We start from the raw sequence: 70,784 nt of genomic DNA on the forward strand, positions 1-70,784 counted from the left end.
GCCCAGGGCCTGCTTGGGCAGGGTCTACAGGTGCTGGGGCTGGTCCCACAGAGCCTGTGCTGGGCATTTGGGGGACTTCTCTGCAGATATGCTTGAGCCAGGGGTGCTTTCCAGGTGAAGCAGGTGACAGTTATCTCCTTAAGGGCTGTGGCTTTACTTTCGGAAATGAGATTAATTGCAGTTTTCCCAAGTGCGTTTGGTTGAGGATGGGAATCAAGGCAAGGCTTGGATTTGTGTCCCTTTAACCCATTCGCTCCTGAGCTAAAAGATAATGGGAGGCTCATGCCTTGCTGAAGCAAGGCAGACTACTGTGGGTCTGCCTCCTTCCTCTGACCTTTGTAGGATCCTCAAAGATGTGTTGAACTTGCGGTCTTGGTACTTCTCGCAGGGTCAAGAGGCTGAGGGTGCTGGTGTCCAAAATAAGCTGTTATTTCCTGGGCTGCCCTTGGCTGGAGCAGGGATGCCCTACTTACAAGGGAATCTCTGAAGGATCGAGTAAAATCATAATAGTAAAAAAATCCAAACTCTTTTAATATTTTCCAAAAATCAAGAACAAAAATTTACATCAAACAGCCAACCAAAGAAAACCTTTCACAAAGAAACAATACATTTCCAAGGGCACAAGGACATACAGGCAAACCCACTCTCAACAGCCTCGATGCCCCATCTCATGTAGAAGATGCCATGTGGTGCTGGCCAGTCCTTCTGGGATACACTGGGGAGCCCCAGCTGGGTGGCAGGACCATGTACTGCTGCGTTCAGCACAGGACCACGATGGCCATGGGGACATGTCTGTGCTCGCATCCTCAGGGTCTCCCTTACTGCCCTGAACGCAGCCCGACTGGGCAGGAGTCTTGTTTTGCTGCACTGTTTTGAGTCTGTGGGTAGTTCCTGGTGCGATAAAGCTTGTTTCTCAGTTTTTCTCCAGAAAAGGACTTTTATTTTTTTAATTTTTTTTTCTCCTTTGACTTCTGTTGGCCAAGTGAGGGATGTGCTGATGGGACCAGCTGCTTTCACTCATCTCTCTCCCTGCATCGGGGGGCAGACATGGAAGAGGGTTTGCATCAGCTGACCCATTCCACCAGGCAAAATGTTGGCTTGATGCAAGCCCTCGGAGCCAGAGCTGGGGACAGGAAGCCTCTGGTATCCCACCTGGGGCACTCCCAGGCTGTGCATCACTAGTCCTTTTGCATCTTCTCCACCACAACTGCTGCCATGCCTGCAGTGCTTGCCCTCCTCATCCTCCTTCTCCTCATGCCTGTGGCCAGGGAGCCCGGGATGGAAGGAGGTGGCACGCTGTGGTCCTGCGTGGTGTCGGAGGAAGGAGGCAGGTTAGTCATTGGCATCCGAGGAGCATCCTCCATGTTCTGCTACTGGCTGGAGCATTTCCCCTCCGTTTGCAGCAGGAGCACCGTGGAGGGCAGTGGGGGGAAAGATCCAGCCAAATTACAACGCAGCCGTGCAGGGGGAGATGACGCAAGCTGGGGGGAGGGGACACATAAGCCTCCCTTTGGTGGCACGTGCCAGCCCCCTGCACACTGTTCTGCATGAAGATGTGCTTCTCTTCTCACCTCAAGGATGAGCCCCCTGTTAAAACATCACCTCCTCACAGCTCCCGTAGTCGCTCTCCACCATGTCGGAGCCCTCGTAGTTGGGGGGTGGCAGGGGCTGGGCTCGGATGCTGGGCTGGTGGCCCCCCTCGCAGTCCGCGTAGGAGGGCTGGGCCACGCTCAGGCGCATGCTCACCCGCTTGTAGCCGGGGTCGGGCTGGTACGGGATGCCCTCGCCCTGCACCAGCTGGGCTGGGTAGTAGCTGATGGCTGTATATTCGTTCTGGCACTGGGACGCTCCCATGTCCCCAGGGCTGAGTGGCAAGAAGTCCTCCAGGTTCTGGTTGCTGTAGCGGGGTGGGATGGGGGCCCGCTTGTTGCTCTGGTCCAGCGGGAAGGGAAAGCCCCCGTAAAGGGCGACTGGCTCGGCGTCTGCTGGTGGAGGGGGCGGCGGGGGGAGAGGAGGGTGGGAGGAGGACGCAGGGGGGCCTTGAATGATCTCGTAGTGGGAATATTCTTGGACGTCTGATGACAGGTACCGGGGCGGCCAGTAGGTTGTTTCTGCTGGGTAGACTGGAATAAAACAGAACCATGTTAGCTGCAGTTCAAGCTGTTCTTTTCTCCCTCTTGCCCTCCTGATGGTTTAATTCCTGCTGTAGACTCTGAGCCCGCAGGAGATGTGGCAGACCAGGGAAGAGAAGAGACGTGGGGACAGGGGAGCTGTAATTGCTGCTTTGGCAATTGAGAGGACCCAAGGGCACCCCTGGCTGCACCAAGGCTGTGTTCTCACCAGCCTTCAGGCATCCCCTGCTCTAGCACCCAAAAGACACAATCCATCATGCCACTGGGATGCAAGAAGCTTGCATGATGAAGTGATGAGGGCAGAGCAAGTGATCCACTGGATTTCTCCCTTTCCCTGTAGTTACTCTTGTGAACGCTCGTCTAACAGTGTGCTTCGGTGATGAACTCCTGCATGGAGAGGAAGCAGTAATCTTGCTGTCCAGAGCCATGCAAGGTGTTTCGCCAAAGACACGGTCGTTCTGCCTGGGAGCATTGATGCTAAAACTCGCACTGACTTCTAGGTTCTTAATTTCTTCCCCCTAGCTTTATTATTCTCTTTTATAGTCTTTTGACCCAGTATGTGTGGGAATCCAGGCTATGCGTTAATGGTTTCCCTGCTGATTGCGTACAAGACTGAGCAGGTTAAAGCTGAAAACTGGGGATGTACTGGTAAGCAGGAAGGAAAAAGTCAGTAAAAGACCTATGGCAGGGTTGGGCAGTATTTGCTCTTTCTTTGCTTGGCGTTAACCAATGCTGTAGGTTCCTCAAGTCTGCAGACCTTTAGTCCACTTCACAGGGGTAAAAGGGATGTGTAAGAGCAGGAAAAAGCTATGGCTACTGACCCATCTCCTCCCTGGCCCAGGTGCACTTGATGAAGGACTCGTTGTCGGAGTTGGAGGGGGGTGCAGCGGGGGGCAGGTTGGGTGCCACACTGCACACAATGGTGCCCCGGTGCTTTGGGGCATTGACTGAGTTGAAGGTGACGAATTCAGGGGTGCTGGTGGGTTTGCGCTGTTCCGGCGTTGCCCGATCTAGGTTGTTGTGTGCTGCGTCGCTGAGGATGTTGAGCTCGATGGGTGGTACGGCCTGGGTGCCCACACCCACGCTCTTGGAGAACTCGCTCTTGGAGAGCAGGTCAGGGTCCTCCCGGGCCACAGGCTTGTGTGCCTTGGCCCGGTGGCAGTAGCGCTTGCGGATGAGCACAAAGGCCATGGCCAGGATGGCCACCCCCACCACACCGGCTATGATCTCCCCGATCTCCTCGGGGCCCACTGCCCACTGTGTGGGCACGATAGCAGGGGTGATGATGGGCTGCGTGCAGTAGTCCCCCTGGTAATCTGATGGGCAGATGCAATGGACGGAGCCCTGGTTGCTCACGCAGCGCCCGGCGTTTCGGCATGGATTGTCTTGGCACTGCTCAGCCAGCTTCTCACACCTGTGGTGGGGACAGGATGCAGACAACCATAATTAGCCTGGGGATACAGCTAAAATGGTGTAATCCTATACAGGGCTCTGATTTACACCTGCCAAGGATGCTCCATCCTGGTCTGCTCTCCCTCTCTTGCTACACTTGTGCTACTTGCCTCTCCTGGCAGAGGACCAAGATCCTTCCATATAAAATGACACTTTTCACGAGACCGTGTTTTACAGGATGATTCTTTTTTTCAGCCATATGCAACAAATTAAAATGGGGGGCTTCCTGCCTCAGAGGAGTACTTGGAGTTTCTAGGGCTAAAGCTGCATAGAGAGATGCTCCCATCCTGTTAAATTACAGAGCCCAGGGTCACTGAGATGTGCTCAACTCTTGCATGTCCTCCAGGCTCCATGGGGTCTTGGGGTGGTCTGTGGATGTCTGCAGGTTGCAGCAAACATTTGGGGAGCCTAAGAAGTGGTGAATGGGCATCCTTGTTGGAGAGGCTTTTCTGGCATTTTATGGAGCATCTGCAGAATTGAGACTGAATTTCTGATTCTCTGTCCTGCTCCACCCCACACAGCCTAAGCATTCCGCAACAATACAGAGGACCTTTCCTTCCAACGGTAATGATCTCCCTGTGCTAGGGGGACTATGCAATTCTTTGTTGGCTTTCCTTCCTTTTTCTTTCTTGTTACTGAACAATCTCTGTGAGGTTTGGACTTCTCTTGTTTCTTAGTGTTTTAGGATGTGTGAGCCGGTGTGTGCAACGTGCAACCGCAGCCTCCGGCTGCACGACCGGTGGTTTTGGATATTACACTGCCACCTAATGCTCAGCTACATGCTTTTATTCCAATGGTTGCATGAATAATTTCTGCCTTTGCATTGATTCAAATGATCAGTGTTGATCCTGGCTAAATGACGAAGGCAGAAGGATGAACTGGATGTGATGCTGTTTGAGCCTGTGCTGGGCATCTCTCATCAGGCTGGGCTGGAGGCAGGGCAGGGGACTTGGAGTGGCTGCGACGAGTAGTGCTGAGCAGCACAGCAGCCTCTGGGCCTGGGTTAATTCTCTAGCTGCAGATATTTGGCAAGCATGCATTGACATTTCATATATGGGAAAAGTATCCAAGCTGTAACACTGGTGGAGAACTTCAAAGTTATACGAACTGTAAGGTTCAGGGCCAAAGCCAAACACTGCAACACCCCCGTTGTGATAATGGGGATCCTTAGGCTATCCCACAGGAGAGGGGGAAGGTCATCCTGCACCTGCTTTTCAGTGTAGCCCACTATCCCGAGCTGAGCTTTGAACTGGATGAATCGTGGCTGTGACGTGGGACAAATTCCCCTTGGAGGAACCCTGCAGAGCTGGTCCTGGGCAGAAACAGTCCCTGTAGCACCCAGGGTGCGTGTCCCAGCTACCGAGGTAGGGGGCAGCTTGCAACTGTGCTAGTCAGCCTCCCCCCAGCCTCAGGGCATCCTCCTGCCACCCAGCCCAGTGCCTTCCCTGGCCTCGGGGAGGATGCCACCACCGCAGCTGAGCTCAGCTTGCACCTCGGGGAGGAGCAGTGTGTGGGGAAAGACTTTGCCTTGGCAAGGAGAGGATCTGAACCTGCACCAGGTGTAACCTCTGCCGGCATTCAAAGCATCTGTGAGGAGAGGAGATTTAAAAAATCTTCTTCTTGCTCGGAGGAGGTGGGCACAGAGGGGCAGTGACCACCTGATGGCAGAGCTATTTATGTCCTGGTCTGCTCAGGTCTGCCTTTGGACTTTTCGGGGCTGCAGTCCTCGGGTACATGCAATTTGTGCTTAAGTCCAGAATGTCTGATGAGCTCCGGAAATGTGCAGTGCTCGTTGGCAGAGATCGTATTTCCAGCCCACCAGGGGAGAGCACCATCCTGAAGCTTGCCCAGACCTTACCTGTCGCCCAGGTACCAGTCAGGGCAGTGGCAGGAGTAGCCGGTGGTGGAGAGGATGCAGGTTCCCCCATGCAGGCAGGGTCTGGACTCGCAGGGACTGTCCCCGAGCTCACAGCGCTCGCCAGAAAACAGGCCGGGGCAGATGCAGGTGTAACCTGGAGAGGGTGAGACAGTGCCATGAAGAGACTGCATCCACAAGGAGGAACTAGCAAGAACCGGGAGGAGCAGTGCCTGGTGCTGATGGCATCCACAGAGGGCTCAATCCAGCTACCTAAGCATAGGTACTTGCTGCTGTGGGGCACCCAAGCCATCCACGGAGAGCTGGTGGGCACATTACAGGACCTGGAGCAGTTGCTGGAGTCTGGCTGGCCACTCTGGGGCAATTCAGTGGCACTAGAGAGCTATTTCAGCAACAAGTCAAGCCCGTCCCTTCCTACCACAGACCCTCTCCTGCCAGGGATTATTCAGGGCACAGCGTTATTGCGTGGAGAAGCTGGGGGACAAATTCAGGTTGAAGGAAGGGGAGCTTGGCTGGCTGATTCACCATTTCTGACTCTGCTAAGTGCAATCCTCTGTAGCTTATTGTTCTCTGAAGTCTTTGGTCCTGCGAGTTCTTGTGGTATGAAGCGCTTGTCTCAACACGTCAGGTTTCTCACGGGAGGTGTCTGGTTGTAGCCAGAGAGAAACCCAGGGACTCGGAGGGGGCTGCTGCTGTTTGTGTTTTTGGCTGCTGTTTAGTGTAGCCCTAAGCATGGGAATGTCCCTGGCTGTGCTGAACTCCTGCTAGTCACTCGGCTGGTGCTGCTATGCAGGAATTTCAGAGTTTCCACCTTGCAGCACGCTTGAAAAGTCTTCGCTATGCGTCCACAAGCTAAACATCCTTGCTTTAGAGCACAGACTGAACAAATGCAGGCCTGTTCCCGCATGCGTGTTAGTGGCTGTACAGCAAGAACGTACTGACACTCGTGCAGGAGGTGCTGGACATTTCTTGCCAGGCTACGTGTGCCCAGACACACGTGTTCCTGGGTGCAGGGGTTCGCATCTGTTTGCATCTGTGGTCCCGAGTGCTGTGGTTGATGTGGTGACTGGTCTGGCTTTGACCCTTTTCATACAGATTTTCGTACACATTCTCACGTGGCTTACCCGGGCTCGCTTGCACAGACGTGTCTTTGCTTGTACATGTAATCCCGTGCCCGGGATCCCTGGGCAGAGCTTTGCATAAACTTACGCTGCATGCCCGTGGTCCCCAGGACTGCGGCCGCAATGCTCAAGGAAGCCAAACACCCAGGATAACCTCACAAACTACACATCTCTTGAGCAACCCCTTCACCGCAACCGTGTCCCGTGTGTTTCTGTATGGGGCCATGACCCACAGGCTCTTTCCCGGGCAGTCGGGTCATTTGCAGGGGATCCTGATTGCCTTGGAAGGAAACTATGCGAAGGGTGATGGATGATTATTAATGAGGGAGTGATTTTTTTTAATTTTTATTTTTTCCCCTTCTTGTATCCTCCTGGCAAAGCAAGCAGGTGATGCTTTCACTTAGACTAGAAATGAGTTTTCAGCTCTCAGGTTTTGAGCCCCTTTCAGCCCAGCCAGAAGGATTTTCTGTGCAGAGAGTCTCGAGGGCAAGGCTGAGGCGTGAGTGCCAGCCAGGTTATCTGTTTGGTACAGATGCACCTCGTGTCAAACAAGTTCACCAGAGCCAGGCAGCTGCTGAGTCGACAGGGCTGGGAATCTCATTCCCAGAGGCTGTGGGCAGGGCAGGAGGAGGTGTGCTCCCTCCTCCGTCCTTGCTTGCTCACCAGGCAGGGTGTGGACTTTGGCAATGGCCTCAAGAAGCACAGAGCTGTGGGAGGAGGTCTTGCCCCACACAGCAGCCAGGAAAGCACCCTTCTGCCCCAAGGAAGGGCCAAAGCATAGACGGTATCTGTCTCTATAGACGGGGTGTTACGGGGAGCAGCCCCACTGTGCTGGAAGCTGTGATGTGGGTGTAGGGCAGTGACACAAGGGTGGACATCGCTGGGAGAGCTTCCTCCCCCTGAGGCCACTGCAAACCAGCCATGTCCCTGTGATACAGCTTGCTGTGGGGAGACCCTGTGATGGGAGGAACAGGGCAGTGGTGAGATGGTCTTGGGCAAAGCCTGGTACCAACCCTCTGTTGAGCGCATGCATCCCATATTAGCCTGAGTCTCTTGGATTTCAGTTTACGGTTTTCCCATATCCCTTCCCATAGCCCCAGGGAGTCACTGACTGCAGTGGGAATAGACCAAGATCTGGGCTTGTTTCTGCTCAGATACCATCGCTGCATGATCCCATCTTGCCCAATTCCAGCCTCACTAATGGCTCCTTAAGCAAAGAGGATGCAGAGGGGTGGGTGGAATTTCTATTTGCATTTGAGTTTTTGGCAACGCTGCGCTCTCCTAGGTCATGCACACTCCTTAGAAACACCCTCCTGCCGTGTGGGCCATGGCCCACTGATGAGAGCCAGGATGATGATCTCATATCCCCTAGCTGCTGCTGCACCGAGTCAGCTATCACTTGAGGTCCCCCACAACAGGTGACCCCTGATTCCTCTCTGGTGTAGCCTCACACTTAGGGATGTATGAAGAGGCTGCATATTTCCCTCCCCCTGCTGCTTATTGCTCTGCATGGGATATTCACGTACCTCCTCCATGAGTTTCAGAGCACATCCCGTTGTTGAGGCATGGGTTGCTGCTGCAGGCACCGGTGGGGGAGCAACACTGCTTTATTCCCACCTCCTCCATGACTTCCTTTGATTGCCCTTTCCCGGGCAGGAGAACCACTTCTCTGCCGTTAATTGCAACCACGTCCAGGCAGCCCTTGAACCCCCGTGTGATTCTTTGGGACTGGAGCAGCTGCCGGAGGCCCCCAAAAAGAAAATCTCGTCTGCCCTGGGAGATGCTACAGGTTGCTGGCAGCTGGAGAGAGGCGTTTCCCAGTCCATCGATGAGCAGGCGAACAGACGTGTTCTTCACCTCCAGGAAGACGGCGTGCCACTCGCCGTCGCTCACAAAACGTGAGGAGGAGAGGTTTCGAGTGTAGTTCCCCCGACAGCTGTACCCTAGTTGAGGCACTCCGTTAACCATCTGCAAAACACATCCCAGAAGTCACAGTTAGCTATGATACAGGTGGCTGCTGTTCATGGAGGCTTTCAACACTTCTCCTGCTGCTTGCTTCTCTCTCTCCCTGCTTAAGCATGGAGAGTCAAGATTGAATCCCAACTTTCAGACTCCAAGCATTACCAGCTAGGCAGATGCAGCCCCTTTCACCCATATTAAGCTTTGTGTGGATCAGTTAAAGCCTGCTTAAGTGACTGCAACCTCCTTTATTTTGCAAAACACCATCATATCTCACACAACTTCACCTGTGGTCCTTCCCTGCAATCTTTGACCAGTGTGCAGGGAGGGAAGCTCATCTTTCCACGCAACAGGGTGCAGAGCCATATGATTGTACTCCTGCAGCTGCTCACCTTTTCTTCCCCCTTCCTGAGCTGAATCAGAGCCCTGTTAGTCAGACTATCCATAACTCTGTCACAGGGGGACTCTTGTTCTGGACCACATGGCCTTTATTCTGTTCTCACTGTCTCGTTAGTGGTGGGGAAGGTGTTGGAGCAGTTCCCCCTGTGGCATGGGTAAGAGTGCTGAAAGGACCTCGGCAAGGAGGAGTGCTTTCTCTGGAGGAGGCAAGCAGGAGCTGGGAGACAGAGAAAGGAATTACTGTTGTACCCAGCTCCTAGCCAGCATGCTGGAAAGTCAGGCCAAAGCTGCTGATAGGTGTTGCAATCAAATCCTTAATCTCCAGCAGATGGGAGGGAGACAAGACACTGAGCTTCTAAAAGTGAACCACAGCAGTGTCTTCTGCATGAAACTGGGACGTCAGAAATTCCCATTTGCGGCCCAAGATCCATCTTTAAAACTCATATGGCAGAAGGAGAAAGGTTAGCTATGTTGTTTCAGAGTGAAGTCAGGGGTAAACCTCTCTTTCACCTTTTTCTTCCCATTGCTTAGTGGATAAAACCTCTCTCTCACAGAAGCTAAGAGCTTATGGAGAAGGAGAAAAGAGATGGAACAAAGCATTCATTGAAAACCTGCAGATCTTGCTATGTAACATCAAGCAATTCATCCCAGGCAAAAGAGATCTCCATGGGGGGCATTAAGTGATTGAGGAGTGGTGATACTTAGAAGAGGCTGGAAGAGGAGTGGCTACGGGCTATACTGAACTCCAGAGGAACCTATATACAGTATGATGGGGCTACTCTGGAGGGATCAAAAGCAGAGCAGGATAGCAGTTAACTCTTAGAGAGGTCCACGGTATAAATAAATCCTAGTGGAAGGAGCAACTGCTGAAGGAAGGAAGAACTAGATGCAGCTGGCACATGCTATGGGAGGGCCTTGGGGCAACATGTGTGTAGATCTCTTTGCACAATTGGCAAGCGCAGCAGAGAACTTTGTCACTTCACTTTATCTGGAGGAACACGATTTCACTTCAGATGGGTCTGTAGATTGGGCTTATCAATTTCTGGGGCTGGGAGTCAGCTGAGAACTCGATTCCCTGGAGCAAGAACTGACAGACTGCCAAGTCTTTCCCAGCTTGCCTGGTTTGCCATCCTCTTGCTGCAACCCATTTCTGAACATCAGGAGAGCTTAGTGATTAGAAGAGTGATGATATGCAAGCGCTTTGGAGAACTCATCCTCTTCACTAAATGACCAGTTATGATTCTTTCAAAGCTTTGGGTCTTTCCAGCCGAAACCAGGACAGGCTCATACCTAGAGTACTGCAGTCCACAAAGCTTAAAATCTTGAGGGATTCCTTCATTTATTTTTCAAGACAGATGGTCTAAAAAAGGTTTGATCTATCTAGAAAAGGTTTTATCCCTGAGATGTTGTTGATAAAATGAGTCAGGGAAGAAATGATTCACAGGCAACTTTATGGTGGAGGCTTTGTGAACGTTTCCTATTGAAAAGCTTGTGAAGACCCCTAGGTACAGGACATCATGGGAACACTGAAATCCACCAATAATGAGTCTTTTCTCCCTTAACTGTGTGTGTTCGGCCTGGCTCAGTACAGCTTCCTGCCATCTCATCCTTCCTGAGCACCTTCTGGAGTGCTGTACTCCTCCCACTGAACTACTTGGTGACTCTCCTTCCAAGAGTCAGGGCAGAAAGCTAGAGACTCTTGAGAAGCTAAGTTTTTCTTTTCAGCCCTTTATGATGCAGCTTAAAGCTACTCTCAGAGGTGGGTGCAGGACATATGGATGTTATTTCTCTGCTCTTGCTCTTAAGGAGCGATGGCTGTGGCAGCGGGAGCTTGCAATATGTACTTCGGGCAGGTCCCTGGGCGTTGACTGCTGTGCAACTCTCTGTCTGTGTGGGTCTTCTATAGCAGTGGAAAGAAAAGAATTTCAAAATGGGTAGGTGGGGTTGTGAAACCATGAGAAGGGCTGAGGGAATTCAGGGACAGGATGAACAATTCCAGGTAGGTTACAGGGTGTAGATCTCAATGTGATTAGTCTCAGGGACAAATCTCTGTATGCTGGTATGTCTGTCCTATGAGCTTGGTTTCCAATTCATCCGAATTTAATTGATGAGGAATACAGCAAACCCCTGTTCTTTAGTCCTCTGCTGCTTTCCTTCTGTTGCCAAAGTGGAAGGGGGAGATGATCTTTGAATGCTGGGTAGATCCAGTGTACAGCCAGGGGGAGGAGAGTGATCTATTGAAATGTTCCTGGCTCTGCAGGTGTCTTCAGCAGTGAAACCACCTGAAGAAAGTGGTTGAAAAGAGTGGGGAGTTGAGAAACAGCATTTAAGACTCCTGTTTTGTCTGTTCTGTCCATTACTGTAAAGGACCTTTAATTTGAGGTCCATTTGATTAGATGCATGATATGACTGGCATACATTCTGGTGCAGGTAAAGGCTGGTGATATTCCTAATCTCAGAGCTCTCCTGTGGCCTCCCCATCTTGGTACCCTGGTACTGCTACTGTACTGTGGTCTGGTCAATGATTTGCGTGCTTAGCAGGGGTCTGACTCTAGTCCTGAAGTCTGGGGACAAGCTTGCCCTTTGCTGCAGTGGAAGCAGACTGATCTGGGGAAAATTCCACCCGGTAAATTCTTTGCCCTGAGAGGTGCAATGTAAGAGAGGGATGGAGAAGCAAGCTGTAAGGAAAAAAGATGATGTAGGTGTATGATACGGATGTATGCTGCCTTCACACCAGAGACTAGCACGTGCATTCAAAGATGTAAAAAAAATGATTCACTAGTTGTGGTTGCAGCAATTGCCGAGCTGTGCTTGGCTCTCACTTGGTCTTCCCAAGTCTTATATTTTAGCTAGACGAATTACTATAAGGGTACGTATTATTGCATTTTCTTACTGTGATTCCTTTCCCCAAAACTGTAAGTGTTTTTTAACGCTGGAAAGAAATCCCCATGAGTTGCAACACACACCTCCAAAATGGCATGATCAGTCCCATTAGCATAGAGCACAGCCGCGTTCAGCTGGTGAGTCTTCAGGCGGAAATGCACGTGCCATGAGCCGATCTGTGAGTGCTGGTACCATATGTAGCTGTGGCCCCCAAACCTCACAGCCGTTCCTGGAAGGAGAATGAGCAAAAAGTGTCATCTTTGTCATGCTTTGAGACTATAGACTGTGTGAAGCGTTGCCTCTTTTCCCAGCCTGATACCTTAACTGTCCAGAAACAGTACCATCCATGGCAACCCATGTACAGCTTCACTGCATCTCCCATAGCTCTCATTTGGAGCTCCTGGTATTTCTCCTGTGTACTCAACTGTAAAACAATCCTGCAATAGCAGCCTGTCTATTTCTATCCTATAGCGCCTTTGAGGTGCCTTCAGCGTGGTCTACAACACCCTTGAATTTCCTCATCCTTTTCCTCACCTAAGTCTTTATGTTATTGTATAGTATCCCCCTGCCATTCCTGCCCAAGTGATGTTAGCCTCTCTCCCTGCTCCCTCCATTTATTTCTTGAAGTAGTCTAGAGTGAGTATTGCAAATATGCCTTATTTGTCTTTCCTTGGATTTATCAGTTAGTCTGTGCTTTGCTGAGTATAAAATCAACACTGGAGCTCAGAGATCAAAATTCTGATCACTGAGCTTCATTACCTGCGAGGTATGAGAGACTTTTTCCAAAGAGATAGATAGATGTTGCTGCTATTAAATGCTACAGGAGATTAATTAAAAACAAGACTATGCGAAACTTTCAAGCTCTAAGATTCTAGATTTGGCTTTGAAATTGCAGGCAGGGTTGTTGGTCATTGGGCAACCTACTTCCATGGAAAGTCCAGGTGCTTGACAATGTACTGAATGAAAACACAATATACCTAGGTTTATAGGGTGGAACACTACCAAGAAGGATTGCTTACCATTGCAAGAACAGATTTGCTCCAGGCTGTGCCGTGGGGTGAGGACACTGAGTCGGGCAGTGCTGTAAGTTGACATCATGCCTGGATCCAGCTGAATGGTCTCCTTGCAGACACGATGGGCACAGTCTGGCCCGTGACATGGCACATGAATTGTCTTCTTCATACGGAGACCAACGAGTTGGTCCATCTCCCCAGCTGACACAGTGATCTTATTTGCGAGGACCCGAGGCTCATACAAGGAACCGTGTGGCTCTCCAACAGCTAAGAGCAGGTCCACTCCATCAGAGGTAGCTGCAGGCTGTAAGCTAGCCATGTGGATGTTTTGGCGCTGGGTGACAAGGATATTTCCCAGAAACCTCTGCAAGTTGCGCCAATGGTCCCCCACGAACTCCTCAGGGGAGAGGTGGCGGAAGTGTACCACCACTGCCTTGTCCAAGGCCTCCTGTGTGAAGCACCACACGTGGATGTTGACGCTAGTAGTGGCTGTGAATGTACCATCGCTGACTGTCACGTTCAGAAGATAGTGGCCGTGGGGAAGCTTGTCCCCAGCAATGATCTTCCCATCTGCAGCCCCAATGGAGAAGAGCCCCTCCTGGGGCACTTCTGCCACCAAAGTGTACACCAGTGTGTCATGGGGGTCTCGGTCTGTGGCATGGATCTTGCCCAGAACACCACCTCGGAAGACTTCTTCGTTGGTGGTGATGAAAATTTCCAGGGGAAGGGCTGAGGGCGCATACTGGCTCTGCTCAGTCACTTGGATGTTTATAAATGCAGATGAGGACAGGGGAGGGATACCGCTGTCAGAGACCTGTCAAGGAAAACAGAAGGATCCATTGCAGCCACATGCTGACTTACTGTCACCTCACCTGACCAGATGGGCTGATAAGGTCTTGCGAAGGAGAGTGCCTTGCCAGGTAGCAACGCGTGGAAGCTCTCAGGCAGCGGGTTGGGAATGAAGAAGGAATGAGAAAAACTGGCAGCAGTGTTGGACCTCTGCCTGGACCTGGCCCCAGGGAAAAGGCAAACATGCCTTCCAGTACAGAGAATGATTGAGATCTTCTGTTAGCGGTGGGACTGCACTCATTTTCATGTGTTCTCATCAGCAGCTGAGGCACACCTGAGTGGTTCTGATTTCCTGAGGATTAATCATCTTTAGTGATGCTGCCAATCTTTGGTGTTCCATGCTAACTGAGTGTACAAAGATATAAAGCAGTTACGCATGTCAACACATTTGCTCACCTTCCGGACTATTTAAGCCTGTGTCCCACCTCTGACAATGTCTAGCATGAGTCAAGGAACCTCAAAATAGAAAAGCGCAAATAATCAGATTATATGATAAACTTCTCCCTAATCTTAGGCAGTTAGTGGTTGAGGCTGATAATATAGTAGTATCTAGCTTTTAGAACAACTGCCATTACTGAAGAAGTATGTATTTTACACGTTATTATCCTTTAGTTTGTCGTGGACTATCCTTGCTGATAACATTGAAAAATAATTAATTCACTCTGCAACAATGGAAATTCTATTTGAAGAGGAAATTAATCCACTTCTTAAATGACAAGGGTAATTGGAGAAAGTTTGTAGGACCAGATCCAGGTCTCGCTTTAAACTGGTCACTAGACTCATTCTGGGAAATGCATCTGCCTAAGGAAACTGCTGACAGAGTATTTCTCATTATCATATTATCTGATTTTTATCAATGCAGAAGCCAGCCCCCAGCTTCTTGTGGGCAGACTGTGTGGGGAAATGAGCTCTGGAGCTGGCTCCAAGCTGCGCTATTTGTGCCTGGATTGGATTTCTCCAAAGCCAGAGATGCTTCTATTCAGCTGTGCCATCCTGATTTCATTTTATTACTATCAAATCTGGCTTAGGAATTCAGATACCAGGACAGTAAGGCAGGCTCTACCTGGACTTGTAACAGGTACTGTTCTTTGGTGCTTCTGTTCAGGACAGATGATGTCACCAGCAGACCATTTTGGGTGACATCAAAAGCCTTCCCATCGTTGCCTTGGATGATCTGGAATGAATACGGCGGTCCATTTTCTGGGGAGTCTCTGTCACTCATAATTAGCTCCAGGACGCTTGTACCCATGGGAGCGCTCTCCTGAAATGGAGAAAGGATACCAGTGGACAAAGGCAAGCAGAGAAAAAAGGCCTAGGGGAACCCACAGTGCCCCTGGAGCTGCTGGATCAGGAACAGGAGAACAAATCCCATACCCCATGTGCATCTCTTTGGTATGCACGCACTGAGATTCTTGCCAGCAATGGCAGAGACCCAGTGGTGGAAAGGGACTTCCTTTCATGGCATTATATACGTGGCAGCTAAGCGCAGTTGAGCTGGTGCTGTTGCTTTCTCCTTGAGTCATGTCAGCACAAGAGCAGATGAAAGCACGTTTTGTGTACGTTTCTTTCTGAGTACCTACAGGTGTGAAGAGTCCACGTGACCACTGGGCTGCATCCAGCAGACATGATGATGCTTGACCATGTGCTTGGGTCTGCTCCTGATGTTGTGGTGTAGATGTGGACAATTGCAAGGGAGAAAGGGGCTGCAAGTCAGGCTTGAAAGTGGGAAAAGCTCTACACTCTCTATACTGAAAGGACAGGAGGTGCCTGAAGGTATTGGAAAGAGAAAATGGCATCTGTTGGCAGAATGTCTGCCCCTGCAGTTGATACCAGTTCTTTGCAGCAAGGAGCACAAAGAAACAGCATGCTTCACTGCTGTCTCACCCCTCTGCTCCAACAGCAGCCCGTGCGTGAGTACCTTAGTACCCTGACATGGACTAAGAGAACAAACCACCTCCTGGCTTACCTGCACCACCACGCTGTAGTTGAGCTGGAAGAACCGAGGAGGGTTGTCATTGACATCAGACACGTGGACACGCACAGCGACATCACTGAACTGCACAGGGTGACCGTTGTCTGTGGCTCGAACTGTCAGGGAATAGCTGGGGATCTGGAGGATTTATAGTACATAATTACTTGGAGAAATAGAGGAATAGTGGCTTTTTCACATTGATGTTTAGTCTGTTGAAGCTTGTGAAAATGCTTGAGTCCATGCATTGCACCATAACAGTAGCTTTGCTCTTGGCTAAGGCTCTACATCCATAAATCTCCAAGCACATTGCGAAAGAAAATTAGCCTTGCAGTAGCTGAAGAGAAGTGAAACAGCTTGCCAAAGATGGATGAGATCAAGCTGCGCAAACATCTGTCAATAGTGGTTTGAGCTGCTACTGCTTTATGAATGAGAGATTGTCCAGGTGACCTTTCTATCTCTCCCCATACCGTTTTCTATAAAGCTCAGATGCAGAGAAGCAGAAACCAAACATGTTTTCCAGTTTGGAGCTGACTCTCACCAGCCAGCTTGAAGCACCAGTGGAGCAGGCCACAGCCCAGAGCTGAAGGCTATATTGCCCTCCCTAAACCCAAGCCTTCCTACAGCAGCATCTGTGAGTCTAGAAAATGAAAAAATGAAAGACTTGCCTTCTGCTTACACTATTGCGAGTAGATCATTCAGAAAACAGAAGGTATCTGAATATACTGTGTTCCCTCAGCCTTTGGGGACACATCTGTTTTAGACTTCCTGTTCCCCTTTTCTTGAACTCACCTCCTCCCTGTCCAAATGTTTGGCGATGCTGATCTGCCCACTTTTGGGCTGAATGGCGAAGTGTCCCAGCGGGTTCCCTTCCACGATGGAATATGTGATCTGATTGTTCATTGCTCCATCCAAGTCATCAGCTGACACCTGTTAGGAGAACATAATGCTAAGATCCCTGGCCCAAAAAGGCCTTGCCATGGAGGAATGGGGGCAGGACCTCCTTGTCATTTAAGGATATTGGTTTGAGGAAGAAGGAAGGTAGTTTGCATAAGTGTTATTCATTAATTTATCCAGACAAAACCCAACAAATCTACAACAATAGCTTTCTCCTTGTCTCTTTCCTGACTTTACCACCCCTGTGATGGTAACACTGGCTGGGCAGGGAATTTCATATGGGTATACCTTGGGCTCCATTATTCTGCCCAGGGAAGCCTCTGCCTTCCCCAGGCTGTAAGGGTATTGGCCTTCGGGAGGCATTTTAACTCTCTTGGGAGGTCCTCAAAGCTCCTGATCCCTCCTTAGGTATCTCAAGCTTTCACTTAAAGATGTCTTCTAAGGTAAAGTGTTCTCCCTGTCTATGGAGTGTCAGGAATTCTGCCAATCATCCTTTATTAAAGTCATGCTTAAACCTTAGATGCTGAATGCCACAAACTCAAGGAGGTGACTGTGTCCAAGGAAAAATAAAGTGCAAAAGAAAATAATGCATAGCACAAGTAAAAGAAGAGGTGAAGACTTCTGGCCTGGTTCGTAATCATACCGTGAGGATGATTTCACCAACTGCAGCATCCTCCCGGATTTCAGCAAAGTAGGGGTCTTGGATGAACTCTGGTGCATGGTCATTGATGTCGGTTATGTTGATCACCACCATGGTCACATCGCTGAGAGAAGCTGAGCCCTTCCTCGTTCCCTCGATGGATAAGTAATACTCATGACTTGCTTCAAAGTCCAAGCTCCCATTTATGTATAAGGCACCTGCATAGGCAGATAGGTAGAAAAGGACAGAAGATACTTTGAATGCATGGCACATGAGGTTTCTCAGAATACTGGAGATCTACCAAGGTGATTGCCAAACTTCCAGCTGAAAAGGTGCTATGACCTAGCTTTGACTGCTTAAATCAGGATACTGAAAGTTGTGGCACCACAAAAAACAAAATGTAATTGAACTGACTCTGCCACAACCCGCTTTATTCTGGTAGCAAGTGTTTGAAGACATGAAATAAACTCTCATTCTGGAAGGTCTCAAGGAATCTTGATTGGAGAAGATCTGGGACAAAATAGGATCAGAGTCCAACAGTGCTATTGAAAGCTGTGACCAGGGCAGTAGTAGAGCATCACTGAGCTGCATCCCAGGCTGGATGAAAAGGTGTGAGATGTAGATGCAGAGTTGTACAAGAGAAAGAGATGTATGGCAAGAAGTTGCGATTTGTAAGTGAGGCTTGGGATGCAAAACAGAAAGGAGGAGGCAGCTGATAATCTCAAAAAACAAGCAAGGAACAGGGCCTAAAGACATGAAGTGAAAGCAGAAAAAAAATAAAAGGGACAGAATGTGCCTGTGTACTGCAATTATTTCCTGGCTTCAGCACTGAAAATGCCACAAAATTATTCCCTGGAAATGACACTGTTCTGTGTCTTTTAAGACGTACAAACTCATAAGAAGATTGGTGCAGAAACATTTGCAAGAGCCTTGGGGACAGAGAAGCTGAGGAAGGAACTGTGGATGAGGATGTTACAGCCCAGGGCAGAAGACCATTGATGACGCAGCCAAGGGCTTGTTTCAGGGAGTTAACATTGGCCTTCTGATAACAGCTCTTATCAAAGTGCTGCTCTGTTTGCACAGCGATCTATTTGGCTTGTAAACCTAGCTTAGCACCTGCTCATGGTTAATAGATTGGTATTATCCACACTCACTGAGTGCTACCTAATACAGTTGCCTGCTGCCTTGGGCTAAATGTTCCTCGTGAGATTAGGATGGAGAGATCTTCTCAAAATGACACCAACTTCTCCTGCATTTTGAAGTGGAAAAATTTCCCCATCTTATTTTCCCTGTATTCCTCATTCCCATGGACCCACCTCAGGTCCCAGACATATAACAGGAATCTTTCCAAATCTTATTGAAATTGATGGATCACTCTTTAAGTGACTTGGCTGGCAAAATTTAGGGTAGAAAGAAGACTGTATTCTGTACCCTTGTGCTGCCTAAAGACAGAGGAGAGCAGAAGTGCAAGCCAAATGGAGAACAACAAGAGCAGATGCATACAAGGACAGCCTTTGCTATTGGGTCCACCTGTACCTGCCTGAGCATGAGACCATCTTACCTGTGTTTGAGTTCAGCTGAAATTTCCCATGGTCATTGCCATTCACAATTTCATACTTAATCTCTGTGTTTTCTGCATTGTCCCTTGTCAATGCTGACAAGTTGAGGACCTCTGTACCCACAGCCACATCTTCTTTAACCATGGCCACATATTCAGGGGCCAGGAAAACAGGCAGGTATTCATTTAGATCCACAACAGAGACAGTGACAGTGCCAAGAGCAGAGAGGGGCTCCGGGGTGCCCCGGTCGGTAGCACAGACTGTCAACTCAAATGTCGAGTGCGGGGAATCCTTCAGAGGCTTTTCCAGACGGATCACCCCTGTGGTTTCCTCAATAGAAAAGTGTCCGTTGGCAGAGTCAGAGAGAGAATAGACCACCTCAGCATTGAGACCTGAAAGGATAAAGGACAGGCTCTGTTTAATTCATGGGTAGGAATGCTGCAGTTTTATTATTTTTTTTAATCCATTAGGACTATGTGTACCTAAATGACCTTAAATTTCTAGGGAAAATGGAAGCCGTATGAGCATCAAGTGTGTCCCTGTCTATCTGCAGTTTCAGACATCTAGCCGCCCTCACCATCATCCATCAGCATTACCTCTCTGTATTTACTAGTGCTTCTCATTTTTAATTCCCTTGGTTTTAAACTTCATTTCCCTTCATATCTGCTTCTAATGCAGATAAATATAATCTTGCTTCTCTGTCGTTGTAAACTCAGCCTTTGCTGGAGAGCTTTATTAAAAGCTCCTTTCTTAGGAGCCTTACCTATGTTTCTGAGAAACTCCATGTCTTCAGAAAAACCTCTCCATCCTTATCATCTACCCCATCCAGAGCTAAAGCTCCTTTTTTCCTTATTACGCTCATTCTTGATCTCCATCTTTGGTAAAATCTCTGTCGATGTTTGGATTGCAGACAAACCGTGTGCCAGCTTGCACTGTGCATCATGGTTACAGCTACTGAGCGTGTTCTCGAAGTCTGTCTCTGCATATTTCTACCGACATTGCACTTCCTACAGGGTTACAAAAATGCTGATGGCAGCCTGCTGCTAGTTGAGAACATGTCAGCGATGAGATCCAGGCACATCTTCGCCAAGATTCAATCATCTATGCCCATTTCTGTATCCCTTCCCTAGGTTTCAAAGGTTTCTATTCAGGATGAAAGATGAACTCTACTAAAAAGTAAATCCCGTTCTGACTCACCTTCATCAAGGTCCCTGGCAGCAACCACGGCGATGGGTGTCTTTGTTGTGGTGTTGTCAAAAACGGCCACAGCGCAGTGACTGGGGAAGAATCTCGGTGCGTTGTCGTTTGTGTCCTCTATAATCAGCGTTATATCTGCCTGGCAGGAACGGCCTCCACCATCAGTCGCTTTAGCAATAAGGTGGTATGTAGGTTTCTGTTCACGGTCGAGAGGTGCAGAAGTGGTCAGTTCCCCTGTTAGAAAGAACAGGAGATGGTCTTGTCTTCTGCAGCTGCAGCCTAGGAGGGCTCAGAGAGGTTCAAGCTTGCTGCCTTTCTGGATGAACCATGGGAGACAACAGACTGGGTTTGAACACCGTTTGTAATCCAGCTAACAGTGATGACGTGTCCACACCGCGTTGCTCAGGGCTGTTCACAGATCACTGCCAGTCAGTGCCCTGGCAGGACTTGGCGTGGGAAGTCCTGCAATTTGGGCTGAACTTTATGCAAGGGATACTGTCATGGGATAGAAGTGCTCACAGATAAATTGTACCTCTAAACACCTTTATAAACCCTGCTGCATTAAGCTTTCTGCAATGTAATGAACCCCACCTGATCTCTAGAATGATCATTCTGCCTTCTTGGAAAGGAGGAAACCTTTGGGCAAATATACTGCCAAAGACCTGATAAGACATTTTTTAGAGTTTAGAACTTGGGTCTTTGGCTCAAGTGAGCACTGTAATATTTGCCGATTTCTCCTCCTTGAGACCTGGCTGTTAGCAATATTGTCTGCCATTCATTTTAACAATACTAATGCCAACATTTGCAAAGAAAGCTGGCAGGAAGACACAGAGTTCACTCTCCTCTATATTGTATAGCAATAAACCTGCCTGTTTGCCATCCCCTCCTAGCTTGGGGGAGCTGGAATGAACAGTCCTTTTCTTTTCTCAAGAGGAGATAAATGTTGAGCCACACTAGGAGCTGGCATTTCTCAGGAATGGGTGAGGAAGAGGATAAAAACATCCCATTTCCCAGCTCTCACCTGTATGTGGGCCCAGCCGGAACTCCTCTGCGCCAGGGCCGTGGAGGCTGTATGTTATCTGGGCATTGCTGCCGACGTCGGGGTCGGTTGCTGATATTTTCAAAATGAAAAGACCCGGCACAGCGTCTTCAGAGACTCTCCCAGTGTAGAATATCTGGCAAGGACAGAACGTGTTATTGGCATCTGAGCCATCTCCAAAATACATTTGCCACATACGGGGAGGAATGGACTAGTAGAAGCTTCATAGAGAAGGACAGACTATGTGGTTTATAGGGCAACACCATGTGCCTTATGTTGCGGGCTGCGGGGTGTGGACTGGGACCAGTGAGCTCATTTCACACAAGCCTTTGAACATCCTTTGGGAAGCAACCACTTCTGTTTTTTCTCACCATGGGTAACATCCATACCAGCGATCAGCTCTCTACAATAACGAACCTCCTGATGGGAATCTCTCAGCTTAGCAGGATATAAAACTCAGTAATTTACATGCCCCTACCCAGGAGGCTTCCTGGCATTGTTTATCTCAAAAAATTATCCTTCATAATGCTTAGACACTCACTTACTGCTGGCAAACATGCTTGGAGGCTAGATTTAATGTTCTTGCTTGACGTGCAGCTTAATTAAAATTGCTAAGCATAATCAAAGCAACAGGATTGTGTGAGAAGAATTATGACAAGCCAAACTCTCTTAGCATGCTCTTTCTGTTCTTTCTTCCTTGCTATTGTGTTTTCTCCTCCCCAGCCACTCCCCCTGTGCCCCCCATGTCCCAGGACAGACGTCATACCTGGCCGCACTCGGGGCTGTTGTCATTGATATCCAGAACAAAAATTTCCACTTCAGTGGTAGCCTGAAATTTCCCATCGGAAGCCATAACCTTGAGGAGGTATTTCTCTGTGTCTTCCCTGTCCAGAGGTTTCTTGGAAGAAATAGTCCATTCTCCCTCGATTTGGTTAACTGTGAACTGTCCTAGTACGTCTCCCTCTAGAAGGGGGGAAGAGGCAAGGAAAAAAGGCATTTACCAGGTGCTGAAAATCAGAAGTGCTAAGGGAAGAGGATACAGGTACGTCTACTGCTGGTACCTCAGGAGAGCTGACGGACTTGCAGTGGTGACGCAGAGAGGGCTTTGGTGCTGTAGCAGGTGGGTGAGGAGGCCTGCCTCACTGCGCAGCTGAGAAATACCCTGCCTGTTTCTCTTATTTACTGTCTGCACATTACACTGGAAGGAGGAAACAACTCCTGATTGCAAAAATGTCTCAGTAATGTTCTGCAGACGTGCATATTCATTGCCTCAAAACCAGAGGACATGTCAGTCTTTCTTGATGCATGTTCCTAAAGGGATCCGAGAGTTGCAAATACCCTGCAGACATTGGTTGGATCTTATAGTTGCAGTTCTTTGTGTAGCTGTATTTCATTTTAACCTATAGATGTGTTTAATATATTGCTACGCTTTCTGGGGCTACTTTTCGACTCTGTAAGAACCAAATGATGACAGACAGGTAAATCCAGACTAAGCAGACTCTTCAGTCCACCAGATTCATGCTGCACAGGCGGTGGATGCTGCCCCTCTCTTCTGGCAAGGAGCTGCTGTCCTCTGCTGAACCCACGCCGTTGGGCAGAAGGAGGGGGAAGCACGTTAGGTAACGGGAGGCAATGAAGAGAGCTGGCTGCAGGGCTTGTTTGCATTAGACTCTGAAGTGCCTTGCACAGCCAGGTAGGTTAAATTAACACTCCTTCTGCTTTTATTCGCACTATGGTGATGAGCTTGTGAATCTGGAGGCACAACAAGATCTCTTCTGGCCCTTCTTCTGGTGCTGGGAGACTCCAGCCTATGCTCAGAGTTAGTTTCCGTGTGTTTGAAACCAATGTGCGTGTGGACAATGGGAAGCAAGGCTCTGTGTCCATCCTCCCCTTTCTTTAGCTGCAGTGCTACACTGCAGTTGCATTTATATGTTTATGGGTAGAGTTTGACCTGTGCTTGTAAGTACAATGCAGAGAGAATATATGGTATTCATCACTAACATAAGCGTACATTCTCTCAGGTTTAAAGTAGTTGGAAGTTACTACTGCCTTTAAGATGGCAGAAATGCAAATACATAAATGGATTTAATCTTTCCTCCCAAAGGCTTGAAAATACCTCGGCATGCCATAAAACTATTGAAAGTACCAGCATTCCTCCCCTGTTTTGGATGGTTACAATAATAGATAACAGGCTGCAGCATGATCTGGCTAAATGTTTTGACCCTGAAGGGTCCTCATTTGAGTTCGAGCAAACATTTTAATTTGAAGTATCTGTTCCAGGTTCGAGAAGGACACTTTGGGGTCAAAAAGTACCAGAAAAATCAAGCTTCTACTTGTGCAGATGCACAACAAACATTCCAGTATAATTTTTTTGTTGTTTTACAGCAGTGGTTAATTTTAGTTGGCACAACTGGTGTTTCAGGGATGTAAGAGTCATCTTTAGTATTACCTGTTAGCCAAAACCCTCACTCAGATTGACATGACAGTCCCAAATATCCACCAGTCTGCAGGGTGGTTAACTGCAGCCTTGTGAGTTCTACTTGTTTGTTAAGTCAGAGTCAAAGTGGCTTCACAGGAAATGCATTTTAATACCAGAAAGTTATACATGTCCTATGTGCTTGCATATAGTTATTAAAAACATACAGTCAGGCTACACATATGTGTGACGTGTAAACCGACTGCACTGTTTGCTGGAGAAAAAAGCTGGGTCAAAGAACTTAAATGAAGATCATAGTATCTATGTGAGAAAAACCTTCCTTCCTTCTGTACTGCCACTTCTATCCTTCCAATAGGTATTACAATTACACTGTCTTAATTATTCCTCTATTAAGAGAGTGTAAATAGATATATCTACAGTATTGTGTAATTATGTATATATTTTATTTGTTTGTTTCCAAATAAATAGGACAGTTCAGTGGCAAGACAGTTATTACAATGATGAGTCTACCCACTGCAGTTAGTTACTAAAGAGTTTTGGATACCCCAGACTCATTTAACTGAAGAGTCCAGCTCGTGACAGAGCTCAGGATTCATCTCCTTCTTCTGATAGGACTGTCGGTGTAATGCAATTTCTATATTAATAAGACAAGATATCAAATCCTCACTTTGAAATGATACTCTATTCTTGCTCACTGAAGATTTAAAGTCAGAAAAAACTCACCAGTTATGTAGCATGTGACCCGCCGATTCTGCTCCGAGATGTCTGCATCGATGGTACTCAGTGTGACAACAACCTGCCCTGGCTCTGCATTCTCGATTACTGATCCTTTATAGAAATCTGAGGTGAACTGTGGAGCATTATCATTTTCATCAGAGACTGTGACCTCCACCAAGGTTTGGGAAGAGAGCTGGACTTTCCTGCCGTGGTCAGTGGCCACCACGTAAAACCGATAGATCTCCTGAGCTTCACAGTCCAGCTCTTTTAGTGTGGTGATCCACCCACTCTCACCATCGATGGTGAAAAGTCCTCGGAGGTCACCAGATTCTGCTTCCAGACTGTAGGTCACCTGTCCATCACTTCCCATATCCTGGTCGTTAGCGGTCACTTGAATGACTGTGGTTCCTGATGGCATGTTCTCCATGACAAAAGCTTTGTAGGGATCTGCCTCAAAAACAGGTCTGTTGTCATTGACATCCTGCACCTGGATGTTCACAGAGACCAAAGAGACCAGTTCAGTCTCCTGATGTGAGCAGTGAGCCATAACATCAATCTGGTACCACTTGGTGGTCTCATGATCCATGGCCTTTTTGATTTTCAAAGCTCCTGTTTGTTTGTCCAGTGTGAATACCTCATCCTTGTTACTTTCTGTAGTGGTTCCCTTCACCAGGCTGTATATGATGGGATCCTCTGCAAAAGCTTTGACTGACCCTATTTCTGATCCCTCTGGAAGATCCTCAGATGCAGAGAATGTATAAAGGGGCTCGGAAAACCTTGGCAATGTCACCTCCCTGGGGACAATCTGAAGATTCACTGGGACAAGGGAGTTCCAGTGAGGGGGTCTGCCATCTTCAGCTTTCACCTTGAAGTTAAAGGCTCTGTTTTCTAAACCAATAAGGCTCTCCTTGACCTTAACAACCCCAGTGGCAGCATTGATCTCGACAAGGTCTTCTGCTGCATCTTCCACAGAGTCAACGGAGTAAATGACATCTGCATTTGCACCTTCATCAGCATCATAAGCCAGTACCTGGATGACAGGGGAGCCTTTGCTTACATTAGATTGGATAGACAGTGTGTATTCAGAAGCTTTGAATTGAGGTGGGTTGTCATTCTCATCTGTTAGGATTATTTTGACAGTGCAGAATGCCACCTTCCCACCCCCATCCTTGGCCATGACTTTAATGGCAATGACTCTCTCTGTTGAATTTTCCCTGTCCAGTTTTTGCAGTGTGGCAATATGGCCTTTATTGTCTATGGAGAACTTCTCATGGGCAAGTTTATTTATGATGGTATAGTCTATAGTGCCATATGGTCCACCATCTGGGTCAATAGCCAGGAGCTCAATCACTCTGGTACCTATCTCAGCATTTTCTGCCAGCTCTGCCTCGTACACGTTCTGCCGAAAAGTGGGGCTGTATTTGTTGGCATTTGTGGTATTGATATAGACGGGCACAGTGCTCTTAAAAACTCCATCTGAAGCAGAAACTCTGAGATTGTAAGATGACTCCAAGTCCTTTTTGCAGCGGTTGAACATGGATATTATTCCAGAAGTGCTGTTGATAGCAAAATGCCTGTTGTCATTGCCTGACAGAATCACGTATTCCAGTCGGGTGGTGTCTCCGCTATCGGGGTCCAGGGCCTGGACTTTAATCACAATGTGCCCACATGTTGCCATTTCGCTTACCTTGGCTTCATACTGCAGCTGGCTGAACTCAGGGGGGTTGTCATTGATGTCTGTTACATCCACAATTACCAGGGCATCGCTGCTAAGTGGAGGCGTTCCATGATCTGCAGCTCTTACTTTCATGCGAAACTGTTGATTCTTTTCATAATCAAGCGCTTGAGCTGTTGTTATTTGCCCTGTGCTGGCATCAATATTAAAGAACTTGGTAGCAACTGAACCGTCTTCCAAGATCTGATAGGAGACCAGTTTGTTTCTGCCTGAATCCTTATCAGTAGCAAAGAGCTGGACAACAGGGGTCTGTGCTGGCAAACTCTCCGAGACAGAAGCCATGTAGATCATCTGAGAAAATACAGGGGGGTTGTCATTCACGTCCTCTACTTCCACCTCTACTCTGGCTTCTGAAAATGATCCTAGTGCTGTGTCTGTGGCTCTAACGGTGAATGCGTGTTTTGTCTCTAGCTCATAGTCCAACTGGCCTGTGACAGTGAGGACACCGGTTTTGAAGTCGGTGCTGAACAGTTTCAGGGCGTCTTCTTCCACAATGTTGTAGATGAGGCGCAAGCCTTCAGGGCTGCGAGCCTGTATGTGGAGGATAGATGTATACAGTGGGGTGTTTTCTTGCACCTTCACTCGGTAGTACAAACTTTGGAACAGAGGGTTGGATTTGTTCCTCACACTGATCACAACCTCCTCTTCAGCATGGAGGGGAGGCTCACCCTTGTCCTTAGCAATGACTCGGAGGTTGTATTTATTTAAAGCTTGATAATCGAGAGGCTCCTTAAGTGAGATGTCTCCTAGATAGGGGTCAATCCAAAAATATTGGTAGTCCTCTGCAAATGAGTAGGTAATGGCTCCGTTATCCCCTATGTCTTTGTCTGTTGCTGATACCTGAAAAAGTACATCGCCTGGCTCTGTGCCTTCCTGCACTGAGGTGTAATATGGCACGTTCTCAAACTGTGGTGGATTGTCATTGACATCTTCTACATAAACCTTGACTGTGGCTTGGGACACTCTTGGTGGTTTCCTGTTGTCCTTCACTTCCACAGCTAGCTCGTGTACGTCTTGTGCTTCACGGTCAAATTTCACACCCTTGGTCTGGAGTACTCCAGATGCCTGCATCATTTTGAAGCTTTCCTTTCCATTTAAAAGTGAATAGAAAAGTGGTTCATTTAGCTGATATCCCTTGACCCCAAGAACAGTAAGAGTCTTCTCATCTGTAGAGTTCTCCATAACAGTTGCTGTATACACGTCTTGATCAAATTTTAAGCCAGTACCTTGCGCTTGAGTTAAATTTAGCTTAACCAGAGCAGTACTTTTATATAAGCCATCACCAGCTCTGACCGTGAGTTCACGATAGCTTCCCAGGCCATCAGCATTAAGAATGGAGAGGAGACCTGTGAGTGGATGAATATGGAAAGCATTATCAAGGTTCCCTTCCACGATGCTGTAGGTCACCTCCGAATCTGCATCTTTTGCCTGCACTGACAAAAGCTCCATCCCTGGGTGGGCAGGCAGCAAGACAGAAAGCTTGTAAGTGTCTTTGAAAAAGACTGGAGGTGAATCATTCACATCTTTAACATGGATTGTGACTTTGGCTGGCTTGGATGCAAATAAGCTGGGACTTCCACTGTCATGCACATGTACACTGAAGTGGAAAACTGGGGTGAGCTCGTAGTCTATATCAGCACGACTAGTAAGCATCCCTGTGCTGGAATCTACCATGAAATATTTCAGTGCCTCAGGTTCCAGAATCTCATAGACCAGCAGAGCATTGGAGTCTTGATCAGCATCTGTTGCATGGGTCACGAGGGGAGTGTTGCTTTCATCCAGAACCATGCTTTGTGATGGAGTGTTCTCCATGATCCAGCCAATGAAGGAAGGCTTAACAAAGACGGGCATGTTGTCGTTCTCATCTATGACATAGATAAGTACCATTGTGTCCATAAATGCTCCAGCCATGTTGGTGCCACGGACTTTCAACTGGTAAAAAGACACCTGCTCAAAATCTAAGCTCTTCTGAGTGGAAATAAGGCCTGACTGATAGTTCATGGAGAACACTCCATCTCCATTTCCATCTTTTATTTCATAGCTGACTGGTGACAAGCTTGTGGCTGAAACCTGGATTAGAGGAGAGCCAACAGCAGTGGATTCACTGATCTCTGTGATGTATTCAGCCTCTGGAAATTTTGGAGGAGTTCGATCAGAGGGTTTAGTGCGGATGTGTGCTGTAGCAGAATCTTTAAGCTGAGGAAACCCCTGGTCTTCTGCCTTTACAATAAGAGTAAATCGCTCCTGCCTGGATGGGTCCAGTTTCTGGGCAACTGTAATAATTCCAGAATATGGGTCGATGCTGAAGAAACCTTCCCTATTACCTGCAAGAAAAGAAATTACAAAGCAAAGAATGTAGACACCCTATTGGTTTTGGTTTAATGAACCTCTTTTCCATAGATGCTCCTGATTTCATGCCTAATTAACATCTGTTTCTTTCACTGAGAGACAACAATCTTCATTAAATTCTAAATAATTTTCATTCTAAGAACAATGAACCCATTGAGATCTACAAGCTAACTTTTAAGTCAATCAAAACGTAAATTAGAGATAAATGCCCTTCTAATTTGAGCACATTTAGTGGTGGTAGAGTATGTGCTTGAAGCTTTTGCCTCATGTGTAGAACATGGTAGCACAGACTGTACTAGTTGCTTCAAGCCCTGTCATGCTTATAATTACCAATACTTCAGGAGCAATTAAATTCCTCAGTCCTTGATCTAAATTGCAGTGAGAAAAATGGAGCAAAGGATGGCTTGTCTTCTGCAAAGAATTTACCTGCTAAATATGCAGTGTGGCACAGCCATAAATATTTAAGTTTTAACCTGTAGAGTGAACAATAAAATATTTCCCACTGAGCTTGTATGTCCCAAAAAGACCATCAACTAATGCTGAGAGCGTGCTTACCTTTCCTCAAGGATGTATTTCTTGCTAGAACTGATGGAAGTGATGATGACTGCTGTGGGAATGGTAGTACTTTTGCCTAACAACTGGACAAGGAACTCTCTCTCAGTTCCCATGGATGGGAAGAGAAGATTTTAAGTTGTTCTAACTTGTCCAGTCACCTTTTTTCTTAGACCAGTAACTCAATATTGAACTGTCTTCCTAAGGAAGGATGCTTTTTCATTAATATGGAACTTTCCATAATATGGAAATATGCTTGCTCTAGATTTTCTGTGGATAGGAAAAAAGTCACATTTTAGCAATGTGCAGACATTTACTGTCCTTTGCAACAGCTAGAGAAAGATGGTCAACTGCCTGGCCACCAGCCGGAGAATGGGAATGCAGACATGTTCATAGCCTAAAACTGTCTTGTGGCATGGCTCTCACCTACCTGCCTGAAGGGAGTAGTGGATTTCAGCGTTGGCTCCTTGGTCCTGATCAAGGGCTCTGACTTGTACAACCTCTGTGCCCACCACTGCTGAGTCCAGCACTTCTGCTTCATAATGGATGCTGCTGAACTGCGGAGCGTGAAGATTGCAGTTCTCCACATGGATGATGGCCCGAACAAAGTTCCTCTTGATGGGCACCTCCTGGTCTCGTACCTGAATGACAGAGGAAGAGCAGGTACGGTCACATCAGGGAGGAGGAAGCCTTGCCCGCACCAGGCTCCCAGGTATCTCCTCAGGATTCTTACAGAGGGTGGCATTTCAGTGGTACCAACCCCTTGTGTGGGAATGAGCCTGTAAGTTTCAGCGCCAAAGCTCAGCCAGTGGCCCTCCAATGAAATTAGCAGGTGATGCAGTCGACACATTGTTAGAGAAAAGTCGGGTGTTACCTAGATTTATCCAGGATCATTATATATTAAGGGTAACACCCTGCTTTCTTTTTCCTTGTTGTTCTGGACAAATTCTCCCTCCAGGACTGGAACCAGTCTGAATTTCTGCAGTGACACATATATCCCAGAGAAGCTGATGGACTCAGCGGGATTTGGCTGGGACTCACCATCACTGTTAGGGTGTGCTGTGGCATGGGCTGGGAACTGAAGCCTTCTGCTGTTGTGAGGACTCCACTGCTTGGATCCAACTGAAAAAGTCTTGTGCTTTTGGGGTCCACGCTGCCATGGATGGTGTAGATGAGCCCCTTGCCTTTGTCCTTGTCTGTTGCACTGACTTGAAGGATTTCCCTCCCTGAGGGGGTATCTTCAGGAATCGTCACCTCGTAATGGCTCTCCAGGAACTGGGGACGGTGCTGGTTGATGTCAATCACGTGGATAAATGCCTGTGGGGAAGACAGCACAGTGAGGGCAGCAGAGATGTGGAAGCAACCTGACTTATGCAGCCATGTAAAATCTCAGCTAATAACCCCTCTTGGGTGTAGCAATGCTCTGAGTCCTGTAACCGTCACGCCTCTTGGGGCTTTGACATCCATGGTGACTAGGAGCCCTTTTGTCCTTCTCTATGAAGAACTCCTGCTGTGCCTTTCCTTACTGATTTTCAGTTTGCTTCTTCTAATTTTTTTTTAATCTCTCCAATCTGGCAAGCCATTCAGATTGAACGTGCCTGCACTTGGCACCCGGGGAAACTGTCACAGCCTGCTGTGAAAAGTAGCAGTCACTCAGCCGTGGTGCCAGCTTTGCTGGCTGATGCCTCCACACCAGCACTTATTAATTACAAACCAGAAAGCTGATGGAAAGGGGATGCTTGGTAAAGGAAGGGAAGGGCTGGCCTATTTCAAGAGCAGCACGTGTGGGGTGGCTGTGCAGAAGTTTGTGGTCTACACTTTCTAGCCCATTCTCCCCTTTTGTGTTTAGCAGCAGACCCCTGTGAATGGCCTGCCTGAATCCTGCCTGCAAAGTCATCTAGTTTCTTCCGTCTGGTTTCCTACCCTGACTGTCCTGACCCCCCTACTGAAGTGTTCACTGCATCTCAGGAAGTTCCAAGCAAGTGTAATAATTTGCTTCCTTTAGCAAACCTGAACATGCCACGGTGTTTTGCACAAGCAGGTTTTTTGACATCTGCTAGCGGCCTTGAGTGCCAAAATAAACGTAGGGGTAAGATGCAAGGTGGCAGGGAATGCACACCAGGCTAGGTGGGGCTTCGTTTGTTTATTTGGGACAATACTTGAAGATAGTTGAGATAGGTAGTTATCCGTTAGCACTGCATTTCACAGGAATGGTAGTGTTCCTCACTCATCATCCCCCCGCAAACCTCTGCAGTGAATTTCCCACTACAAGTGACTCACATTCTAGGTCTTCCTGTGCAGTGAAGGTTGGATTTTTCAATGCTTGTTATGTGTGAAGAGAACAGTTGGTGAAAGATCAAGCCCTGAATGCCCCTCCTGAGGGTAGGTAAATCTTGGCAAATCTCAGCAGCCATTTTAACTGGGGCTTGGGGACCTGCTTGAGAGCAGTATGCCTGCTTTCACCAGTGCTTGCTTTTAATTTGGCAATTCAGAGGGCACGGCATCTCTGCAGTTGCCTCAGCCCCGTGGACCTCAGAGCTGATATGTTATCAATGCTCCGCCATGTATAGCAGGACAGGACAGGGCCTCACCTCTTGCAGATGTGTCTGTGTTGGCTTTATATAAGCTAGCAAGTCCCAGGAATACCTCTTGACATGGTACCATGGACCCAAACCTGCTCTAACTGCATATGTACTTCCTTTATGTCTTGGCATGTTGCCCCAGCCATGTTGTAGTCCAGCCTCAGCAGCTGTGAGCAAGTTGAGGTCTGAGAGTGTGAATTGCCACACAGCTTGGCCGGTGATGTGGATGTGTCCTTGTGTGCTGGCTGTGATCAGCGTGAAAGGCCTGGTCTTTCCTAGATCATTTGTGTTTCCAGTAACACAAGAAGTCTTAGCTAGATACTTACCAAAGACTTGGGCCACTGTGTAACACAAGGTCACAGTGTAAGGAGATTTCTGTGACTGGCACCTGATCCAGAGCTGATCTTTGGTATATACCCACTCTAGATTGGGTTTCTACTAAGTAAAAAAAATTACCTGGGTTTTGATGGTAGTGGATCCGTCAGTGACTTCTACTGTCAGGTTATAGCTTGATTTCTTCCTTGCATCGAGGGCTCTTGCAATGACCATGCTGCCTGTGCTTTTTTCAATGTCAAAATCCATGTCATCATCACCACCTGGGACAAGGGAGAGATTTCTACCTGAAACAAACTGCAGGTGCTGGCAGCCTCTGCAGGGGAAGGGATTCCAGGAGCTGCCTGGAGATCCAAAGGGTGAGGGTTTCCCCTCCAGACACCATGCACAAACCACACAAGAGCTCATGCCCAGCCACAGATATGTGGCATGTCAGGCAATATACCTTGAATGGGGATGTGTAGGCATTCACTCTAGCTGTACCTGTTTGGCCACAGCTAGACTGGGGACAGTGCCACAGGCGAGCTTTCCCCCAAACCTGGAAACTCAGTACAAAATGTGCTAGATGGACACAGGAGACAGGGAGGACATGGAGAAGCTGGACAAAGAGGTAGTCACAGATGGTGACAAAGGAGTACAAAAGGGAAGGTGAGAGGAATTAGAGAAAATGAGGAGGAGGAGAGAAGCGGAAAGGATGCACGTATGCATATGATGTCCTGGCTAGATCTGCAACAGGCACACTTGAGCATTGATTTATTTGCACAAGGTCTCCAGCTATGAAGCATCACACGCTTAGCATGATTCAGGGACCTGCAGGGCTGGACAATGCTCTTTCTGGCTTCCAATTCAAGGTCACACCGTGGGCATATCAGCAGTGGTCTTCATCACCACGGCTGGGAGCCTGTGGTCTACCTGAAAAAGCCCAATAGTAGAACAGTTGGGGAGGCAGACGGTGCTTCCAGGGTGAGCAGAGCCTGTTGTCTCCAACACAGATGGCTGCGTAGTGCAGGGAACCGCAGGCCTGAGCAGCTCAGCAGCAGCAGGCTGTCCGTCATGCTACTGCTGCTCAGCCCTGGCTTGACAGCTCCTTTCTCATGCCTCACTTGCTGGTGGCTTGTTAGTTCTCTATTGCATGTGAAACACCGCTATGCTGTTCTGAGGTATGGAGAGGTAGAAGCAGTTTTCTAATTTATCCCAGGTCTCAACTTCTCCCTTCCCAGTGACTGGATGCTCTGGATTCTGCTTTACTCTCTTACCAGCTGGGAAAATTTTGGCTGGTTGTTAAATTACACTTTTTGCCTTGTGGGAGAAATGCAGTGGTTGCCAGCCATCTGGACCACCACTCTCCTGCTCTGAAGGAGACAGAAAGAAGCAGAGACAGAGGAAAAGAGAGACCCATGGATGCCTTTCCCTGAGAAAAGAGAGAAGGGTTCCCTTTGCACAGTGCCAAAGGGAGAGAGGAAGCCCCGGAAAAGAAAGAGATGAAAAAAAAATGCTGCTTTGTCAGAGTTTTTGCAGACACCATCAACCCCAGTGACAGAGCCTTTGTGGACTGGGAAAGGCGAGTTTTTGAATGAGATGCTGAAGGCTCCTGGATCTCTGCATCACCCACTTGGTTGCCAGTTAGTGTGATGCTTTGCTTCCCTAACAGGGAGAATGAAATCCAGTCCTTTTCCGCCAGTACTGAAATCACGAGACTCCTGAGCATCAGGGCATTAGGAACTGGCAAAGATGAGGTCGAGCATGCAGGCAAGCACTCAGCAGGGAAAGGGTGGGATAACATGCAGAGGGCTGCACCGTTCATTCTGCAAACCCAAGCAGACACCACTAATGCCAGATAAGCCTGGCACTGACGTTGTCTGCCTCTTGTAATGTTGTATCTCTGATTGCTTGACTGTATTTGTGCACAATTCTCCCTGCTCTAATGTAGTAATGGGAAAAACTATTTACTAGCCCAATTAAGGCTTTGTCTGACGAGGGCAAGCCCTGCAGGCAGTGTCAGGGAAAGGCTGTGCAAGGCAGATTGGGGCACCACTTCCAAATGCCAGATTACATGAGCGCAGTTTGCCCTCATTTGTAGGACCAGTTCCGCACACGTGCTGCCTGATGAGTCCCCCGGGGTGACAGCCCACGTCCCCCCTGCCCTAGCATCGTATATCTTAGAGGAGGCCTTAGGGCTTCTTCACGCTTCATGTCTACATCATCCCTGGGATGCCGTGAAGTGGAAGGGAGAGCCCCACTGGTTAGGTCAGACCAGCTCTTTGAGGAATCCTCCCCTCTCGGCTTCCTGTTGAGACTGTGGGCTCAGCAGGGAGGGAGAGATGGGGGTGTCTGCAAGACCCAGCCAAACACCTGGATCCTTGCAGCCTGTTCTACCACAACCAACAGTGTCACTTGATTGCCAGGAGGAGCCGGGACTGGCATGCCCTGCCTTTCACGCGACATTGGAGAACACCTCAAACACTGGCAAGTCCCAGAATGTCATTAAAAATGTGTTAGATAATTGCACTTGGCACTGGAGCCCTTGGACAGGCAGCTTTGTCTATGGCTGTTTAAGCCTTTTTGTGTCTGTGAGAAAGCTTCCCCTGCAGCTCACCTACACCTAAAGCAAACAACTTCATTAGCTCAGGCATGTGAGTGCTGAAAGCCAAGGGAGCTGGGGAAAATGCTCCCAGACACCGCTGGCCGAGTTTAATTTCTGTGTCTCACCTGTGATATTAAACCACACTTGGCTGGGGCCCATTTCAATGCTGATCACTCCCACCATATGGTTTACAGGATCTGTTTCCATCACGGCAAAGTTAAAATGGGGTTCATCGAAAGCTAGTGGCTCCGAGGAAGGGCCGGGCCGGGCGACCCAGCTGATGTGAAGCCGCACGTGGGAGGAAAGTGGTGGGCTGCCGCCGTCTGTTGCCTTGACCTGCCGGGAGATGCACATGCAGTCAGGGAGAAGGCTGGTTTAGCCCATGGGAGCCCCATGGGAAGCTGCATCTCCCACCCACCAGGAGTTTCAGGTCCTCCATTTTTAATAGCTTCTTACCTTCTGCATTTCCCATCATTCCCTCACAATTTCTCTCCCTGTAACCCAAGTCTGTCTCATTCAAGCTCTCCTCCTACTGCTGCATTTTCTCCATCTCTTTCCTTCTTCTATATTTTCTGTTTCTGCAGCCTTTTCCCCACCTCTTCCCATTGTCTCTCTCTGTTTCCCTCTGCTCTCACCGTGAGTATGTTGTATTCGGAGGCAGGAAAAGCTTTCCTGGAGAAGACCATGCCAGTTGTGGGGTTGATGGTGAATATCCCTTCCTCCTCCTCCTCGATGGTGTAGGTGATCTGGCTGTTCTGGCCCTGGTCACGATCCGAAGCGATCAGCCTGTAGACCGGCAGTGGCATCTCTGAGGCGTCTCTCTCGGGGAGCTGCACCATGAAGAGCTTGTGGGGGAAACTGGGAGGACTGTCATTGGCATCCAGGACTTGTATCACAACTCTGCTGGTGGACTTCAGGGCTGGCTCTCCATTGTCAGAAACAGCCACCTGCCAACAAGGAAAGGGAGTAGGTGGCAGAGCTCTTTGACATGACCTAGGACATGAGCAGCCAGCCTTCGTCCTGATGGGCAGTGACTAAACCAGGGTTTTTGTGTGGGTCTGCATTAGTAGCTCAACATCTTCAGAGTCATGTCTGCTTTCTGCAGGGTAAAATGAGATGGCTGTAGCTGGCACTGTGCAAGGCTTGTGCACGCACAGGTAGATGAGTCTGCAGGGCTGCTGCTTGCAGTTGCTCCAGACAGTGGGTCAGATTGGTCATTAGGGGTCACACAACTGAAAACGTTTGTATTGCAATGGCTTGGCAAGTTATCACCCATCCTTACTTCGCTGTGCCTGTGCACGCTCCCAGCGTGTTGCATTGCAGAGCGAAATGTGTTATCCTCAATCACTGAAACACCTCAAGATCCCTCTAATATAAATATGCATAGCTTGGAGCAGCTAAGGATGGGGGTCGGAACACAAAGCTACACAGCAGTGTCTGATACAATGAGATAAATGAGGGTGAATTTCTCTGGCTTGCTCTTTCCCCCATAACTTATTATCCATTCTGCTAGAGGACAATTCCAGTCCTCTTCCTGCATTCCCACAGCTTCCAGAACAGGCCTCTTCAGTAAGGAAATAATAAACCCCGCAGTACTGCTGCAGCTGTCTCTTAGGGCAACACACACCATTTAATTAAGTTTCCCAGCAGTTGGGAGCTGATGGGATGAGATTCTTTCTCTGTGCTCCAACTTGCAAGGAAAGCTCTTTGAGGACTTAATACACTTGTAGGTAAATAAAGCTAATTACAATCATCATTACCCACCTCTAGGATATGTTCAGCCTTGTATTCTCGATCCAGCTGCCGTGAAGTTGTAGAAATCAGACCTGACAAGAGAGAAACCCCTTGAGCTCCAAGAATCCGAGGAAGGCCAGGGCTGACCAAATCCCTGTGTGCCCCACACCAGCCTGCCCACCCGTCCTGTTTCGGGTTCCCTTTGTGATCAGAGGAGAAAGACAGATACCCCAGAGGGCAAGCTGTCCTCTTCCAGTGTGAATCCCTGTGTGGGGGTGCTGCTCTCGCTCCTCTGATTACAGAGACCACGGAGGAGGGGGGATACCTATCAGATGCCTACATCAGTTGAGGGTTGTCAAGACATTTGGTGAGAAGGCTGCAGGATTGTGAAAGCAAAACTTTTCTTATGTCTTTAAGTAAGAAACATTGTGCATGTGCTGGCACAAGTTTGGCCTCTTAACAAGCCTCGACTCCTACTTTCCCTGTGTTGAACCTTGCTCTTTGTAATTTACAGTGTTTTGACAAAAGTTTTGTCTTCTGTATTGGGAAATACCCTCTATTCTACCACTAGAACAAATTAATTCAGGCTAAAAATAAGGTACGGAGTTGGTGATGATGTTGGTATATTACTTAAGCCTTGCTGAGAGGCAGGGTGAATCCTCTAACAATTGCAAGATTTGAGTGATTTCTAAAAAATACACACTAGTTTAATGACAGGGAATAGGTTGGATGCAGGAGGGAAGAATTGTGGCTATAATACACTAGAGTTTAAACAAAATCGTTGTAATTGGCTCTTTTTGGCCTGTCCATGTCTAAGCTGAGTAGATGCAAATATGCAAAGGATGGAGTTGGGCTTTGTGTTTCCACATCTGGTTTGACAATAGTCTTTATCAAGTGCCTTCACTCTTCTTCTCTAGGGAAAAGCAGCTCTAGACCATTTCCACAACTGCTTTACAGATGATGGAAATTGTATATACAATGTACGATTTTCTGACAGTCATCAAGTCTGGCACCTGTGAGTGTTTTTGTCCATTCCCCGCAACTCCTGCTCCCAGTGGTTGCTGTTATCATGGTGTTTATTCCTCACGAAGGGAAGTCCTGCTTCCTCGCACAAACGAAAAGCAGGGTGAATTTTCGTGACCATCGCAAGCAGTGATACATGCTCGTGCTCCTCTGGGAAATGCTTTGCATGGGAGGCAGTGTGCCTTTGCAGTGCTGCGAGCACGTGCACTTGTGCATCCTGAAAGACTTGTAAATCGAACTTGTGTGAACCCGTCTCAACTCTCTTTTGTGGCCCAAAGCCAAGAAGTTTTAATTAATAGTATGGTTTTCAGTTGTATCGTACTTTGGTGTATCACTGTCTGAGCATGATAGGCAGGAGAAAATTTCAAATGGCTGCAGGAAACACCAGGCAGCTGAAGGAGGGAGCAAGGAGCAGCTGCTTGGAACAAGACTATCGTTAAACGTTTCCACTTGTTCTCTGGGATTATTCGTATTTGGCACCAGCCACTGCACTAAATGTTTATTTGATGCCTTTACAATCATAAATCATCACTCCTTAATGTGTTATGACAAGATGATTTGAAAGACTCTGTTTGTACGTATGTCATGGATTTTTTTTCTTCTCCCTAATCTTCCTTTGGACATCTCGGTAGATGAAGAGGACTCAGCAGTGGCCTGAGAGCACACTGGCTGAGGAGCTTTTGAACCTCTCCCAGGCTTGTGGGAGGCTGTAGGGCTCCCATAGCAGCAAAACTCTTGATATTACTGGAAATGCTCTCTTAATAGGGGCCTAAAGAAGGAATTGCAACAGTAGGTCACTGAGATCGCTGATGTTCCTGTCCCCATTGCCAATAGGTTGTCTGGGACAGGGCAGCAAAGCCTGAAACTCCAGCTACCTCAGGCGATGGTTCATAATTTTGGCCTAACAAGCGAAATTTATAGCTAGATATTGACAACAGAGCCACCCAATACCTGTGTGCACACTGGGGATATTTCTACTCTATTGGATTGCAAAATTCAGTTGCAACAGACTAATACCTTGTTTGCACTTGGTTACTGCATGCCAGCTGATGGAAGGTAACTTAAACCACTCTGAAGTGATTATTTGGATTTGCCTGGCCACACCCTGAAATTCTTTCATGACCTAATGATAAAAATGAAAGAAAACAGGATTGTAGCAGATGAACTGGAACTTAATGACTATCTTGAATGTCTGTACCACTGAAGATGCTCAGATCTCCTGGGGTGTAAGAGCTGACTCTGCTCTCTATTGCAGACCAGTACCGTATCCCAGCTGGGAGTCTTACCAGACGGCATTTTTGGGTTTAGCTTCACATCTGTTGAGCCACAAGGGTTGGCTTCATCTCCTGACCCCAGGCAAACTCTGTCTGTCCCTTACCCTGTGTCTAATCACGGCTCCCAGTCACCCCTCCAGAGCCTGTTACCACTCTGCCTTGAGATCAGAAAGCTCTTGTGGTTAACGGTTAATCACTCTAATTCCCGTACGGAGCCATGGTGCTGTGAGGCTGCCAAGACGTACAAACTGCCAGCAGTGTTCACATGGCAGCTGAGCACCCAGAGACAGGGAGACGGGGATCAGAGATGGTCCTCAAGAGAAGCGAGCTGGAATTAATGCATATTTTTGTTTGTTGCTACTTGGTTATACACCCTGTGAAGCCAGAGGGCTAAAATGGAAGTGGAAACTGTTATTAAAGGGGAACTACTGTCAGCTTTTGTGGCCTGGGGAAACAGTTCCTAGAATCTTTCTCCTGCCCCCTACAAGGACCTGGGAAGTGCATGTTTAGTCTTTAAGGAGAGTGTTTTGTGTGTGCTTGTGCACAAGTGAGAGCTATCAGTTAAGTCTCTGGAAAATACTAACTAGCCTGTCCCATGCGACTTGTGATGGAGTGGGTGTCCTTTATTTTTGTTTTTCTGTGTGGCCCTGGAGGTGTCTGCTGAGTCCTACAGAGACTGAACAAAACTGTCAAAGGTCCTAACTGCACTTGGCGAATTAGCCAAGCTCTGCATTCACCTGAAGGTCCAGAAATTATCCCTTCTGTTGCTTGCATACAGACAGGCACAAGCTCTGCTTTTGCAGCCTATCTGCACACAGCAATGGGAAAGGATTGTCTGTAATTCTCCCGCTTGCTGCCTGGAAAGGGGAGAGAAGAAAGCTGGTCGTGTTGGAACAGGAGCAGCAGAATTAACAGTGCATTGTTGTCATGGAACAAAAAATAATAATAACTTCTGCTGGCAAGAGCAGGGCTGGGGTGGAGGTTGCTGGCCTCCTGCCCTCACTGCAGGGAAGAAAATCTAAGATAGTTCTAGATAACTTTTAGATAGATTTAAAATAGCCAGAATCAGGTCTGCAGGCATTGGGACTTTCACAAGAGCCTGAGAAGGGATGAGGTTGTTCTCCTGAAATCCTCTTTCTGTTATCTCACTGTTGCTTCCATTTCACCTTCTCTTCTCTCTTCTTCTCCTCTTACCATCTCCCCTATGGTTCTGATTCTGCTTTGCACTACTCCCTGCTCAGCTAGAACTGGGGGTACGTTAGCTTGGGGACCAGCACTGCAATCATCCCTCAGAATTAAAAAGCAGGCTGTGTCTGGATGTCCTTCCACGCAGAGAAATGCTGGGAACCACAGGCGTCCTGGGGAAGCCCATGGACACTGACACAGCAGAAGCACCAGAAGAACAAACACTAGATAAGAGCTGGAGTTGAATAGTCCAAGGTAAAAGGATTCTCCAAACAGCCTTTCAGCAGGATGAGCGGCTTCATCCTAACTCTTCTTGCCACAGCCTTCCAGTTCCTCCCGCTCCTGTCTGGGCTGGAACCCCCTTCACATGAGGGACTGCAAAGTCTGCACAAAATAAGCTGAAAACCTTTCCAGCAAAAGAATACCCCAAACCCTACTATCTACCCATCTCTACATGTATCTATTTATCTCTCTGTCTCCCACAAACACTGCTCTGCATCAGCTGCCAGGCTGGGCTGGAAAGATTCCATCGCCGATGGCAGAAAGCTTTCATCTCACTGCACAGTTTTATTCCCCCTTCTCATTAGCCTTTCATTTATTTTCCCTCTTTTTTTCTCCACCCTCTTTAGGGAACTGAGAGCTGGAAGAGCTTAGAGCCCTTCTGTGGTAGTTTAGGGATGCTGGAGGAGCCAGGCCCTGCTGAGGGACAGTTATCACGGCCGTTTCTGTCTCCTTGCAAGGCCTCAGGAAGAGAAGTCCAGGGGCCATGCTGGGTGTGTCTCCACTGGCCAACCCACCCCCATGTCGAGATACTGGATCAAACACAGAACAAGCTGGCTTCAGTACCAGAAATAGGTTACTTACAAAAATGTGGCACTGTGCCTTGAATAATTATCCAGGGCTATTCTGCAGGGTTATTCTGGGTGTAGACGTGTCTGTTGTAACGATAAATCAGGACCTAAATTCCTGTTAGTGCAAAGGATGACAACTAGCTTCCCCTTCTTCTTCTACCAAGGGGCTCCTACCAGAAGCGCCCTGTCTAGGAGGGACCCAGACTGACCTCTGGCCCTCTTGTGCTCTAGCTTATTTTAGAGCTGATGTGACTTATTCTTTGATGACAGTGTGGGATAGAAGAGAAGAGGTCTCAGTCATGGTCTGCTCTGCATGCAGAAGCCTCCCTTCTCATCTGGGTGCTGGAGGAACTCCTGACACATGCAGACTATCTTATCCTTTGCTCAAATTCTATCACTAAGACCAGCAGCCTCTGTGATTTCGTCTTGAAATTTTAAGGTCTATCACTGCATAATGTGACAGAGGTTCAGCTTCATTACAGATAAGCAGCTCTGCCTACTTGAACTCTTGTACTGTCACAGGATTTGGGATTGACCACAGAAGGAGTATTGGCAATCTGGCTCATATAGATCTCTGGTACTTCTGGAAATGAAGTGTTTCTGTGTCTTTTTGTGACCATTTCCTCTAGGTAGTGAAAGAAGAGATGCATTTATTGTATTTGAAAAACAAAGGACATGTCCTAACTAAAAATCCAGAATAAGCCTCAGTAGTCTATTAGCGCTATAGTGCTCAGACACTTGCAGCCTTTATCTTCTCTCCTGTTCAAATGTAATTAATTTGATTACTGGAATAACCCCTTCTTTGAATACAATCCCACAACGATGTGAATGACCAGGAACTGAGAGACCAGCAGTTCATCTTCCAATGTTGCACCACCAGGCTGAAACCAAAGATTGTATTTTTATTCTACTTAATGGAGAAACTATCATGTCCTCATCTGCAGAATGAAAATACAGGGCTTCCAATAAGCTGCCTACAGCTCTGAGGTTTAGACAAGCTGTGATATTCCTTCTGGCAGTAGTGGCAGATGACTTCTCTTTAGATAGTGTAAGCATGAGGATATAAACTGCTCAGTTTATGCCAATGGTTGCAGGTAATTGTTTGTTCTTTTGGGTGACATGCAAGTAAAACAACAGATAACCGAATGCTCATCAGACTTGGAAGCAGGTCCTTAAACAACCTCCAAGCTCAGGGTTTAAAGAAGAGACCTCCAGCAACTGTCCAAGAGATAAGATCAGCTCATGAGTTTCTGACAGAACTGACAAACTTATCACTCTTCACATGCAAATTACCTGACTGTAGAGAGAGATGGATAGGAGATGACTCACAGCTTTTTTTGTCTTAAAATGGGAATTAAAGGGTTGGCTTAGAGGTGAGATGTCTCATTAGCAAATGTTCAGATTTTGCCAGTGTTTTACCGTAAAACTCCAGCAGCCTTGGAGCATGGCTTCACAGGGCTTCTCTCACACTGGAGTGAAAGTTTTGCCTGCAGCACAGAGAAGGCTGAATTTCCTGCAGGGTGCATGGGTGCAAGCCGGAGCTCAGCAGATGAGGGGAGCTGGCCTGGTGTCCTGATAGCTGTTTCTGGTCCACATCCCATTAAAAAGGTAGTGGTCTTCTGAAACAGGGCCTCTGAAGGCATCTCTTCACGAAGATCAGCATTTGGGCAAGCAGAAGTAGCTACAACTCGGGGTAGCAGTGGTCAGAGTTAGCTGACATCTCCAAGTATATCTACATGATGCCAAGTAGAGACACCCTTTGAATCTCTTGCAACCAGAAGGATTTCAGAGTTTCAGCATAACAATTTCTATCTAAACACCCCCCTCCCAGCCAGTTGTAGAGGGCAGTTAGATAGCCTTTAAGCCACAAATAACACCTAACTGAGAGCTGCACTAGCCCTTTTCAATACATTCAGCTCCTTTCTCATCTGAGAGCAGTTTCCTATCCCGCTGCAGTAGCTGAACTGCTTTTATCATCCGCAGGAGATCAAAGTCATGCAATTAATCCTCTCCCGTACTTGGGCTCTGTGCCCTCCCTTCCGTCTTCTCTCAGGAACTGATGGAGTGAAGGGCTCAGCACAGCTTTCCCTGCCAGACTGGCCCAATGTCAGCCTTGCTGGGGTAGTTTGAGGAAGCTGTTTACACAAAACATCAGCGGGTTTTTGATGGCTCTGAAAGATCTGGTAATTAATCCTCAGATGAAAGGTACAGTCTAGAAGATGGCAGAAGCAGCTCACTACACTTACTACATTCATAGTGCTGGAGAATGGGTGGAGCCTTTAAATGCAGTGAGATTCATTTTTATTAATCCTGCCTCGGTTTGTCTCAGGAACAGATAGTCACCTGCAAAAGGGTGTTTCCTGGCTCGGGCTGTGCAACAGGGCACTTGTTTATAAGGGGGAAGATTAAAAACAACTGCTTGGTTCTGTTTAGGGCTTTGAAAGTAGCACATTTGTGTCATTCTAGGAGCCATCTGGATGCAAATAGGAACCCTCAGGTTGAGGGTTTCAAGCATTAGCCTCCCCACACAGTGTATTTGGAGACTGGGACTTCTGCTGCAGAAGGAAGGTGTAACAACGGCATCTGTGTGGGCTGATCATTGAATATGTAACATTCTCTGGGCACTTGAAAGCCTCAAAACCAGATGCTGAGTTAGGTCAGTCTTACCTGTAATGAGGTTAATGGTGAAAAGTCCTTGAGGATTTCCAGTTAGGATGTGAAAAGTCAGCTTTCCCTCTGAGCTAGAGTCTGGATCTAAGGCATCAAGCTGAAGAACAGATGTGTTCGGTGGGGAATTCTCCATCACAGAGGCATAAAAGACAGGTCTGGACATCTGAGGTGGGTTGTCATTGGTATCGGTGACTTCAATATAAATTTCAGTCACAGAAGACAGAGGAATTGTTCCCAGGTCAAGAGCTAGCACTGTCAGCCAGTAGTGAGATGTCCCTTCTCGGTCGAGTGGTCCTATGGTCCGGATGGTGCCTAGAAGAATGATAGAAAGTGCCTGTGAGGGATTTAGGGAACTCAGACCACTTTGCCCTTAATGCCAGACCAGTCTGTGTCTTTATTCTTCTTCCTGGTCTTTGCTGCAGACACAAACTGTGGCATCAACCTTGTATGGCTGTGAGATTGTGTGGAAGATGAGGGCTTGCTTGTGGTGAGGGTCATTTGGTACAGAAGTGAAACAAAAGACCTTGGTATTTTGGGGGAGGACAGACATTGATTTTCCATTATTTTAAGGAGACAAACCCTGCTTGCTCCTCCCCAGATACAGGCATGCACATTGTACATCCCTGCACAAACAAGGAAGATTTGAATGCATGGAACTTTGTAAATAGAATATAGAAATGCCCTATTGGGTCAAGAAGACCAAAGACAGTAAGTAGTTTAAGCCTTTAAGGTACACCATTAAACTAAGCTGTCATTACCTGTGTGCTGTTCAATGCTGAAGACGGACAGACCAGTGCCCTCTCGGAGGAAATATTGAACCTCTCCATCTTTCCCCTTATCGATATCCTTTGCTGTGACCATCATCACTGATGTGCCCTCAGGGCTGTTCTCCTGCACCCAGCCTTTGAAGACAAAGGAGGCAAAGCGTGGTGGGTGCAAATTCTCGTTGACATCAAGGATGTTCACTTCCAGGTGGCAGAGGGAAGAGCGAGAGAAGGGCTTCGCTCCATCACTGACCTGCACAGTTAGGTTGTAAGAGTCCTTCTTCTCATAGTCCAGCTCCTTCTCCAACCGGAGTGCTCCAGTGAGCTTGTCCACATGAAACATCATCTCCTCGTCATTAATGAGGCTGTACCTCACCTCACCCCCAGAGCCAATGTCTGGGTCAAAAGCCTCCAGAAACAGGAGAACGGTCCCCACAGGCAGGTCCTCTGGGACCTTCACACTGTTGAGGGCTGGGAGGCATTGCGGGGTGTTGTCGTTTACATCCTCCAGAGTCACAATGAGATCCGTAATGGAGAAAAGCTGGTAGCCTGTTTTGGGCTGGTCCCTAGCTTCTATTTTCAGCACATAACAAGGCCACAATTCTCTATCCAGGGCACCTGTAACTGTCACTTCACCAGTGACACTGTTAATGGCAAACTTCTCAGTGGGGGTTAGGAGAGAATATTTTACCCTCCCATTGTCATCTGTATCAGCATCTTCTGCTTTCAGTTGAGCTACTGTTGTCCCTGTTGCTACATGTTCTGGTATCACCACCCAGTAGGCACCTTGTGGGAATTTAGGAGTGTTATCATTGGTATCCAACACGTTCACAGCCAAGAGTTTCCAAGAGGATTTTTGTGGTGTGCCAAGGTCAGACACAGTAATGTTAAGAATGTAGAAGCTGGTTCGCTCATGATCTAGAGGAGAAAGGACTTGAAGGAGACCCAGTTCCAGGTCAATGGTAAAGCAACTGTCATCATTTCCATCTGAGATCACATAGACCAATTTCCCATTAAAACCAGTATCAGGATCAATAGCTGAAAGGTCAGCAATAGTTGAGTTGATGGGTACAGTCTCTATGATATCAATAGATCGTGGAAAGCTGTCATCAAACTTTGGAGCATTATGGTTTATAAGGTGCAAGTTCAGAGATGTTTCATCATCTTGGCCATGGCCCTGAGACTGAGACTCAATGGAGTGTATGATAGTTTCTGTCAGTTGTTTCAAGACTCCTGTTTCCTCACACTGCATTTTGACTGGGAGACCTTGGCTGACCACAGTGATATTTACAGATGTTGGCAAAGCATAGTTCTCTCCATCTGTTGCAGTTATTTTCAAAGAGTAGAAAAGTGGCTGTTCAGAAGGAAGATCTCGCAGTGATATTCTAAGGGATATTACTCCAGAGATGGGATTCAGTTCAAAATGCTGTAACTCATTGCCAGACTTGAATTCGTATTTGACATGCTGCAGCTCATCACTGTCGATTGCAGAGACCGTGGCCACAGGGTGCCCAACAGGGAAGTCCCGTGGGATGGTGCCACTGCAGCTTGCTTTCTCAAACACAGGAGCATTGTCATTGACATTGCTCAGCATGAGGGAGACGTAGACCTCTGTTTCGTGGCGGAAGGGTGAGCCCCAGTCTGATGCCCACACTCGCAGATGATACCACCTCTGCATCAACTCATAGTCCATTGACCTGGAGGTGGAAATGGTGCCAGAATAGGGGTCAATGACAAAGGGAACCGATTTCTGGTTGGCTATGGTGTAGGTGACAAAGCCATTGTCTCCTTCATCTTCATCTGTAGCCATTACTGTTAAGACACTGGTACCAGCAGGAACATTTTCATCAAAGGCCCCGCGATACGAAGACTGGCTGAAACTTGGAGCATGATTGTTGCAGTCAATGATGTCAATGACAACTGTTGTGGATATGTGACTGTTAATGGTTGTAACTTCAAGTTCAAAATGAGACTGCTCATGGAAGTCCATTGCTCTGACTGTAGTTATCAGTCCAGTGTGAGGATTGATTTTAAAGCTGGTGCTGTCGGGAGTAGGTTTGAAAATATATTTAAGATTTGGGAAGACTGGTGTGATCTTCACCATGACAACTTGGCTTCCAGCTGGGGAAAATTCACTGAGCTGGACCCGGTACACTTCTTTCTCAAATCTGGCAGAAACATATGTGGAGGGAGGTATATGCATAACTCTAATAGGAGAGAACAGTGGTGGCTTGCTCTTGTCCTTGGCTTGCAGACTGAGGTTGAAACCAAATGGGTAAAGTAGCCAGTTGACCTCTTTGATTGACACAATCATGAACTCCGTGCTCCCAAAGTAGGATCTGATGGCTTTGAAATGTCTTCCTGGATCTCCATCCACCAAGTCAACTGAATCTATCTCTGCCTCTGAGTCACCACTTTCTACAGACAGAGTTGCATAAAGAAAGTCTTCAGCTGACTCAGGTGGTGTCACCTTCACAGAGGAGATAAAGGGGGGTTTCCTGGTGGAAGGCTCCACTTGGATCATGAGACTAGCGAGGTTCCCAAAGCCATTCCCCTCCGTAATTTTTCTCATTCTGTCCACAGCCAAAACTTGCAGATGGTGCCTGCCTCGATGGGTGCTGTTCAGCCTACCTGTGGTCATAACCGCTCCCGTGGTGGGGTGGATGGTGAATAGGTCGGACTTCGTGTTGAGGGCATAATAGAACTCAGCGTTCTGGCCAGCATCAGCATCTGTGGCACTGAGCGTGCTGACCACCGTTTTCAGAGGAGTGTCTTCTCTGATGGACACTTTGTAGGAGGGGGGTGAAAAGAGAGGTTTCAAGTCATTTCTGTCCAGAATGTGGACCAAGACTTTGGCCCAGGCTTCGTAGGCAAAAGTGCTCTCTGTGGCCTTGATTATTAACATATAACTGTCTTTGACCTCCCGGTTTAAAAGTGCTGTGTTGCTGCTCCTGGTTCTTATTCTCAAGAAGCAGAAATCTCCGATCACGTGCTCCTCTGTTTTAAAGAGTCCAGTGTTGTCTCCAGAGGCTATTCTGTATCTGATGTCCCACTCAGGGTCTGTCTTGTAAATACCCATTTTGACGTAGCTCTCCACATAGGTCTTGGGGGCTGAATTCTCATAGATGGTGGCATTGTAGAAGAAGTGGGTGAAGTGCAGAGGGGAAGTGTTGCTTTTCTCACAGCTTGCCTTGGGGACCACACAGTGCATCAGCAAAACAGCAACACTCAGGAAGTGCCTCTTGATAGTGACTTCCATGGTGTGGTGTCTCCTTGGGTTCTGCAGGGGTTAAAGGAAGAACATAGGTAATTTTTATTAAGGCCAGTGTGTTAGAGAAAAAGTCCTCATGGGCTCAGCCTCACCTTCCTGCTCTCTCTGCCCCAAACTTCTTCAGCTTTTCTTCCTTTCTGTCCCAGTAAGAGGTCTGTCCTCCCATGCCCCCATGCTGACTCAGGCCTGTTCACCTTCTCACCTTCAGTTTTTGCCCTCATAGAGGGCAAAATGTGAAAAGCCATGTGAAACGCTCTGTGAAATGCCATGATCAGGCTGACTTCCTATTCTGCAAACAATCTTTTCCTCCCTTCATTTCTGCCTTGTCCCTAGTCAAACAGCATATTTGAACTCTCCACCCCTAGTCCAAACCTCTCTTCTGTTTTGTTGCTCCACTCTCCCTGCTCCATCTTAACTTCTCTCTCCACACAAGTTCTTGAAAAATATTTTCAAGAGTCAATATACAAAGTGTGACTTGATGTCCCCATGGCTTGTCTTCCCTTTCCTCCCCCCCTCCTACAGCAATCTATTCTCCTTCCCCAGCAGAGATGCCCTGCTACGTTGTGCAAATTCCTTCTGAACGGCCAGCTCTACAATGTGGCCTTTTTGACAGCTTTAGTTCAGGTCGTAGTCAAGTTGTAGCTCACCTACTGCAAAGTTCTAATTAGCAGTTCTGACCCTGTCTGCCTCCTCTGCGTTGCTTGAAAGAGCAGATTTCTAGCAAGACACTTTGGCCATGTCACCCTCAGCTGTTGAGTAACCTTTCTGGTTCCTGCCTTCTCATGGCAAAGCCCCAGGGTCAGGATTCCTGTGGAGGATCTGTCATCCATGACCACCCGCGATCAACTTCCTTCTCTAAAGACTCCTGAACATCTACAGTTCCATGATTTATCTCTGAGAACATGGTGTATCAAAGAAGGAAGTGGGGAGCACATACGTGATTAACAAGGATGTAACTTTATTAGTGAGCTTTGCGGAGCTTGTTAAAGGATCAAGGCCTGTTCTTTTCAAAAGCTAAGTGCCTGCTGCTGTGTGTGCATTTAGGAGTTGAAACCAGGGATAAGCTAAATATAGGCGCATATATTTCCCCTAGATATCCCAGGAGATCTTTATCTAGAACTGTTTCTTCCTCTTTTAAATTTAAATTATATATCAAGTACCTGCCAGTCGTCTGGCACATTCCTAATTTAAACAGGGAAGACTTGTTTTTCCAGACAGCTTTTCAAGACTCATCTCTTTAAAAGCCAGAACTAGTTCAATTTATAAATCAAGCTGAAGTTAGGGACAAATTATTGGAGCCTAACTAACAATATGTGTCATATTCTCTCACTGAGATAGTTAATTACTGATAAATACAAAGGTGTAAATTTGATACTTCCTTCAAATCCCTTTTTCCTTGATAAATAGATACCAATCATTCAGAAATCTCCATGCTGTGTTCATTCCTTTTTGAAACAAATGGTCTGAAGCTGAATAGCAGCCTATGTCACTAGGAAGTGAAACTATCAGAATTTGCAGAGAAGTTCACAATCTGGATTTGCCATAACTGACAAAATTCAGGCTCACTTTTTTGATGACATCATTTCACTTCTAAGAAGTACAACATAGTCTCAAAGGCACAGCAAATGAAAGAAAATCTTGGAGGACAGGGCTAGGTGATCCAGAAAGGCATGTGGTTGCTTCTGAGAATCTGAAAACTGTGTTCTTAAAAGCTCTGCTTGTTACTTGACAGGGCTTAAGAGTTTTGCAGCATGTAGGGACTTGCCTAAAGCTGCTCCCTTCCAACATTTTCAACTGCTGAACCTGGAAAGATATATGCATGCTGTGTGCGCGTGTGTCTGCTACGACTGTGGAGCAGGAAAAGTCACATACAATTCAGAGTAGAGTAAGACAGTAGAATAAAAGAGCAACAAAAACCAGTGCTATTCCACGAACAGCAGAATTAATGACGCCGATCGCTTTGTATCTGGGCTAATTGACTTCTTAATTGAATTGTACTGAAATGGCAATGTGAACTCATCTCTTATAAGACATCAGAGAACCCACAAGGCAGAGATGTTATGAACTCCACAACCACAAGAAAAGCTGGAGCCAGAGCACATGCCTTCTCGGGCACCAGCAATTCAATATGGGAGGATAACCTTGAGCAAAGAGTGGGTTTTCTTGCATTTAACAAGGTGCAAACCTTCTTCTGGAATGTCCTTAACCTCACTCTTGCCTGTAGATTTCCCGGCATCTAAGAAGGGCTTCACTTAGGTTGGTGTTTTTTCCTCTGTGAGGGCATCAGCAGGGTTTTACTCCTCTGTCCAGCTAATTATTTTGCAAAACCTGTCATGACCTCATATTTCTGAGAGCTTTGCTCTCAATTACAGCCTGGGCTGAAAGCAATCAATGGCTTCAGCAGTTATTATAAGCGATTGAGAGTAACTATGCACATGGGGCATGAGGCAGAAGCCTCATTTCCTCTGGAAACATTGCAAGGCACAGCCAAAACTTTGGGAGAGATTTCTAGGAGGCATCACGATCAGCTTTTGACGTCTAATAGTTTCTCTTTGCGGCAGGACCCATGCCCAAAGCTCCAACATCGGCATAGAGAGCCTGTCATGTCCCCTGACAGCAAAGGCCTGTGCTCAGAGATGTGCTATTTCATCACCTTTGTTACTGCATGTGCATCTTCTTGCACAATTTCTATATCAATATTGCTGGGAAATCCTACCACTCTTTTTGCAGATCTACACAAGCCCATGTTTGTCCTCTCTTACTTTGTCCTTTGGTGAAAGAATGAGATGGAGAGGGTTGGTGACACTAGTGTCCTTCAATTGTTGGCCTATACCAGTTGAGTGTCCATCTTTCCACCCCTGGACTGGAAACCATTGACTACTACTTCTAGCCTCAAGTTTCTTCTTTAGTAGGTTGCACTGGGAAACACTGACACATTGGGTGTCTTGTTTTAATTTCTTCACCGTGGTTTTACTGTAAGTTGAAGAGTAATAGATAACAGAGTAATGGCGATAACTGTGCAGCTCCTGCTCTGTCTCCCATTTCTGGGATCATTTACACCACATTCACAATGCAAAACCAACCAGAAGTGGGACTGGGACATTTCCAAAGGCTGTGGTGACGTTCAACAGAAAAATGCTGCACAATGTTCTGAACAGAGGGCAAATCTGGTTAACTACTGCCTTGGCTCAGCTCCAGGGAAAGCCCCGCTGGAACCGGCCCTGGAAGGTGTCAGTAACGAACTACCAGAAGCGAGGTGAGTTTCTGTGACTCTTGTAGTGTGGACGGGAAAACTGTGTATAATGCAAAAATGGCATAAAATCAATTTACTAGCACTTAAAATTCTAGAGGGAGGTGGGAGCTGGGCTGCCAAGGAGGAGCAGTGCTGCAAGGCTCAAGGGTGCTTGCAATGGAGTTAAAGGATCTTCACACTGAAACTGGGTGAAATCAAGTGCACCTGTGACAAGTCCTTCCTGCAGATTAGGAGAAACTTTTTTCCTGCTTTTCTGAGCTGTGCAACCCCTTGTGCTGACAGTAATTAGTGCATGACCCATGGGATCCCAGGGCTGCCGGATCAGCTGCAAGCATTAAGCACTTAAACACCCTCACCTACTATTGGTCCCTCGTCTCAGGGGATCAGTTACTTCTACTCCTCATAGCTCTCTGTGTCTCTCTTTCATGGCTCCTCTGGGCACAGATGCCTTCCTGGAGCTGGTTGCACATGGGGAGGCAGATATGTTGGAGAAAGCCCATCAGTGGGATGGAGTGAGGAGGGTAAGGCAAACTCCCGACTGAGGGGAATACCAGGACATCATTATGTGATGATTCAGCCTCCTCTCCTAATCACCAGGCAAGGATCAGAGAGCCTTGAGGGTCTTCATCCTCAACGCTGTAGATGCAAACTCCCTGCAGAGCGCATAAACACTCTGTGTATCTCTAATCAGACCTTAAGTGTGAGTCTAAATTTAACATCCAAATTGTGATCCTCTGTCAAAGGCATGCCCAAATCTGTTGGCTTGAAATGAAGGAACAAACACAGCGCTGAGGTTCAAAGTGTGCGTGGGGAGGCTGTGGAGACGAGTGATCTGGGGGGATCGGTGCGGGGCACGGCTACTCCGGCCGGCTGGGGTGAGTGGCTGGGTCATGGCCTGGGGGTCCTCCCGGGGGTCTCCTGTGGATGTCCAGGCTGCTGTGTTTGTCGGCCGTATCACAGAAGAGTGCTGCAGCCTGCCAGGAAGCAGGTGTGGCCCCAGCCCCACCTTTCAATTTCCTTCAAGAGGAGCATTTAAAAGCAATAAAAACCCAAAACCCAAAACAAGGGTGAGTGCTGAGTGCACCAAGAGCAGCACTCCCCTTGCTGGCTGTGGTGGGGTCTTGGCCCAAAGTTTTGATATCAGGAGATTAGAGAAAAATCATCATTATGGTGGGAAAATAAGGGCAACTCTTCCCTTACTGCTCTTCTGCCAGCTTGCATTCCAAACTCTTTCTTCCTCTTTCTTTCTCTTTTCCTAACCCCCCCCCCCCCCCCGCCTTTTCTCTTCACTACAAGAAACAGTCTCCCTCCCAGGACAGGTACTGATTAAAAACATCCCCAAGAAACATCAAGGTCTTTGTTAGTGGCTACAAGCACTAGGAGCTGGGGGGAGAAGGGAGATGTGCTTGGTTGTTCGAATAATCAATGATGTGGTAGTTTAATGGTGGGTCTGAGTTTCAGTGGTCATTGGGGATTAGAGACAGAGAGCAAAGGAAGTAAATCATGTAAGATGGTGGGCACGAGGTTTTGGGAAAGTGAGTAGGAGTTGGGACTCTGTCTTCTCACAGCTTGGGTGGTAGCTGAGCAGAAGGGGTTCAGCTACGGCTGGGGCAATATCCTTACAGCTGCCTGCCAAATAAGATGAACCAGAAAGCTGTCCCTGGGTTTTTGATGTTGGAAAGTCACAAATGAAAAAGTACCCCACTTGTACAGGTGTTGAGCTATGTCTGTGAGATGTTTTGATTCCCAGCACTGAAATAACTTGTGTACACAAGGAGGACTGGGCTGCTTGGTTAATGTTTGCCCTCTCTACCGCCAGAGCAATGCAGGCATTTAGCAGGCATGGTGGTGTTGGGTTGACGGTTGGACTTGATGATCTTAGAGGTCTTTTCCAAACTTAATGATTCTATGATTCTATGATTCAATGCTGGTGGGAATTAGATCCTTTTCCATTTGGTGCCTTGCTCAGTTTTGGTGAGTTCACCGCCAGTCGCTCACAAAGCCAGGCCTGCAGGGTTTGAATTCTGCGGGGAGACAGGTATTTTTTTAACTGTTTTCTTGGACTTCGAAAAACAAACAAACCCATCCCTTCCCAAGTCATGGCATGGAGCCGTTCCTATGATCTCAGCAGCATTTCTCTGAATGGGATGCTGAATCCTGGCTAGTGGCTGGTACTGTCCTTGGAGATCCTGCCCCTGCATTTGGTTGTGCAGAGTCTTGGCTTGGTTTTGCTGCAAAGCAGAAGAAATTGCATCCTGGAGGTACTACACAAAGCCAGAACACTAATGAAAAGAGCCCCTGAAGTTATGGTGTTTCCTTCCTCAATGTTTCTCGGGGTTTTCCAGTGCCTGTGGATGGTTTTTTAAGGGCTGATGTTCACAGGACTGTGTTCTGCACCAGCCTGCTCGGGTGCTGTGTTCGTGTGGGTACAACTTTTTGCTGGACTTGCAGATTCCACAACGGCGCAGCTGGGCTATTCCTTCCCCATATTGTCTTTACAATCTCTGAATGACTTGGATAGACCTGTGGAAATTGTTTCCAGATCCCTAGACAGCCTGGAACAAGGCAGCCAATTGTTTAAAACCTGGTGCGCATGCCTTTTGCTACCGAGGTCTGCCCTTGCTTGGAGTGACCTGTGAAATGCTGCTCCTGCTGCACAGCGAGTGGCCCATGGGCAGTGCCCAGATGCTGCGCCACAGTGATTTCATCGTTCAGCTCTGTTCCTGGTGATAAAGTGGCTGTGTGCTCACAGGGTGGGCTGTATTGGGCTTTACTGAGCCATAAAGCCATGGGATTGAGTGTCACACTGGTGTGTGGAGCAGTGACTCTTGCTGGACCACCTGACATGGCATGAGTCCTTGAGCAGAATGGGTACAGTCCTACAAACACCATAGAGATGCTCATCCCATCATCTGCTAGCTGGGCCAGGCAAGTGGTTTAACCCTGGGGAGCTTGAGTACCCTGGGGAGCTTGGACTGGCAGGCTCTAAAGGCTGTTGGAGGGACAGAGACTCTCTTGAAGGAGTTTGGGGGAAGCCTGTGAGTCATTGACTTGTGTGGGGCAAGCTGGGCCCCAGCTTGGTAGACCTGGCATGATGCTGGGACACCCTTTTTCTCCAGTCAGGCTGCATTGCTGTGGGGGTTGGTAGAAAATGCTTTGTTATGATGCAGCGCTGCCTTCCCTGTCTGCCCCAGCCAGTGGACCTGTGAGGGGTCCTGTTAGGACCACTGTTCAGGGCTGACTGTGAGAGTGTGGTGGGATGCTGTCTCTCGGGTGGTGAAGGCAGATGTGTAAGACATGGGTTAGTTGTGCAGGCGAGGAGAGAGTGGGGTGGACTTCCACATAGAAAGGGTGGATGGGAAGTGTTTAGTTACTCTCATGTCCAACTTCTCCTTGCCCCATACAGCTGAATGCTTTTGCCACCTTTGTCACCATGCCAGTTGTTCACAAGTTGGATGCTCAGATCCAGACTGGCTTTAAAGGCACCTTCCCCAATGACATCTTACTGTGGCCTCCTCCAGTCAGCCACTTGCCTCCAGTGCTCATCCCCTTCCCCCTTGGACATCTCGCCAATTGCCCCATCCTTGTAGCTTTGACTGTGTCCTGCTGCTCTACCTGCTGCCCTGGTTTGCTCCTCCACCACAGCAAGCAGGTGATATGTGTGTCTGTCTTCAAGCCATCCTCTGTCCATGAGCAAGGCATCACCTCCTGCATGAAGCTGAAGGCTTTCTCTTGTCACCTTTCCACCTGCAATGTGCATTTCTGTCCAATGCTCTGTGAGGAACCCAGGGAGAGCCTGATTTTTTTACTGCTGCTAACACCTAAGCCTGGCTCAGATATGTCACATAGTTGAGGTTTCTCTGTCATTGTTGTAAGCGTACAGGAGCTCATCTGTTAGGCACAGGAGAACTTGAGCAGGCTTGAACTCCCTGTAGAGTTTTAAGGGTCAGTGATCTTTATCTGTCTTGGCATTGCAACATCATTCTAGAGCAATAGTTAATCACACAGCTCCAGAGCTGTGGAGCCCTCAGTGTGGGTCTGGGGTCGCTGGAGGAGGTATGGGGGTGGGGGTGAGAGAACCTTGCAGTGCCAATTGCCTTGCTGCTGGCTCCTGTCCCACAGAAACTGTGACATCAGGGGGGTTGATTTACTTGTGCCAAGGGCAGAGGGAAGCATCCTTATGAATGATTCCTAATCCCCTTCCTCTGCTCTCCCCTGAAAAGATCAGCTGCTTTTCCCTCCCCACTGATTGCTTCCTGCCCTCCCCAGTTTTCAGCAGCAGGGGGTAAATCCTGCCTGTGGTCCAGAAGCTGCCATTGCACAGGTAACCAGGGAGGTGTTGAGGGGTGGTAACTATCTCTCTGGCCGAGGATGGCAGCTAGTACAGCCAGGAGACAGGGAGGAGACAGCAGATCCCACTGATGGCTCTGATAGGAACAAGGTGCCTGTTGCCTGTGATGAAAAGAAACAGCCCTGGGGCTGGAGATGAACAGTGCTGGTGGGAACGGGTCTCGGTGGGATCTGCTCACCAGACAGGGTGCAAGGGGCCCAGGGTCTGAGCGCTGTGGTGCAGCAGCCCAAACATCTTGGTACAAGAGCCAGCTGCAGCGTGCTAGGTACTCCCTGATGCTGCTGGGACTGTGCACCTCTCTCTCCAGGATTCAGCTCCTGAGGAGGCTGTTAGCACCTCGGTTCACTGCAAACTAGCTGGCCCAGCAGGCATGCCATGACCATCAGCACAGGCTGCAAGAGCCCTTAAGGGATCCTGGGCTCTTTCTTGATTGCTTACTCCAGCCAAAACTCATACTGAGCCTTTCATGCTTTCCTCATGCTTGGGATGCAAATTATCTTGCACTGATAATCATTCCCCCATCTTCAGACTGCTGAGGAAAGCTGGCATGAGACCACACTGTCAGTCCTCCCTGCTACCTTTTGGATCCACTGGCCAGTTTCAGCCAACTTTAACCAGATATGTAAAGACTTGAAAGGAGTTACGTTTGCACAAGCTTGTGAAAAGCAGCAGGAGAGAGGAGAGAAATCCAAATTAGGACTCCCAGCTGGAAGAAAAGACTCTAATGTGAGCCCATCCCAATTATTAGACATCAGAGAATCCACACAAGAGAGAGCGCCCCAGGCAACCAAGCTTCATGAATTCTCTGCTCGCAAAACAGCTGTTTATTTAGGTGTTGCAAAGCCTGTGAGATCCTTTCTGGGATCCCAGCATGCAACTCCCATCTGACCCACCAGAGCTGTGAATCCTGACTGGCCTCAGCTCCCACCCCAGTCTGGCGAGAGGAGCAGCTCTGCCTGGTGTTTGAAGGGGCTCTAGCCCTGAGCTGTTTGACCTGGTGAGGCCTCATCCACACCTTAACTCAGCCTGGATGTTTGCAGCAAGGACACAGGCTACATCTCCTGAGTGCTGGTAGTCCTCTGATGCCCTTTCCGTGATTCCCTGTGGAATACACATGTTATCCTTGTTTGGAAGAAGTCCAAGAGCATCCTGGCATGAAGAACTGGGCAAGGGACCATGTTCCCAGCTGGATGCTGGTGAGGAGCCCTGGTGCTCAGCAGGACATGGACCGCTCGGCTTCGCTCTGCCCTGCAGCACAGCCCTAGCCACCATGCCTCCTCCCTCACCGTTTTCGATCCTACCAGGCAATTCTCATTCACCGCAGACCTGTCGCTGCACTGATATGAAGATCTTCTCTTTCCCCTGCCCAGCACCCTGCTGGTCTTTCCCTTCTGGTGCCTGAAGGTGAGCACAGACCGCAGCTTTCCGCTCTGCCTGCAGCCTCTTCCACTCTGTTGCCATCTGTCTGCCCTGCGCTGCTCCGTCCCATCCCTCTCCCACGTTTGGAGGCAGTGTAAGGACACAGAGGACAGAGAATGAATGAGACAATCAGGCATGATCCTCCCTTGTAAAAGGATGACTGACCAGGATGCCAGTAGCTGTGCCACAGAAATTCCCTGCACCAGACGCTTACTGAATGCAAATAGATACCTGCAAGCTGACAGAAAACCTTCAGCTCCAAGACCTGCTTGCCCTTGGGAAAACTTGCCTACAGCAGCCCATCTCCTCTGCTGTATCCACAGTGCCACACAAGCTGATGCAAAGCCATCCCCTGGCCTGGGCAGCTCAGGGTTTCACCGGAGAAAAGATTAACCCTTGAGACAGGTATGTTTGCCCAGGCCAGTCTCATTGCCACATTGTGCCCTTGTCATGGTGCTACCTCCCGCTCTGGGCTGTCTGCTGGAAACCCATTTCTGAAAGCTCTCGGCACTGCAACACCACTGCGGAGCAGGCAGTTGTGCATGGATGCTGCTCACAGCACCGGCGACAGCCAGATACCAGGCTGGGCAGACAACGTCCCTGTCAACCTGCGCCATAGAGAGAATCTATTCATGGCATAACCAGCCTGTCCCACGCTGCCCGAGTCACAGCATCTACCCAAGGTACAGCCTGGTTAGTCCAATGTAGTTCCACAAATTAAGAACATCAAGATAGCTGCGCTTGGCCATCTCTCTATGATGTCTCTCCAGGAATGGCCAGTTTTGATTGCTTAGTGGAAGAGCATAAGAAACAAGGCATGTGTAACGTACTCCTTCTCCCACTTCCCAGCATCAGTGCAAGTACTGAGTTGTTCTTGGGCTGTTGTGTTTAATAACATCCACTGGAGCTCTCTATCCCAAATGGATCGAAACCTTGTTTGAAGCCAAGTACACTTTTGGCCTCTGCAATATCCTGTGGCAATGTGTTCCAGAATTTAATTATGCCCTCTGCGTGGAAAAAGAAATACTTCCTTTGGTTTGTTTCAAACCTGCTGCTTGTTCATTTCTGAGCTACAAACCTTCCTAACAGCCCTTGCAGCCTGCCCCTCCCTGGAGCTCCTTCTTCCAAGAATTAGGAAAGAAAGTTTTTTTGCTAACAAACCAGTACCTGCCCCATTGCCAAGGAAAAAGTGTGGTTGAGAGGAAAAAATGCTTGCTCAGCAAATCAGCTTGTTAATAGACAATGGAGAATTGGTGCTGCCAACCCAGTTAAAAAAAAAAAAGAAAGGGCTGAGGGTATTTAATCCTCTTGTGCTTGCGCACGGTGCAGAAGAAAGCCCAATACTGCTCGAGGTGCAGCTGCACTTGCATACTCCACACGTGGCAAAAAACAAAGCAAGGTGCGCGGAGCAGGGAATGCCATTTCTGCAGCATGGAGGTAGCTGGAACGATCCTCTAGGACTTGCCTTGGAGCAGTTGGCAGGAGTGTAGGATGCAAAATGCATTAGTTTCTAACAGATGTTTGATTCCAGGTGTTACGCCTCCTTTGAACTCTCCCTTCGTACATGAGTGATGCTTGTTTGTTTGGAGGGCTGGGGGACACACTGGTTTCTGAGAGCGTTAGGGTTTGAAATTCATTCATGGTGCAAGCAGCAGCTAAGGGAAAGGCTCAGGAGAGGTGCAGGTCCTGCTGCGCTCTCCCCTCTGCGGTGGGGCAGTTGGGCTCACTTCTGCAACGTTATGGTGCAGGTTAGAGCAGAGAGGGAGAAGCAGAGACTGAAGCCCCTGGCCAGGTTAGAAACCCCTTGCCTGCTCAGCCCCTCAGGAACCCCAACCACTTATCAGACAGGCGGATGTCCCTGAACTGTTCCCGATAAGGTGAGGTGTGCTGCGTATTACAAGATGATAAGGGTGCACAATGCCAAGCTTGGTGATTTTTGCCTCCCCGAACACCGAGACAGCCCAGCCTTCCTCAGGAGCCCGATAGAGACTGTTTGCTTTCCGTCCCGAGGCTCCGATAACCTCCCAGGTCTCTCTAGCTGACAGCCTGGAGAGCCATGGCAGCTCCCTATGTGTCCTGTGCCTGCTCTTTGCCCCCCTGAGTGCTGGGGCAGAGGACACAGTGGGCTCCGTGCCCTCCTGCCTGGATCCAGGGCACCCTGGGCGAAGCAGGAGCCCCTCAGCTACAATCCTGCCTGCCCTGGCAAAGCCTGCCCAGCTCCAGCCACCACACAGCCCAAGTTTCCACGCATCCTGGAGACTCTCAGCCCTCTGCAGCAGCAAACCCAAGTGAGCGCCAGATTTTGTGAAGAATTTTGTCCAAAGCAGCCCCTGTTGTGTGACAGCTGATCTTTGCCCCTCTGGAGCACCGCACTCCACCGAGTCTGCCTCTAATTCCCCCCGGGAGGGTGATTAGCTGATAACTGCTGTTTGGAAGGGCCCTGTTTGCTCCAAGTGCCCAGGCCTCCCTCCGTGTGTTTTCGCCTCTTTTCTCAGCACCGCACGTGTACGGGTGAAATAATTCCTGCACGCCCTGAACGGGGACTGGATTTTCCCTGGGATTTCATCTGATTTTGCCATCAGGCACCTGATAGCGAACAAAGTCGCATCGATGCAAACAGGCATACATTGACATACGTGCTCCTGTGCGAAGCGGGGATGGTGGCTTTGGCTTCAGCTCCCCGGCTTTGCTGCCCATCGTGGAGGGGGACCAGGGCAGGCAAGGAGCTCTTGCCTGGGCATACCGGGATGGCCGGGCTGGGGAAAGCCAGCGCCGCACGTACACACACGGATACCCAAGGCACATCCAAGTTTGAGCTGACAATGGAAGTGGCTTAATGGGGAACACGGGGACAGAGCTTGCGGCAGTGCCACCTTGCCCCAGTGAGTGAGGTTGTACACAGCCAACAACCGAGCCCACAGCCGGACGCCATCACTGCTCCCGCAGCAGCACATCCATTTACTCCAGCACAGGCGTGCTCCTGGCAGGATTCCTGCCCTGTGAAGACACCTGGAGCACTTCTCTGTTCAGTCCCTCCTCGCCTGCCTTGCTCAGCAGCATGGCATTTGCGTTTGCTACTCAGAGCCCACCTGCTTGCACTGGCTGCACTGTGATTAAGTTTCCTGGCTAAGACCAGGTGCAAAACTCCATGCAAAAAGGCTGAAGCTTCTCCCGGCTCCTTCCATCACCCCCCATGCTAGGGCTGCCAGAAGGGACAAAAAGGCACCGCAAAGCTCTATGTGTAGGATAAGGCTGTTTCTAGCAAAAGTTACTCACATGCAAAAGGCGTCTCGTGCCTAAATCTCTCCATCTTCCACGCCTTCCTCCATCCATGCCATACAGACTGCTCCCTGAGTCAGTTCAACTTCCCACACCAGCGAGCAGCGTGCCTTACCTGTTGCAACAGGAGAGAGACCTCTCCTGAAGTTTATTGCCTCTCTGCTCCCACTGCTGAAAATCCTCTGCCGCAGCAGCAGCCCACTGGCTGCCGGGGGTCCATGGTGCTCGCAAATCAGAGGAAAGGGCTCGGAGAAATTCCCGCAAGAAGGGATTTTGCTGGCTGAAACTCCGGCAGCACAGGTTGAGAGCAGCGAGGGAGAAAGTTGCAGGAGGTGGAACTCCCTCGCTGAAGAGCCAGCCCTTCCGTGACGGACTGGAGGAGGAGGAGGAGGAGAGGCATCGCCTGCTCCCTCGCTGGAGAAGTGAACTTGTGTGTGTGTATGTCAGAGCTGGGCAAGGACCCAAGCCTTACAGCCAAATAATTGCAGAGCTTTTTACTGTTAGATTAGCTGGTATTGCCATGAAATCCAGGACCTCAACTGCAAGAGGGGGGGGGGGGGGGGGCGGAATATGTCAGGTAAATCCCTCCAACACACCTGAAAAACCCAAAGACTGATTTTAACTAGCTGCCAGGTGGGTGCTGCGAGGAGGGATGGGGAGAAGGGGGTGGGGGAAACCTGAATCTGCCCTGGGAGCAGCTGCGTGCAGAGAAGCACTTTGAAGGTGGTTGTTGTTGTTTGTGTTGGGGGAGCCCCCAGAAACCCCAGCTGCTGCCAACAAGCCCCAGGGTGTTCGGCGCTGTACAGGCAGAGGATGAAAAGGTGGTCCCTGTCCTGATAAGGCAGGAGGCAGAGAAAAGAGAGGGAGGCAGCAAGGAGAGACGGCAGCACAGGGAGGCCAAACATTGCACTGGAGCTTTGGGGCATTTTTCTTAGAAAAGAAAGAGCATCCTGACTCTGGGGGTGTTGTCTGGGGCTGGACCGAGGCGAAGGGACACAGACTCTTCTCTGCATGCTCCCTGTCACGTTGGCTAGAGCATGGGCAGTCTGTGGGTAGCTTTGGTCCTCTTTGTCCCAGTGTTCTTCCTCCTCCCCTCCTCCTTTCCCCCCCAACCCTCAGTAAATACTAATGTACTCCCTTTAGATTGCAGTGGGGTTTGAACAGATGCAGGGGTAAGTCTCAACGTGGAAAATCAATGTTCAGGTTTAGGTGAATTTTTTTCCCCATGTGATGCATTTTGCAGGGGAAATGACCAGAAAGCTTTCTGTACGGCTCTAGGAAAACAAAAACAAGTAAAGAACACAAAAACTGGACAATTTTAACATCAAACAGCCTGAACAGGTGCCTGACTGCTCCTTTTGAGGCTCTGTGCAGGGGACAATGATGGAAGTGAGTACAGGAGTGGGCAGAGGAGTGAGACATACCCGATTAGCATCCCATCTGGGGACGAGTGTTTGGTGCAGACTTGCACCTTACTAGTCACCAGCAAATCCCCCAGGACAGCAGGTTATGAATTCTCCAGCCACACCTACAGCTTTGACTGGAACTTCTCTCAAACTAGACACTGTCGAATTAAATCACAGAACACAAATCTATGGGAAAATCTGTGTGATTTCGTGGTGCAAATCCAAAAAGATGTAAAGAGGTTGACCTATACTACATTGGACTATTCAGGGTTGTTGGTGGAGGTGAGCGAGAGTAATCTGGTAAATTCACCTGAAAATGTAGTTTTGAAGGAATCAAAGTTGTTCAGCATTTTAGGCTAAATCTTGTGTACAGTTTGGACCGAGAATGAGAGGAAATTTGCATGGCATGGTGAGACTGGGTGATCTTCCTGGGGTCATCCTGGGACGGTGCTGGGTTGGGAAATGATCTGTTAGCTTTTGTGCTACAAATATTCATGCTGGGTGCTCTCCTCGCAGCATCTTAACTCCACTTGGAAAACAGCTTTGATTTCAAGCTTATCACAGCCTTTCACAAATAGTTTGAACTGACTGAGAAGAGGGCATAAATCCGGTCAGATTTACACGTGTAGCCTCTCCATTTTTCCAGATGCTTTCGTCAGATAACTTGTAGGGGAACTTGCAGGGAAGTTTTGAGGATGATAAAAGTGATAGAAGTAACAGTATCTTCAAATTGCAAATCAGCTCCTCTTCTTAAAGATGTCTCATGAGAGGAGGCCAAGTGATCAGTCAGTAATGGCAATGGGCGGTGCATTTGGGAGGAATGAAAGGAAAAGTTCCTTCACACAGCTGCATCTCTTGCAGACGTGGAAGGCGAGAAAATCAGGTATTGGTGGCTGGATTTCAGTGGGGCTGAGGCAGGGCTCAGAACAATACTTGTATTATATTTAGACATACCAAGGCACAAAAAGGCAAACTTCTGGCTTCAGGGCATCAGCTGATTGCTACAAGAACGAGCATTTCCCTGTGTTTGGAACCTTTCACAACTGGCCAGGTGCCTTGCTCCTTTTGGCAGCATCTGGAGCAGTGGGTAACCCTGGAGACATTGGTCTTGGTCTCACCTAGTGTAGCAAAGTGTAAGTTCTCAGCCAGCAAGGCTGGAAATGGTGTTCTTCAGTGAGGCAAGAGGCTATGGTACCATCCACAAGACAGCTCTCCATTTTCATTGGCCTTCCAGGTGGTCACAGAGGCCCTCTTTCAGTCCCTTTTCTTTGCTGGACTTTGGTGATGAAATGCTGTTGGAAGAAGCTGGTGCTCATGAAAGGGCCATGTGTGGGGCAGACCATGCAGAGTAGCTGGGCATAAGATAAGGGTGGTTATTACCCAACGCCCTTACAAAGAACTTACAAATGACCAGCGAGTGCAAAAGCTGCTGACAACTCCACCTCATTGCCAGTAGACTGGCAACACTGGGTGTTCCTTTCCGCAACAGTGATAGAGCACGGTACCGGTCTTGTTTACTGCAGCGGACTTAGTTTCCGTTCTCAGAGGAGACTTTGCTGCCTGGCTATGGATCAGAGAAACATCATATTAGCCCAATGGGTGTCACTGGAAAAAAAAAAATAGACAAGCTTTTAGGGACATGAGTGAAGGAGGACTTGATCGTTCAAAAGCTTTTCCAGTTTTCCAAATGTACCAGATGATTTAATAAGAAATACTGTCTTTCCTAATTAGATCATGGCATCGGGGTGAGCAGCACTCCAGCTGTGGAGAAGAGACCTCAAAATCCTCAGATTATAGTTAGCTAGGACGCTAAGATGGACTCTTACCTTCCCTACAAAGGCAAACACAGGCTCTGAGAGCCCATTTGGAGCAGTTACTATCCCAGTGATCCAGGAAGGGAAAGAAGTACGGGAGAACTTCTCCTGAGGTCCAGCTGTTAATTCTCTGTCAGTGGTTGGTGAGAGTCTGGGACTGGTGAAAACTGTCGGATTGTGCCTTCTCACCTCACCTACTCAACTTGAGGTCAGGCTGGACTGGTAAGAAAAGCGTTGTGTTTGTCCCAAGGAGCAACTCCTGCTCCGGCAGAAAGGGGTAGGTTGCTGAATTGCCTGTGGTTGCAAGCAGAGAGGATTAACCTGGCTGGGGGAGCTGTGCCAGGAGGAAAGAAAGGAGGAAGACAGAGCTGTGCATGATGCATGGCTTTGCCCGAGTGCTGCTTCACACCGCTCAGACAATCAACCAAACAAGCTAACAAAAGCTCCATAAGCTGGTGTCAACATTTCATGCCACCACGTCCCGCTGCCGAGATCTCGCCCCATTGGATGCAACGGGCCTTTTTCCAGGGCATGGGGAATGTCAGAGCTCCATCACTTGGCTGGCAACAACGCTCCTTTCTCCCTAATCGTGGGGAGAGATTTCGTTTCCTGGTTCCACCCAAGATCTCCATTTGATAAAGCCAAGATGTTCTGCTGTGAGTTAGCTGCATGCAAAGAGTTTTGCAAAGAAGCAGCATGTTCAGGCTAGGTTAGGGAAACCACCACGGGCCTCTCTGGACCAACAAGAAACACTTATAGGGGCCTCACTGCCAATGGCTATACCTACTAATTGCCCTGGGGACCAGATCTGCCTGCCTTCTGAACACATGCCCGCAGGCCCATCTTCCAGCTCATCCTGCTAAACACGTGCCCTTCCTGGCCAGCACTTGCAACTCACCCTGATGGAGCATTGCCTCCATGGATCTGGACGTCAGGGCAGTGCTGTTGAGATGTGGCACTGGAGTGTTTCTCCAAACCCTCCTGCCCTCAGAAGCAGACATGATGGTGCAAGCCCCTTTATCGTCCGTGCTGAGGGTTGGCACACTTGAAGTGAGCTGGCCCAGCTACGGACTGAAATGGTCTGGCTGTTGTGGTGAGGGTGGGCAGCCAGCGTCGTGGTGGGTATTTCCTAAGTGGTCCCAGCTCCCATGGCTCTCTCATGGTGCCTGACCTGATTTATCGAGCCACCTCCAAATCTACAGCAAATGTCTGCTCACCAGTGCGCTGGGATCTGACAGGCCCCAAGGCAGAGCCAAGGCAGACAGAGAGTTACCTCCCTCAGGGACAAACAACTTTTGTTTCCCCTTTGCAAAAAGGAGAGCTGGTCTGTGTGTCTGGCCTTTGAGCCTCAGCATCTGCTGTGCTGAAATGCTCTGTGGGTATGTTTGCACAGGAGCGTGCAGGGACTTGCAAGGGAAGGGGCGATTATCTGCCTGGAACAACAGCCGCATTTTCCCCAACAAGCGGGAGCGTGTGCGCCGGGGGAGGGAGGATCCAGCCCTGCGCAGGAATCGGCTCCCTGTGCTTGCGTGCGCACTGCAACCTCATTGACCAGCGCTGATAATAACCCTCCATGAAGCTGCTCTGATGAGTCAGGATCGTTTCTGTGGAGCTGCAAACCACTGTGCAGCTCCGGCTGGGCAGAACACGTGGGGGAGCGACGTGGGTGCTGTCTGCAGAGAGGGACGGGCAGGTTGCGTCTCTCTCACCTTCTTGGAGCCTCTGAAGGGGCACAGGGTGGATTCATCCCTCCCTTTGCAGTGGACCCTCTGAGTGGTAACCAAAGGCCCTGAACCGTATCTCTGTGTGCAAACCTGATTCTCACTCTGAGACTCACCCTTTTTAGCCAGTACAAGTTTGAACTGGGATTTACATAGAGCAGCTCCAGGTTATCTTGACCTGAGGTCCAAGAGAAGTCCGTTGATGGGTGGGTTTAAATCAGGCAAACCATCATACTTAGTTTTGGAGATAGAGGCTGGTGCAGTGTAAACCACTCCTGGTCTCCCCAGCATCCAGTGCAGTCTCCACTAAGACATCTTTGGGTTTTGAGGCTTAGTGCTGGGTAGTCCCTGCCCTTAAATGCACAGGAGTGCATCACCACAGAGCTCATGCTGGCATTGGGCCCCCCACTACCCATGGTGTTGCACAAGGATACTATGTGGGATAGATCAAACAATGTATTGCCAAGAGTGAAGGACACAAGGTTGTTGGCAGTGTTGGACTGGAATCCAAGTTTCTTTGGGCCCTTTGTGGGGTCATAACAACTACTGTGCCATGCTCCCCTTGTTGGCTTCACCACTGAGGATGATGCACACCGATTCCTACAGGGCACTGCTGATAGATCTCTTGTCCCTTTAAAAGAGATGAAGTCATCTGCCTCTGAAGCCATCTGGCACCAGGACAGAGTCAGAAGCTCAGAACAACAGAAGGCTGGGATGCCAGCCCACAGAGGGGCTGTCATCACTCTACAGACAGATGGGACCCTGGTGGGACGGGGCGGGATGCTGTGCAAGACCCCAGGAGAAGGTTTGGTATTGCAGGGAAGGCAATGAAGACCTGCCAGCAGAGAGTAGTGGGGTGTGCTGTGGTCCCGCTTCCATTGTCCATGCCGAGTGGACCCCCATCGGGAGGCGGGAGCTGCGCACTGTCCTGGGAGGGCACGGGCTGGACCACGGCTCTCGTCATGGGATGAGCTAGCGAGTCAGCGTGTCTCCTCCTCCCCCTCCGTCTGTCTGCGCAGAGCAGGCATTAGCTCATCCCAAGCCGATTGGTCTTCACCACGTGCCGGATGGCTGATCTCATCGTTGGCTGGGGTGGCGGTGACTGAATCCGGAGCAGCGTGTGACTGCAGTCTCCGCGGGGCGGCCGTCGGGGCGGCGCGCAGAGAGGAGCCACCACGTCCCTGCGAGGCACGGGGAAGTGACCTCAAGCAAACCTGCCCAGCAGACCTGAGCAGGTGATTTCATCAGAGCGTGCTGGGGGACGAGGCGAAGTCCTTGCCGGCATGCCCAGGGAACAGCCTCTCACTTCCAGGTCTGGCAGGACGTTTCTCTCTCAGTTTTTGAGGTCGTATCACCAGCCTTACATTCCCAGAGCTCCTACACAGCCAGTGCCTCTTGTAGCACAGACTGCTTAACCCTCCTAGCTTAATTAGTTCAGGAGATTGTGCTCTTCACAGGGCTTCACTGAGTCATGCTGTCTCCCACCACGTATGTCCCAGTCCACCATGAGTCCTTCTGAAGTTATTGCACTGGAGCCCCTTCTCGCCACCACGCACTGCAAGGCATGGTGGCTTCCAGCTAAGGCAGGGCCCCAGCAACCCGCTCCTTGTGACCCTGTTGCTCAGGAAGGAGCTGGGGCTGTGGTGGATGGATTAATGCAGACATGCCTTTCCATCGTCCTGGCTGAGGAACCAAGCTTCAGCTTGGTGTTTGTGCAGAACAGAGAGGTTGGTGGGGGTAGCAGTGAAGAAGGGTGGAGGGGAGACCATGGGCTATGGTTGGGTCTTTACTGGGGAGTGGGGAAAGAGGATGGTGAGTTAATTCATCTGAAGGGTAGAGAGGGGGTGAGAGGTTAAATTACAACCCCATAAGTTCAGGTGTCTCTGCAGGGGCAACGAGCTGTTCCCAGAAGGTGCTTGTCTGCCCTCACTGGCCCCACACACTAGCTTGGACTGGGTGTTTTCAGTCCAGTGCACTGGATCGCGTGCTGGGGATTGCAAAGGCACTGGGAGATCAGGCATGGGCAGAGCAGGGAACGCCCGCTCTCCTGCTTCACTCGAAGGTCTCTGTTTTGCCTGGCTCAAGCAGAAACCCTTTCAAAGTGGAGGTTAATGTTCAAGTAGGGAAATGACTTGTATTTCTTCTGGTCTGGCCTGAAAAATCCTGGACCACTAACTCTTTTCCCAAGGAAAGACCACTTCTCTCCTGCTTTGTCTTCCCTTGGGAAAAAAATTCTGTTCTAGTCCAGCCCAGATCCGTTGTACCCTCTTCTCCTCTGCATAGAAGTCTGTAAATGTTTCTCTGTTAATCAGTTATCCCAACCCCACATTTTCCTGCTCCCCTTTCAGATCCTCACTGTCTACCTCTTCTCCTTCGGCTTGGTGCTGAGACCTGTCGCCCAGTCATGCCTGCCAGAGACGCCAGTCTGGGACTTCCTTTCTCCAAGGGCATTATAAAGAGGTGCCGTTGTGCAACGGAGCCCTGTACCAGGAATACAATCCCCATGATGATTATCTTGATACCATCCTCACTGAACCAGGGAGGCCTGAGCCAAAAGAAGAATTTAGAGCTAAACAGCTCTTGTTTACAGGAAGCCAGAGCACAGTGTCTGGGCTTGTACCAGCGTAGCAGGAGAAGTTGCTGTTGTCTCAGTCTGCAAAATATTGATGGATGGTGTGTCCCTGAGATTTCCCAGGGACGTTGTGGGAGCAATTTCCCTCATTTCTGAAGCATCTTGCACAGCAGCCCAAGGGGAAAAGTGTTTCCTTTGGCTGAACTGGACAATCAAGCAAGGGTCATCAGCTTTATTGACTGTTCTGTCTGGCCATGATCACTGCAGGCTTTGCAACCTATGCAGCACTCTTTGTGTGTTGGTATGGAGAAAAGTAGGGTCTCAGCCATGTTCTAAAGGGTGGTGGCCACCAATGGACACAGTACCAGTAGCCCAAATCGCTGTGAGCTTGTGCTACTGAACAAATCTACTGTCCAGCCTCCCACTGGTTTCTCATAGGTATCAAAGGAGGGGATAAAAACTTCTTTCTCAGCAGTGAAGCCACTTTTCTGGGGCAGTTTTTACCTTCCTTCCAGGTTTATAAAACCGTCATCTCCAAGGCTTGTCCTGCTCTGGGACAAGGCAACAAACAACTGAGAGAGAAAATCAAAATGGCTGACTGCTGTCCAGATGTGGGGGAAGGCTTGCCCACATCTGGCAGGGAGTGTTTTGCAGTGGGAACAGCCTTCCTCAGCCCTCGGCACATGGCTGGGGGCGGCTGTTGCACCCGCAAACAGGATGGTCCAGTTCCCGTGGAGGCAGAAGATCTGTTCGGCCAGTTCGATGAGTCAGAAAACGTTTAGCAAGGCGTTTTGGTGTCAGGAAATGCATTTTGAACGAAACATGAAGAAGGAAAAAAAAAAGGAGTGAAAAGTGAGAGAACTGTGGATTGCAGAGGCATTTCCCCAACCAGAAGAGCAGATCTTCGTGCTGAGGGTTACCATCCAGCCCCACGGGCACAGTCAGTTCGGGATTCACTGGTGACCCACTGCCTGCTTCAAGCGAGCCACCTTTGCCAGCTGCCTGTGGGAGTTACAGGTAAGACTTTGTCCATCTTGGGAACACTTTGCCCAAGCATTCAGAGAAATGTCCCAGTGGTTTCCCCTTGGGCTTGTGCTGCTGGTTTTTATCAGTCCCGGGCTCCTTCCCATTGTTGCTGGGGTCTGGGACCGAAGATGTCTGTAGGGCTACAGTCTTCGTGGTGAAGGGTAGAACACTTGTGACAGAGCAGGAGGGGAAGGGCACGTCTGTGTGTTGACCTGGGCCTGTGACATCTCCCAGATGTTTGTCATCTCCTAATGCCTGCATCCTCCAAGGGATGTTAACCTCCTTTTCACTGGTGGGGAAACTGAGGCACGGAGATGTTCAACTATACTTACAAATATTTTAAGCCAAACAGAGATTAGGTGGGTGAGGGGGAGCAGAGGAATGGAGAATGGGCCTGGGGACTAGGAGGTGTGGTGGGGCCAGAAGATACAGGCTACAAAAGGGCTGCCTTGGGAAGGTGACCTTGCCCAGCCTCCTTTGCAGAGCCAAACCCTCTGTTTTGTCAGGGTTGGCGGAGGTGCTTACCTTGTCACCCTGTCCAGCTGATCCTTCCCCAGTCAGCTGGGCATGAAGAATCAACTCAGCCGCTTGAGAAGAAGGCTGGATACATTACTGGAGAGCAAATACTGTGTCTCCTCAGCAACCCCTCTAAACACAGCTTTCCCGGTTTGCCTTGAATCTGTGAAAGATGTGTGCAGTGAGGCCACGCATGGGAAGTGGATGAAGGCAGCAGGCATCTCTTCTTTGCCTGTAACACCAGGCAACATGTCCCTGCGAAGGCTGCAGAGGAGCCTCACGGTGCCAGGGCTTTGCTCACAATACTGTCTCTGCCCTGAGGTCGTGGTGCTCTCTGAATTCCCCCAGAAAGGAGGTTTCTCCAGTTTCTGCCATGACAGGGCTCTCCACCGTTGATGTTGGGTTGGGGCTTTTGCTATGAAGCAGCTTTGAGTCTCCACCCTTCCTTCCTCCCTCTGTCTCATGCAGTTTGAGCATAATGTGAGCAAGAGGAAGGGTCGACCTTCATTAGAATAAATATGAGAGGCAGTCTGCCAGAAAGATAAACAGAAAAAGGGCTGGGTGAGAGGTGTGGAGAATCCCTAAAGCTGAGGGGCTTTGCATTAATTATCATATTAAGTGTTTGAAAGGCAAAAATACCCATCTCCATTTTCATGTGCATTCACTTCTAAAAAAACAAAAATGTTGCTTAATTGCTCCACTTAATTCATTAAAGGATTATAGCAAAGACTAAAGGAAAAAAAGTGAAGTATGACGGGTGGTTCTGGCATCCTGCTCCAAACCACCTGAGTGTTTTGGAGGGGGAGCAGGATGTGAACGTGACTCCTCCACCCATTGCTACTGCCCTGTTCCCAGCAGCACGAGGTAAACTCTGGTGCCCAGGAGCCCGAGCAACCTTGACCACTGGTAATGGATGAATATCGGGAGAGCAGCCCCAGGAACTCTTCCTTGCTCAGCTGATACAAATCTTCCCCAGCTCTTTGACAGCACCGAGTCCTTTGCAGGAGGCTTTGCCGAGACCTCAAGCCACTCTCCAACCTCTTTACTTGGCTGCGCATCTGACAGATGCTCCTGACCCATTGATAGTACCCAGTACCAAGCCATCCCATAAAACACAGTTTTCCTTCTGTTTTACACCAGAGCTGAAATGCTGCAGCAGGAGGCAATGTTGATTTTTTGCAAAATGTCCTCTGTCCTCATTTGCATCGAGCTTTAAAAGTAAACCTGGGAGGCTGATTTATCTCTGAGTCCCGTTTTTGTTTGAGTTCCCAAAGTTTAGATGTCAGGCTGACGTATGCTCTGCTGATGTGGGGCTGCCCGCGTTCCCTCTGGGCAGGGACTGTGCTGGCAGAGGAAGGGTCAGGAGAAATGGGGCTGGTGGCTGGGACAGGTGGGGAGTTTGCTGCCTGATGAAGGGGAGGGGAGGGGCTGGCGGGAGGTTAAGGTTAAGAGCAGGAGAGGAGGTTGTCCTTCACCTTTCTGTGTGTGCTTTGGTGTGATTGAAGCCTGGATGGAGCACTGGCTTTACAGCAGAGGAAGGATAAGGGTAAGTCCACCTCGGTGGGATCTATCTGTCCTGAGGTGTGGAGGAAAGTGCTGCTGTGAGCAAAGGGTGTGGGGGATCTTGCAGGGCGAAAAGAAGCAGGAACGGAACTTTGCAGCTGGAGCATGGGTGTGAAACCAGCTTTAAGCTGTTCCCTTGTCCTGGGGAAGGCTGGTGGCTAAGCAGCCCTGAGGGACTGCGTTTGGGGGTGAGGCATTTGGGATGCTGTTGTGGGGCCCCCGAAATCAGCTCGCACCCCACTGAGTGGTTTATTTGCTGCTGGAGGCTGCCTTCTGTCCTGCTCCTTGCAAAGGGCTTTGCAGGAAGCGAGCCTGGGCACGAGGAGGCCAGGACAGCATGGCAGTCCTCAATGTGGGCTACCTGTGCTGCCTGGAGTGCATTGCCTACCCAAATCAAGCTCCTGCAGAGCCTGAGGTCACCATTTCAACACGCTCCCTTCCCAGCTGCCAGCATATCCCAAGCCAAAATGGGCTGGGGAGGGGGAATGAGGTATTGCAACCTGTTCCCTCCAGCAATGACTGCGTACGCGTGGCTTCTGAGCAATAGCAGGGGCTATTCGGGAGCCAGGCTTTGGCTTGAAAGGGGAGCAGAGCTCCCTGCTGCTCTGGAGTGCCCTCAAGTCACTACGCAATGCCTGGAGCAGCTGGCTGGGCTCTGGCAGTGCTGAGCACCCGGGCAGGGCTCAGCCCCGCTGCAGAGCATCCCGTGTTTGGCCAACCCACTCGGCTCTTGCTCCCTTCTTCCCTTGATTGTCCCTCTTGGATCTTATCGCTGACCGCTGGTGGTAGCAGGCGTCTCACAGAACAGCTGGATTGGA

At 48.9% G+C, this 70,784-nt stretch overlaps 1 protein-coding gene across 1 annotated transcript; it reads right to left on the minus strand.

Moving 5' to 3' along the window:
- Window positions 1-1,590: 1,590 nt before the first annotated feature.
- On the minus strand, window positions 1,591-47,876 carry FAT2 (FAT atypical cadherin 2). The gene is made up of 29 exons (XM_075441626.1): window positions 47,790-47,876; window positions 43,770-47,055; window positions 43,009-43,323; window positions 36,039-36,100; window positions 34,910-35,221; window positions 34,400-34,610; window positions 31,814-31,953; window positions 29,817-30,092; window positions 29,206-29,416; window positions 24,146-28,198; window positions 21,752-21,948; window positions 20,968-21,121; window positions 19,947-20,180; window positions 18,752-19,141; window positions 17,194-17,408; window positions 16,446-16,583; window positions 15,651-15,794; window positions 14,748-14,945; window positions 12,842-13,649; window positions 11,906-12,051; window positions 8,108-8,549; window positions 5,443-5,596; window positions 5,107-5,171; window positions 4,766-4,913; window positions 3,695-3,871; window positions 2,950-3,546; window positions 2,477-2,594; window positions 2,182-2,362; window positions 1,591-2,123 (listed from the first exon to the last, which is right to left on the minus strand). Exons 1-29 carry the CDS (start codon window positions 47,874-47,876, stop codon window positions 1,591-1,593), a joined length of 13,992 nt encoding a protein of 4,663 aa, XP_075297741.1.
- Between the last annotated feature and the right edge of the window lie 22,908 nt (window positions 47,877-70,784).

This window comes from Opisthocomus hoazin, chromosome 22 (genome assembly GCF_030867145.1).
Source record: "Opisthocomus hoazin isolate bOpiHoa1 chromosome 22, bOpiHoa1.hap1, whole genome shotgun sequence".
In the NCBI taxonomy this organism is placed as follows: domain Eukaryota; kingdom Metazoa; phylum Chordata; class Aves; order Opisthocomiformes; family Opisthocomidae; genus Opisthocomus; species Opisthocomus hoazin.

Bases quoted from the DNA above. Each gene is read 5' to 3' on its own strand.
- FAT2 (XM_075441626.1), bottom strand. From the start codon at position 47,876: ATGGATGACAGATCCTCCACAGGAATCCTGACCCTGGGGCTTTGCCAT. The intron at 13,650-14,747 runs GTAGAGCCTGCC...TTTCCTTGACAG, and splicing joins AGTACCTGTTACAAGTCCAG to GTCTCTGACAGCGGTATCCC. The intron at 4,914-5,106 runs GTCTTTCCCCAC...TGGGTGCTACAG, and splicing joins CCTCTCCTTGCCAAGGCAAA to GGACTGTTTCTGCCCAGGAC.